This window comes from Bubalus kerabau, chromosome 23 (assembly GCF_029407905.1).
Source record: "Bubalus kerabau isolate K-KA32 ecotype Philippines breed swamp buffalo chromosome 23, PCC_UOA_SB_1v2, whole genome shotgun sequence".
Classification (NCBI taxonomy): domain Eukaryota; kingdom Metazoa; phylum Chordata; class Mammalia; order Artiodactyla; family Bovidae; genus Bubalus; species Bubalus kerabau.
In genome coordinates this window covers 25060307-25132395 of record NC_073646.1, presented here as the reverse complement: position 1 = coordinate 25132395, position 72089 = coordinate 25060307, and the positions used below count along the sequence as shown (strand labels likewise).

The 72089-nt window shown below is 41.2% G+C and overlaps 1 long non-coding RNA gene across 4 annotated transcripts; it reads right to left on the bottom strand.

The window, feature by feature from the left end:
* Positions 1-43073: 43073 nt before the first annotated feature.
* On the bottom strand, positions 43074-70580 carry LOC129637467 (uncharacterized). 4 transcript variants are annotated; one of them, XR_008707487.1, is made up of 5 exons: positions 70367-70580; positions 69319-69386; positions 62158-62293; positions 45545-45700; positions 43074-44444 (listed from the first exon to the last, which is right to left on the bottom strand). It is a non-coding gene; the product is annotated as an uncharacterized LOC129637467 (long non-coding RNA). The 4 variants fall into 4 exon arrangements; XR_008707486.1 differs by lacking the exons at positions 43074-44444; positions 45545-45700 and adding an exon at positions 56605-57157; XR_008707485.1 differs by lacking the exons at positions 43074-44444; positions 45545-45700 and adding an exon at positions 59968-60748 and having other exon boundaries at positions 62158-62341.
* Between the last annotated feature and the right edge of the window lie 1509 nt (positions 70581-72089).

The window sequence follows — 72089 nt, the reverse complement described above, 5'->3', positions numbered from 1 at the left end:
ATTTTAGTTCAGATTATAGGATTCATTTTTTTCTGCCTTGGTCTCTGCCTCACTGTCCAGTTCTCCCTTCAACAGTGAATTTCACCATCAAGATAATTAAATATCTCTTGCCTTAAACTATCTCCTACTCACTATACCCACTTCAGGATTAGAAAAATGCAATGAGAAGATTTTAATAGGCTTTTAACTAGCTACTTGGGGCTTCCCATGTGGTGTAGTGGTAAACAATCCACCTGCTGATGCAAGAGACGCAGGAGACGTGAGTTTGATCCCTTGTTTGGGAAGATCCCCTGGAGAAGGAAATGGCAATCCACTCCAGTATCCTTGGCTGGAGACTCCCATGGGCAAAGGATTCTGGCGGGCTGCAGCCCATGGGGTCGCAGAGCGTCGGCCAGGACTAAGCGCCTGAGCACACCTAGCACACTCAGCTGTTTCTTGGCTGTCTGCCTCCTCTCAGCTCTGTCACTACTGGGCCTTGTCACTGTTTCAGGGGGTGATGGAGATTCTTGGACTCTTGGAACACAACGTGTCACAAATCTGGAAGAAAATCCAGAGCTGGACTTTGCAAATGAACCGTCTCCTCCAGATCTTATTCTGCAAAATTATGTAGGTCTTTACCAGGCTCTGGGTTTAGCCTCTTCCCACCTGTCCCATTGCTGTAACTACCATTATCTTCCCAAAAGAAGAGTAATATCTAAACAAAACTCCCCTTGTTGGCAGTTTCAGTCCTGTTCTCTTGGTTTAAAAGAGCAGAGCCACTTCAATCCTGCTAATAAAAGTGTTGCGTTTAATGGCAAGATTGCTCAGGGGAGGGTGGGGCTTATGGAATCATGATAGAAACCAAAACAGATCAAGATTTGCAGAAAAAGGAGCTGCTGAGACTGAAGCATCTCAGCCTCCCATGCTGACAATTTCTCTACACTTATTGGTTTTCTCTTTAATCACTCATGTAGTGAGTCTCCCTTTCAACTTTGACTCATATGTGGTCCTTAAGTGGCCACCAAGGCAGATGGGCACTTTTCCTTATGTTGACTCTGTAACAACTTTAAAACATTTTTGATTATAGTAAAGTTGATTTACAATATTGTGTTAGCTTCTTCTGTACAGCAAAGTGAATCAGTTATACACATCCTCTCTTTTTTTTTTTTTTATTTTCTTATCCTCAAGGCTAATTTTATTTTATTTTATTTTTAAACATTACATAACTGTATTAGTTTTGCCAAATATAAAAATGAATCCGCCACAGGTATACATGTGTTCCCCATCCTGAACCCTCCTCCCTCCTCCCTCCCCATTCCATCCCTCTGGGTCGTCCCAGCGCACCAGCCCCAAGCATCCAGTATCGTGCTTCGAACCTGGACTGGCAACTCGTTTCATACATGATATTTTACATGTTTCAATGCCATTCTCCCAAATCTTCCCACCCTCTCCCTCTCTCACAGAGTCCATAACATCCTCTCTTTTTTAAGCTTCTCTCCCTGTACAGGTCATTACAGAGTATTGAGTAGAATTCCCTGTGTTATACAGTAGGTCCTTATTAGCTATCTATTTTATATATAGTAGAGTATATATTTGGAGAAGGCAATGGCAACCCACTCCTGTACTCTTGCCTGGAAAACCCCATGGATGGAGGAGCCTGGTAGGCTGCAGTCCATGGGGTCGCTAAGAGTCGGACACGACTGAGTGATTCACTTTCACTTTTCACTTTCATGCATTGGAGAAGGAAACGGCAACCCACTCCAGTATTCTTGCCTGGAGAATCCCAGGGACGGGGGAGCCTGGTGGGCTGCCATCTCTGGGGTCGCACAGAGTTGGACACAACTGAAGTGACTTAGAAGCAGCAGCAGCAGTGTATATATTTCAGGGTTTCTCTGATGGCTCAGACAGTAAAGAATCTGCCCGCAATGTAGGAGACCCAGGTTTGATCCCTGGGTCAGGAAGCTTCCCTGAAGAAGGTAATGGCGACCCATTCCAGTATTCTTGCCTGGAGAATTCCATGGACAGAGGAGCCTGGTGGATGTATATATTTCAATTCCAGTCTCACAATCTATCCTTCCTTCACCTAACCCCTTGATACCCATAAGGTTGTTTTCTACATATAAAAATGTTTCAGTTTTATAGATAAGTTCATTTGTACCTCTTTTTTTGTAGATTCCACCTATAAGAGATATCACATGATATTCGTCTTTCACTGTCTGACTTACTTCACTTAGTAGAACATCTTTAGGTCCTACACTATTGGTGGAAATGAAACTGGTGCAGCCACTATGGAGAACAGTATGGAGGTTCCTTAAAAAACTAAAAATACAGCACTATTTGCAATAGCTAGGACATGGAAGCAACCTAGATGTACATCAACTGATAACTGGATAAAGAAGATGTGGTACATATATACAATGGAATATTACTCAGCCAAGAAAAAGAATGAATTTGAGTCAGTTCTAATGAGGTGGTTGAATATTGAGTTTGTTATATAGAATGAAGTAAGTCAGAAACAGAAAAACAAATATCATATATTAACACATATATATGGCATCTAGAAAAATGATATTCACGGGGAAGGAATGGAGACACAGATGTAGAGAATGAACTTGTGGACACAGTAAGGGAAAGAGAGAGTGGGATGGATGGAGAGAGTATCATCAAATATACACACTACCATGTGGTAAAACAGATAGTTGGTGAGAAGGTGCTATATAACACAGGGAGCTCAATGTCCTGCTCTGCGATGACCTAGAGGGATGGGGTATGGGGAGGCGAGGGAGGGATGCGACATATATGTATAATTATGGCTGAACTGCATTGTTGTATGGCAGAAACCAACACAACATCTTAAAGTTATTTTCTTCCAATTAAAAAAATAAATTACAAAAAAAAAAAACTAAAAAGAGAGCTACCATATGATCCCAAAATTCCATTCCTGGGCATATACCTAGAGAAAACAAGATTTGAACAGATACATGCACCTCAGTGTTCATTGCAGCACTAGGGCTTCCCTTGTGGCTCAGATGGTAAAGACTCTGCCTGCAGTGTGTCAGACCTGGGTTCGATCCCTGGGTTGGGAAGATCCCCTGGAGAAGGGAACGGCTACCCACTCTAGTAATTCTGGCCTGGAGATACCATGGACAGAGGAGCCTGGCAGGCTACAGCCCATGGGGTTGCAGAGTCGGGCACGACTGAGAGACTTTCACATGCAAAGATGGAAGCAACGACGTCCATTAACAGAGGAATCCGTAAACACTTTTTAACTCAATTCTGAAATCTACCCTAGAAGGTATGGACAAAGTAGACAATGGCTACTGAGGACAGTAACTTTCTTGTTTTACTTCCCATTTTAAGCCTGCAGGGATGTAGGTCAAGTTGGACACAGACCAAGAGAAGAGGAGGAAAGATCAAGTCTAAGATCTTGATGGATTACACATCCTAAAAACCACAGGGGCTGAAGGACAAAATCTGAATCCAAAATCAAGTAATAGGAACTATTATTAGAGCAAGAAGTTATGCGAGAATGACCCTGATAGGGTCTGTCTGATTACTGCTGTCCTAGAAAATGACACAGGAACTGGAGGACTCAGCTTTGAAGGCTCAGCTCCTCACGAGACCAGCACTGGGATTAAAGTGTGCTGATTGGGCTTCAGAAAATTTTAAGTTACAATTTCCTGTAGACTCTCTTTGTTTCTCATAAGTTCTCAGAGACCCTGACTTCTGAGTCATATAGCTTCTAATTGATCCTAACCGAGGTTCTTGGCCTTCCTCAATCAATAGAAATTGACAAGAGGCCAGACAAGAAATTCAGGCAAGGCTTTACTGGGGCTCCTATACTTGCAGGAGGGAGCAAAAGCAAATAACAGTCTCCCTAGCTCACTCCCCAAGGTGGGGAGAGCTGGTTCCCTATATGGGATGAGGGTAAGGGTGAGTCCGGGGGCCAGGCTGGTTTAGGCACAGGTGGCTTTGTGGTGTTGACTGCAGAGGGCATGCAGAGTACCCTGCTTTTGCTCCCAATACCCAGTTTTTTTCTCCTGTCTTTTCAGATGTGGCAGTTGGGTTTTTCTTAGCCTTTTTGTATCTTTTTGCCCATAATTTACCCCAACTGCTCATGCATGCAATTATCTTTAGTCCCTTACAATTTCTTCGTATTGTGTTACCAAAGGAGACATTTGTCCAGTTGCAACCGTTGCAGCATTTTCAGCAAGGGGTCCCAGCCCCAGCCTGTCTCATAATTAGTGTGTTTACTTAGGTGAGCTAGGCTCCCCATCAGCCTGCTAGGCTATCCTCTGTGATGGCCAGATGTTGTGAATATGTTCTTAAGCCACTTCTTTTTCCAGTAACTCTTAGCTAGACACTGTGCTTCAGGTAAAAATCATTCAGAAGAAGGAGGAGGAGGAGGAAGGAGAGGAGCAGGAAGAGGAGTAGGAAGTGGAGAAGAAAGCATTTGGATTCACGTTGCTGCAAACATTGCACTAGTTTCATGGAGGGAGAGAAGCAAACGAGAATAACTCTGGCCTCAATCCAGCGTGGGAGATTTAGTACCAGTTGGGATCAGTGGTTTGCTGAAGAGGCTGGTGGACAGGGAGGAGGAAGTAACTTTCTGGGAGAGTCTAAGAAAGGTTGACTGAAGAGGTGACATTTGAACTGTCACTTAAAAGATGAAAAAATGATGCATCCATTAGAGAAGGCAGGAAAGACATTCTAGGTTAAAAACAACAATGACAACTTACCCAGAAGCGTGGCTCTGTAATAGAACATGGCATATGTTAAGCAGGACCATTTTATCTGGAAGTGATAGAAAAGCCAGTTCAAACTAGCTTCAACAACAACAGGACCCAACCCAAATAAAAAGGGATTCAACTGATTCATATAATTGACATATTCAAGAATATATTAGGTTCAGGAAGGACTGAATACAAGTGCTCAAACAATATCATCGAAAACCTCTGCCTCTCTCCCTCTGTCTCATGTTCATGGACACATTCATACCAACACACAGAATTTCTAGTCTTTGCTCTTCACTTGTACATGCTCTTTTTTGCATTTTCCCCTGCCCTTCTTTCCCTACTGTCTCTTCTAGTCTAAGGCTGATTTGCCTGTGCAAGGGCACGTGTGCCTATAAACACACACACACACACACACACACACAAACATTCCCCCCAACACACACACCCAACTCCATCTCCACTCTGTCTCATATTGTGATCTTTTTCACAAACATCTTATGTTTGTCTCATAAGCAATTCTCATACACAGAGACTTTTCTCTCACTTTCTCTGTCCCTCTGACTCTCTTTCCATCTCTCATATTGTCTCTTCCCCACTCTCTTTTCCTCTGTTTTTTTTTTTCCTTCCAAAGCTCTGTCTCTTCCCTAGTTCTCGACTCTATGGGGCATTTGGAAAGGGGAAGAGATGATAATTTTGTGTTTCTCTCTCCTTTTCTCTGTCTCTCTACCGAGATACATCTCTCTCCTCTCTCCTGCATTTACCCAGTTCAGTCCTGCCAGACCTTTCTCTGATAAATAACCAACCAAGAGAAAGTATAATGAAGTCAGCACTGACCACAGCCCCTCAGCTTTCAGCAGGAAAAAATGACTCTGATAGGCTTTTCCAGCAAGAGCTAGGCACTTACTGCCATGGCCGAGTATCTCTTTGCTCTCATTGTATCCACAAATTAATATCAGCAATTGCTAAGACAAAGACTGTGGAAGAAAAAAACATACCCCCTCAGTCAGATAGGCTCACAAACAATTGTTTAAAGGGTAGAGGGACAAAAAAGTTTTAAAACTTACTCTCTTTGTTGCAACCCCCTCTTCTGATAGGCTCCACTTCTTTGCCACTGGGACTCAAGTTTGACTTTCTTAAACACCCAAATTACCTGTCACCATGGAGATGATGCTCGTCCACTCTCACTGGTGGACTGGCCATTCTGTAGGTTTTCTATGACCTCCCATTCTTCAAGCGAAAGCCTCAGTGGCCCAGGAAATGGACCTGTTCACAGCCGGATGTGTGCCTTCGTCTGATGATGTATGTTTCTATACGCCATTGTTACAATGTATTAATACAAGCCTCTGAGCCCTACCTATGTATATACACTGGGGTCTACGGCTGTACCCCATGTTGGAGGGACTGAGAGGCAGTGTTTCTGAGAGTGTCTGTGTGTGCTTCTTTGTCTGGGTTTTTGAATGAATCTGAATATTTGTGTGTGAACAGCATCTATTTAACTTTCAAACCAACTGGGGACATGCTATTTTGAAACTCAATATAAAAAATAGGGAGATTGTTTCTTGTTTTGGAGCATCTGTTCTTCCAGTGGTGTATAGTCAATGTAACGATAATTGGGTATTTTAGCCTCTTGTGAAAGAAAAATCAAGAAATGCGCTCATAGCATCCTCATCTTCAGAGAACAGAGCTGTTAGTGCAGGAGAGAGCCATAAGCAGCGGGCAAGATTCATCTGGGCTTCCCGAGATACACTTTTAGACATGAGAAGTGACACAAAGTGAGACTGAATTAATTGGAGTGTGTCAAGGGAGCAGGCTGGGCACAGGGAGAGAAAGGAAGGTGGGTTTCATGTCTGTATCCAGGGGTTCCCTCTCTCGGGTAGACACTCACCAGTCTCTGCTACTTGATGCCTCCCTTTGTCCTATCCTTCAGCGAAAGCCCTTTCTGTTTTCCAAACAGAGGATTAGAAGCAATGTTTTCAAGGTCACTCACAGCACAACAAGACCCACGCTTCCCTTTGAGGCTTGTTATGTAGAATCTGCTTGAAGTTCATGTTCCTCTGGGGGTCTCTTCCAAAACGCTCGCCTGGCTGGGTCTGTGAGTATCCAGGTGTGAATGCACGCAGAGCTCTGTGTGCTGGTACCCGGCTGTGTCTGAGATGATGCGCATGGAAAAGGACGGGGAGGATACCTGTGGTGTGTGTATTTGTGTGACTTTGTGTGAAATTTGTCAGATGTGTGATTGGTCCTGTGAGGTTGGCTTCATGTGGCCACTGGTCTCTAGGGTGAGAGCATGTGTGTGAGCCCAAATGACCCCACAGTGTGTCTGTTATCCATAATCTGGGCCAAGCTCAGGACTACAAAGGAACAGGCACATATAGTGATGGATATGCGCATGCATGCACACACACAGAGGCACAAAGAGCTCTTTCCATAGACACAAGTCATTGCTATCTCCCACCCCAACACATGCTCCACACAAAGATTTACTCTGCTACAGAGTCACTTAGAATTTGCATACAAGTATCCAGTCTACTCTATCATATGCAGTGATCCTCAACCCTCCAGGAAGCATCTGGAAATGGGTGTAGGGGGACAGTTTTGATTATCCTATGACCCGTGGGTGCTACAATACTCTGTGTGCCTGTTCAACTTATTTTACAGCCCCATCCAGAATCAGCGCATCCACAATGCCTATAGCTGGAGTCCCCAGTCTTCGGGATCTAATGCCTGATTCTCTGAGGTGGAACTGATGTAATAACAATAGAAATAAAGTGCACAATAAACATAATGCACTTGAATCATCCTGAAATCATCCCCCCCACCATGTCTATGGAAAATTTGTCTTCCACAAAACTGGGCCCTGCTGCCAAAAAGGTTGGGGATTGCTGGCCTATAGCGGCACCACCTAGAGAAACTCTGAAGGCAAACATGAACACACCCACCCCCACACACAGCACACACACACACAGAGTTAGAATCCCTTGAACACACACACAGAGTTAGAATCCCTTGAACACATGCACACACAGAACAGCCTACCTCATACATGCTCCTAAACATAGACAAGCATGACCCACACAGCATCAGACAAACACAGACAATACAAAAAATATATATATATATAACCAGTCATACAGCATTCCACAGTGATTCATATGCACATTACAAGTCAAGACATGCAGGTAAACAATCAAGCAACACAGACTGCAAGTGACCAATTCCAACATACAGTTGCAGATTAAAGAGAATTTAACATACTATTCTATACCTAAAATATAGAATCATTTGTGAGTGCTCAGTGGTGTCTGACTCTTTGCAACCCCATGGACTGTATCCCTCCAGGCTTCTCTGTCCATGGGATTCTCCAGGAAAGAATACTGGAGTGAGTTGCCATTTCCTCCTCTGCAAGATCTTCCCTACCCAGGTATCGAATCTGAGTCTCCTGCATTTCCTATATTGGCAGGCAGATTCTTTACTACTGAGCCACCTGAGAAGCCACACAATCATTTTTTGAAGCTTAGCTACCTAATCTTGTTAATATTTTAAAATGTCTCTAGAATAGCATGTCTTGACTTGTAATGTGCATACGAGTCACTGTGGAATCTTGTCACAGTACAGATTCTGATTCAGTAGCTCTGGGTGGGGCCTGAGACTCAGCATTTCCAACAAGCACTCAGGCTGTACTGATGCTGCTGGTCTACAAGGTTCTAAAGCACCGGATCTCAAACTTGGCTACACAGTCAGCTCACCCAGAGTGGGGGATGTCTGGGTTCCATCAGAGAATTTGATTTAATTGCCTGAGGGTGATACCCAGTCATAGGCATTCCCAAGGCTCCCTGATTATTCTAACATACAGCAAAGTTTGGGGACCACAGTTCCAGGCAACCACTCCTCCCCCTATGATATCGCAACCAGCACAAATTCATCTGCTCTGATCCTCTGACTCCTGGTTATACGCCTCCCCCACAATACACTTTCACATAGCCCCAAGAGGGATCATATCACTGATCCCATGCTGAAGCTCCCCTTCTGCTTCTTATAAAGGGTGTGAATTTTATTCTACATTTGACAATATGTTAATTTCTCTTATAATAGTAGTTTTCAAACTTGGCAGCACCTTAGAATTACCCAAGCCCCACCTGCAGAGATTCTAATCCAATTGAATTGTGGTTCATATTTAACAAGACAAACCATACAACATAAAACTAAAGCCCAGGCAGTCCTTATGTGCAGCCAGGATTGAGGTCAACTGACTTATAATACTGAGCCCAGACCACTCTTGATGGCGAAGGTCTGTTTTGTTTGTCCGTCTCCTGCGCCCCAGCCTAATCCCCTGCCTCTTGCGTGCCCTCCTCACCACATTTATGGGCATTTCTGTGTATGTTCTACTGTTTCTTACTTCTGGGATTTTGCACATTATATTCTGTTTTTCTGAAATGCCCTTTCATACTTTCTGTATATGGAAAATTCCTCTTTCCAGGGTTAACTCTTCAGTGAAATTCTTTCTGATCAACAATGATAGATTTAATTATTCTTTCTTGGAGGCTACCTCTGGTTCATTAGCATATATCTATGATAACCCATTGTAAGTACATTATACTTATATACATCACATCTTATATACATCTCATCTTATACTTATATACATTATACTTATATACATCTATATACATACTTATATACATCTCATCCCACATTAAATCAGGAGCTCAGTGAGGAACCTGACCTGCCAGGTGGTGTGGGAGAAAGAGTCTGGCAGAAGTGGGCAAGGATCTCTCTTCTTCTCCTACTTAACTGAAACTGTGGACAAATTATTGACCTCTGTGTAGCTTATTAAAAAGCAGAGATGTTACTTTGCCAACAAAGGTCCATCTAATCAAGGCTATGGTTTTTCTAGTAGTCATGTATGGATGTGAGAGTTGGACTATAAAGAAAGCTGAGTGCCCAAGAATTGATGCTTTTGAGCTGTGGTGTTGGAGAGGATTCTTGAGAGCCCCTTGGACTTCCAGGAGATCCAACCAGTCCATCCTAAAGGAAATCAGTCCTGAATATTCATTGGAAGGACTGATGCTGAAGCTGAAACTCCAATCCTTTGGCCACCTGATGTGAAAAGCTGACTCACTGGAAAAGACCCTGATGCTGGGAAAGATTGAAGGCGGGAGGAGAAGGGGACAACAGAGGATGAGATGGTTGGATGGTATCACCGACTCAATGGACATGGGTTTGGGTGGACTCTGAGAGTTGGTGATGGACAGGGAGGCCTGGCATGCTGCAGTCCATGGGGTCGCAGAGTCAGAGATGACCAAGTAACTGAACAACAGCAGCAACCAATGATCTATAGAAATTCAGGGAATGTGCTATGTTCCAATATTAAATGTTTAAAGACAAATATAAAATGATTATGCTGGGATTATTATTTATCTAAATTTCATCTGCAGGTGAAAAATACTCAAATGTGTTGAAAGGAAATGTCATGCTTCTGCTTTATGGTTGTATATGTCTTGTTTTTTCTTCCTTGGTATAGAAAAGAATTTATCTTAATGTCTCTTTTTGATAAAGCTAGTCCTTCTTTTTTCTCAGGTACAGAAATTGGTCTATTTTATAAGTCTTTGTGGAGTGCTTGTATCAGATGAGAACTAGGAAATATACTCAGAAGATCAAGCTTCAGCCTTCTTCTTTGAGGAGCTATGGTCTCATGGATCAGACAGGAAGAGAAATAGAAAATGATACTGAAATATGAGAAGGAGGAAGCAGTATCAGAATAAGGAAAACAGCAAAGGGTTTAGAATGGAAAGACCTGTGTCCTGGTTGCAATCTATATGAGTCAGTTCTTACCACTCCTATTAAAATCCCCTGATGCCTCCTTGACTCTCCCAGCAAAAAAAGCCAAACTACTTACAATGGTCCCCCAAATCCCTCATGACCTGGGTCAGCTCCCCGACCTCATCACCTAGCTCCTTCCACCATGCTCAGCTGTCTGCAGCCACTCTGGTCTCTTTGCTGAAATTCCACACACCAAGCCACATATGCTGGTCCCGGGACCTTTGTGATGATTGCTTCCTCTGCTAAAACCTCTTCCCCGCCGCCCAGATAGCACCAGCTCTCTCACTTTCCAGCAAGTCTTTACTCAAGTGCTGTCATTTGGCTGCAAGTGGCATTATTTTGTACCTTGTTTATGGCTGAGTAATATCCCATTTGGATGGAATTGTTATACTGAGTGAGGTTATACTGAAGGAAGTCAGACAGAGAAATGTTATGCTGAGTGAAGTCAGACAGAGAAAGACAAGTATCGTATGATATCACTTATATGCGGAATCTGAAAAAATGGTGCAAATGAGCCTATTTACAAAACAGAAATAGAGTCATGGATGGTAACTTATGATTACCAAGGAGGAAAGGCAGGGAGGGATAAACTGGGAGCTTGAGACTGGCACATACACACTACTGCTACTGCTTCTACTACTAAGTCGCTTCAGTCGTGTCCAGCTCTGTGCGACCCCATAGACGGCAGCCCACCAGGCTCCGCCGTCCCTGGGATTCTCCAGGCAAGAACACTGGAGTGGGTTGCCATTTCCTTCTCCAATGCAGGAAAGTGAAAAAGTGAAAGTGAAGTCGCTCAGTTGTGCCCAACTCTTAGCGACCCCATGGACTGCAGCCTACCAGGCTCCTCCATCCATGGGATTTTCCAGGCAAGAGTACTGGAGTGGGGTGCCATTGCCTTCTCACTACTATATATAAAATAGATAACTGATAAGGACATACTGTACAGCATAGGGAACTTTACTCCATACTCTGTAATGACCTATATGAGAACAGAATCTAAAAAAGAGTGAATATATGTTTATGTGTAATGAATTCACTTTGCTGTACAGCAGAAACTAACACTACATTGTCAATCAACTATACTCCAATAAAAATTAATTTTTAAAATGTAACAAAAAAGCTATCATTTTAATGATGCTTTCCTTGACCATTCTCCAAAAAAATTACAACCCCTAAGTCTTCCTATGCAATGTTCTGATTTATTTTTTATAGCACTTGTCACTATCAGATGTGCTACATAGCACATATTTATCATTTAGTTTCTGCCTCACTCCATGAAAACTTAAACTCCTCATGGGCAGGAATTTCTGTCTGTTTTCTTCACTTGCTATTTTGCCAGAGCCTAGAATGATGCCCAGCACATCGTTGGTCCTCAATAAATATTTGTTGAATAAATAAAGAATGAGCAAGCCTCAGTGTTCATCTATAAAAAGGGGCATGTTGATGCTCTCCTTCCATTGAGTCATGGTGTCAGAGCAGCTGACACTCTACAGGCAACATGGGTAAAGGGTAACCATTGAGTTTATCTCCATAAAGATCAGAGGGCTGGACAAGCAGAGCTCCTCCAACCAGAATCCGCTATAAATGAGACAAGGCACCACCAACAAACCTTCAGTGCCTACCTTGGAGACTGAATTTTAATGAAAAAACAGGCTTCTTTGCTGCACTCAGTGGCACAGGCTGTCAACAGCCCAGGGAAGAAAAAAAGAAAAGTAAATGAAATGCATCTCGGCTATTTTTGCAGCCAGGAAAGTGTACAGCCTTTTCTTTAAATAATAAAACCAGAAAAACAAAAAGTAATCAGTTTAACAAGTTAGATCTAGCTCTTGTCAAAGGAAATATTTTTTTTTAAGCCAACACTAAGCAACTCTCCCAACGCTGTAAAGTCTTCAAATGTGAAACTCTTGGAGCTTGAAAAGGTCTGTCTCACCCAGTGAAAATGCTTCCAATAATACCCAGAAACAAGATTCATTAAAAGCTATCTTTAGCAATATCAGCGATTTTGTTATTATCCTGTGTCCTTCATAAAGTGCACCACAGATCTCCACTGTGAATAACAAAAGGGGGAGCGAGGGAAGGATGGGAAGAAAAGCTGCCCTGGCTCCAGGGAATTGCCTTCCTGTGATGGGGGAGTGAAGGAAAAACAAGAAGAGAAGGATCTAGGAATTTAAAGATAAATTCAAACTAGGAACAGCAGGATCTTAAAAAAAATAGTATCATGCCATTGGGATACATTTCATGAGTAAAAAGAGTTCTATATGTCTTCCATATGTCAGAGTAGTGACACCAAGTTTTAATAACATTTGAGATGGGAACAAAAGACAGAGTTCAAGGGGACTGTTGGGGATTACCAGAGGGACAGAGGGACAAAGGGAAAGTCCTAGCTAGAGTGGAGTTAGCAGTTGATCAATCTCTGTTGAATGAATATGTAAATGAATAGATGGATACAAAAATGAAGCAATGAACTGCCAAAATACTCTCACATACTCATATCCCATTAGTTATCCTTAAGTAACCTGAGATTTAATTGATGGAGTCTCCCTAAACTCAGGGAGTGGGGAAGAAAGAGACCAGGACAGCTGAATCCATATGGGACAGTTAATTACCCCCCAAAAGAGAGGGCTTGATCATCATAAGAACCAGTAAACAGGTGCAGGAATCAAATTTCTGAGGTTAGTCTGAGATGTGTGGGATTAATCAGCCATGGGTTCTGCAGGAATAAAATCAATAAGCAAAGCTACTTTGTTCTCTGAAATTCTTTATGGAATGTACTGCCCAAACCCTCTGTTCCTTGTGAGACTGTAAATCTATTTTTCAGTGTTTGTTAATTAGCTATCAGACACTTACTGTGTACCCGGCATTGTGCTAAGCACTTTATACGCATGAACTTAATCCTCCAAACAGCCTCTGAGGAAAATGTGGTTAAGTCAAGGACTCTGGAGCATCAGGGCTAGAATCTAGCTCTATTGCTTACAAGCTGAATGGACTTGGACAGTTATGCAACCTCAGTTTACACATCTGTAAAATGGGGATAATAATACTACCTATCTCAGACACTTGTTAGGGCTAAAGAGTTAATCCATACCTATCACTTACAACATATCTGGCACCAATAAGTGCTATAGAGGTATTAAGTAATATTATTGCTATTATGTGGATGAGGAAGCTTGAGACCCAAAGAGGCAAACATGAAGAGCTAGAATTACAAGACAATTTTTTTCTCCTACATTCATCTTCATTCTCTCCATTCCTCAGATTTTTATGTCAAGGAACCCAAAATCCTGAGTCTTATAAAAATAGCTCTTACATCAGCTCTTAAGCTGTTATATCACAATTTTGGGAAACTAGGAATGGAAACATATGGATACCAGAGATTTTTAGAAGGCAAAAATTTATAGAACTTGGAGCTTTGATAGGTTGCACAGGAAGAATGAAAGAAGTCAGTGTAGTTCCTAATTTTCCAGCCTGGGAACCTGGGGATGAAGTAGGAAGACTTCATTTGAGGTGATGGGCTGGGGAAAGGATGCCAAGTGCTGGGTTAAACTTCTGGGTTTAAACTTTGTTTGGTACATCTTACTTAGGAGGCAGCAAGGTATCTGGGTTCTCACCCAAGCTTAGAATCTTGGGATAAAGTTCAGATCAGAGAGTCATCAGAATATAAGAGGGTGAGATTGGAAATATGACAGAGGTCCCCTCAGGTAGAGTTCTGAGCATGGGAGAAGTGGAGGATCCAGCAGGAAGCACTCAGAAATACATAGAGGAATAAGTGGAAGAAAAGAAGCCCCGAAGCGGATTGAGATAGTCAAACTTCAAAATCAAGGGTATGTTGTCATGTATCTGCTCTCCTCAAAATAAAATGCACATAATGCATAGCAAGCAACTCAACTATGCAGTTTGGAGAGACAGAGATTGTTGTTCAGTTGCTAAGTCATGTCCGACACGTTGCAGCCCCATGGATTTCTCTGTCTAGACTTCCGTCCTTCATTAGCTACTGGAGCTTGCTCAGACTCATGTCAGTTGAGTCAGTGCTGCCGTCTAACCATCTCATCCTCTGTTGCCCCTTCTCCTCCTGTCCTCAATCTTTCCCAGCATCAGGGTCTTTTCCAGTGAGTCGGTTCTTCACATCAAGTGGCCAAAGGATTGGAGCTTCAGCTTCAGCATCAGTCCTTCCATTGAATATTCAGGGTTGATTTCCTTTAGGATTGAGTGGTTTGATCTCCTTGCTGTCCAAGGGACTCTCAAGAGTCTTCTGCAGCACCACAGCTTGAAAGCCTCATTTCTTTGGTGCTCAACCTTCTTTATGGTCCAGGTCTCACATCCCTACATGACTACTGGAAAAACCATAGCTTTGACCACACAGATCTTTGTTGGCAAAGTGATGTCTCTGCTTTTTAATATGTTGTCTAGGTTTGTCGTAGCTTTTCTTCCAAGGAGCAAGTGTCTTTTAACCTCATGGCTGCAGCCACTGTCTGCAGTGATTTTTGAACCCAAGAAAATAAAATCTGTCACTGTTTCCACTTTTTCCCCATCTATTTGCCATGAAGTGATGGGACCAGATGCCATGATCTTAGTTTTTTGAATGTTGAGTTTTAAGCCAGCTTTTTCATCCTCCTCTTTCACTCTCATCAAGAGACTCTTTAGACAGAGAGGAAAAAAAAAATACCTACAAAGACAGGAAAACACACAGAGAAAAAGTAAAGAGTAGCCATGAATTCACCTGTGATTTTTCTCAGTGAAAGTAGGTGTTTAGAATGACTATGAAATAGGACATACAAGTCAGTAGCTCTCAACTGATCTTAGAAGCTACTCAGAGTACAGACATCTTGCTACTCTGAATGACAGCTATTAATAAACAAAACTACTAGATTTATTCTGCCTTATAGTTGAGCTAAGAGATGGAGAAATGTGGGGTGGCTTATGATATAGTTCCTTGAGGCTTTATCTCTCTGGGAAACCTGGATTCTATTATGAAATACACATCAATGCTGCAGGAGCAGGCTCCCTGAGTGGTATAAAAGAGAAGAACCAGGGGAGAAGGACCACCTAGTGAGTATTTACAGCTGTTGAAAAAGCTATAGATTTTCCCTGGACAAGTCTGGTGTGAGAAGTTAGGCTGTTTTATCTTCCAAAACTAGCTACTGAGGACTCAGTCACTCCACAGGCTGGGCTCAACCGAGAGAATGCAAATTTAGCAAACACCACTGCAGACCTTATTTGCAGATAATTTGGCTAAGACAGGCTTGCAAGGAGGAGACACAGAGGGGAAATAGAAGCATGAGATTTAGAATCTGTAAGTTAAATTCCCTCTCCTACAACATACCAGCTGCGGGATCCCAAGCAAGCCTTTTCTCCCAATCTGACTCTGGCTTTTCTCTTTTTCCTGTGCAATAGCTATAGTGTTTGTCTCTCAGTGCTGTTGGGAGGATGTATGGTGAAATGCCAAGTTCCTGGTCCACAGGAAGTGATCATTTACCACTAATCCTTCCAAGAGGATACACCGAATGACATACAACGGCAGACTAATGGAGATCTATCAACCTCCTTAAAAGCAGGAACTTTGTCAAGAATCCTATGCATAGTACCTATAGATGTTTTATTATGCTTTAACATAGTAAAAAAAAAAAAGTTTTAAATAGAAGGAAAATCAGATAAATAAAATTTACGGCTACTGAATGTCTATTTGGTCCATTACATTAACTCCTTTAATTGTCTGAGCCATGAGGTAAGTAGAAGCATTCCCAGTTTAAAGATAAGGAGGCTAAAAGACATGGAGTCATTTACATAAGGATGAGTTGGAGAACTTGGAACTGAACCAGGTTTGTCAGATACTTAAAGTGAAAGTGAAAGTTGCTCAGTCATGTCCGACTCTTTACAATCTCATGGACTACACAATCCATAGAATTGTCTAGGCCAGAATACTGGAGTGCACAGCCTTTCCCTTCTCCAGGGGATCTTCCCATCCCAGGGATCAAACCCAGGTCTCCCACATTGCAAGCAGATTCTTTACCAGCTGAGCCACAAGGGAAGCCCAACAATACTAGAGTGGGTAGCCTATTCCTTCTCCAGCGGATGTTCCCGACCCAGGAATTGAACCAGGATCTCCCACACTGCAGGTGAATTCTTTACCAACTGAGCTACTAGGGAAGCCCCGTAAGATACTTAAGTTGACATTATCTCCCTACTGCTTCCTTTGAACAATGCTTGCTATCACTAAGGTGCTAGTCCAGGAGAATAGACACAGGACTGGCATAGACTTCTCTGATGCTCAGAACTAATTTCCTCATTTTATTCCTGTTTTAGTAATCATGTTATGTGTATTTTTTTGCATAACACTTTAAATCCTTCTTGGAATACTCTCAGTTTTAAAAAAGATAGGGATTTCCCTGGTGGTCCAGTGGTTAAGAATCAGCCTTTCAATATATTCCCACATGTCCCAGGGCAACTAAGCCTGTCCACCACAACTACAGAGCTTACACACTGTGGAACACACGCACCACGGCTAGAGAGAAGCCTGCATGCTGCAATAAAGGTCCCACATGCCGCAGCTAAGACTAGACACATCCAAAAATAAATAAAATATATGTTTAAACGTTGAAAAAAGATATATTTTACACGTGTTAATATGTACATATTAGCATGCATGTAGCTACATGTACATGTGAATAAGTGGCAACATGGCAGCCAGTAGGTCTTCATGATGATGACTGTCCTTCACTCCTTACTTCACTGCACGAGCGCACTTGCTAGTTTCCACTGCAACTGATAGGAATCAGTGTAGCAGGCTCCAGGCTACTTGCGCCAGCAGTCCTGTCTTCTGAATTAATGAATAGCCCTGAATACTGGTAAAAGCCATTTTGCAAAGGGAAAGGATTTTATTTTTTCATCTGCCTGCCATTGCTGTTGGAAAATTCCCTCTCTACTCTGGAAGCCTTTCTCACAGTCGGTGGAAATTGCAGGTCTCTGGATCCAGACGGGAGGCAATTAGACACTGAGAATCAGTTAGCAAACATTCCGCCCACCCATGCCCCCAAGATCAGGGAGATTTGCAAGACAGCAGGCAAGCCTGGACTTGCCAGGGCCCTCACTGACTCAAGGTCTCTCGCTGCAGCTGAAAACCTCTCTCACCTGGGGCAGCCTGCGGGTGGTTCCTCAATATTGGCAGAGCCCAACTGCCCTGACTTCTGCTCTGCCTCCTTGACTCCTACACTCCCCTTTCCTGATTCTTCCCTTTCTCTCTGCCAAATCGCCCCCACCTTGTGAATGTGGAAACTGAATGTGGTGGCCTTGGAGGTGTAAGCTCCATAACCCTTTGAGAAAGAACTTGTTATTTATCTGCAAGGAGTGCACCAAACTGAGATGCCCTCTGACTTAAGTGGAAGATTGAAGGGTGATTAATTTCAACAGATTTATAAATGAGTCCCTACTATGTTCCAGGCAGGATTATCAGTCCAGGAGACCCACACTATGAAAAACAAAGATGGTACCTACCTCCATGGTGCTTGGTTCTCACCAAGCCGGGGAAGAGATGATGACAATAAAATAACTAATTAAGTCATAAGATTTCAGGTGGTGAGAAGTGTTACAAAGAAAACGAACCAGGGCAATGAAATCCAGAAGGATGTGTACAGGTATGTGCCTGATATACCATTTTAGCATGGATGGTCAGGGAAGGTTTTTGAGCTAAAACCTGAAAGATGAGAGAAGGCAGAACTTATAAAGGTCCCAGGTGGTGCGAGTGTCCCCAGAGGGGACAAAGGTCCCACCTGTCCCAGGTGGCAGGCTTCTGCCTGCCAACACAGGAGACAGAAGAGAAGTGGGTCCAATCCCTGGGTCGAGAAGATCCCCTGGAGGAGGGCATGCCAAACCAATCCAGTATTTTTGCCTGGAGAATCCCATGGACAGAGGAGCCTGGTGAACTGTAGTCCATAGGATCACAGAGTTGGACATGACTGAAGAGACTTAGCACTCATGAACACATAAAGATCTGGGGAAGAGCATTCAAGGCAGAAGGGAAAAGAAGGTCAAAATTCTTGACAACTGTCATCAAACAGCTTTCTCATAATTTCATTTTGTGCCATATCAGGAAATCATCTAAGGGCCATCAGTAGTTTGTCTTATATTTTGGGAAGCAGAAGGTGAAATGATCTCTAAATTCCTTCTTCTTTAATATTCTTTTTTGGTGTGAAACTCCCCAGGCAAATCCAGTGTCCACATGCAGAGGAAGGTTTGGAGGAAGAGAAAGTGCTATAGGCCATGATACTTCCCACAACTGTGCAGCCCCCAACTTTCCTTATCCTTACCCTTCTTCCCAATCAGGATCAGAGAGTAAACATCAAAACATGAAATAATTTTGTTCCTTCTCTTCCATCACCTCCTACCATTCACCTCAATCATCTCCCAACCTTCTAAGCTTCCTGAATCTAGAAAAGAAAAAAGACCAAATAATATTGGTTGAATGCACTGTTAAGATTCTGAAGACTCGGGCCCATAGCTCATTCTGGACTTTGCAATGCCTCATCCTCAAAAAGCAACAACAGCTTCTCAACAAGTTGTAGCAACTCCCTCTCTGTACAGTTCACTCAGCTTCTGAGGCCTGATCGCGATTCTTAGGTAAATTCTTAGGTCTCAATCTGTGGAAGAATAAGTCAATGTCTTCTATGGATTCAGAGTTTCATGATGTAGTGACAGCCTGCATGTGAACCTTCTCAGTTTTATGTAGAACTTTGGGTATTCACATACATGGTAGTCTCTCGGACTCCTGGTCTATAAGAAATCACACAAATATTCTCTAGCCTAGGGTTTCTCAACTTTAGCACTACTGGAGCTGAAGGTATTTGATTGAAGATAAGAACACACTTCTGATTCATTCCCATAAACTGAATATGCACTGACTCCACAATATCCTTGTAAGAATAATTTCAGTCATTTTTAGTAAAAAGGTTGTTTAGGGCTCTTCAAAATGTACAGTCTATTCAACTGGATGTTCATACACTGGGAGAATCAAAAACTGAAATTAAGAGCTCATATAAATTGAAAAATATTAAACATGCTCAATGTCACACATGATAAGAAGTGCTCAAATAGCCATGTACTTGACGATGCTCCCCCTTGAGCAGTACTAGGATGATCAGCCACACCGACAAGGAGGTAGGGGCTTTGTATGGTCTCCAATGTGTCAGCTTGGCTAGAGTGAAATTCACAGCCCTGAATTTGCCTTCTTATGTATTTCTGATTAGAATGGCCATAAGGAAGATTCTCGGGAGATTTGAATGGTGAAGGGAACAGTAGCCATTTTGCCGCTGATGTTGCTGATCTACTGACTCACCTCCTTGGCATGAAGCCTGGCCCTCCATGGTTTTACCCACCCCTAGATTCTCCTTCACCTCTAACCCAAGGCTAGACGTGTGTGTCTAGCCTCATGAGGAAGGGCCTTAGCTTTGCAGGACACCCTCATGACCAAGGACAGAGGCAACAAGAATGGACATGGGTTTCAATCCATCATCAGCTGGAGGTCCAGCTCATGCTTATGGGTTCTAGCCCACTCCCAACCACCATTCCCAGCCACCTGCTTAGTAGACAACAGACCACAGCATTATACATAGACTAGCAGGTTACAGACTGTTTAGCTTCTACAATCACATTAGCCAGTTTTTTAACAAATTCCTTACATATATATCAGACACAAGTCTTTCCTTTAGAGATATACTGTTCCATTGTAGTATGGGAAATAGATAAATACACTGTTAATTATTTCATAGCCACACATTAGAATGCTGTATATGTACATACCCACTGGTGGTTCAGGCAGTAAAGAATCTGCCTAAAATGCAGGAGACACAGGTTCAATCCCTGGGTCAAGAAAATCCCCTGGAGAAGGGAATGGCTACCCACTTTAGTATTCTTCCCTGGAGAATTTCATGGACACAGGAGCCTGGTTGGCTACAGAGCCTGGTTGGCTACAGCAAAGAGTTGAACACCACTGAGTAACTAACACAGTTACATACAAATACCCACATGGGCACATATGTGTATATGCACACACACACACACACAAAATCTCCTTCTACTTGTCTAGCTGAACATTGACTGCTACACAACCATCCCCACACTGATCAACACCTGAATAGCATCCAAAGATCTGTCCTTAGAAATATTAGGATTCTCGATATGGCACTCCAAGGAAGCTTCGTAAGGAAGTTGTATGATTACTGATTGGAGCTCAAAAGACATATTTTTGACACCTCGTCTTGCTGTTGAAGAACTGTGGGGTGTTGAATAAGTCAAATCATTTCTTTGACTCATAGTTTATTCCCCTGTAACTTGTGGGAAGGGACAGGCATTGCAAACATATACTGCCAAGCATCAATGTTGTGACACCCACCACCCATTTCCCAGGCTTCTTGTGGTCAGGCAGAACAATTAACTAATTCTGGCCAATAAACTGCACATGAATATGAGGTACCACTTGCTGCTGAGACATTTAAGAGGCAATGTGCATCTCTTCAGTTTTTGCTTCCCCTGACAAAACAATTGTAGTGACTACATGATGAGTTTCCATCAACCTGGGTCCCTGAGTGATTACGTGAAGCAGGGCTCGCCGCTGATGTCAGCTGGGCTCTTAGCCTCAGTGATACATAAGCTGTTGTTGAGGGAAGCCACTGAAATTTCAGGGTTAATTGGTAAATTATACCATAACTGAAAATCATGACCAATACACCCTACACTGTGGTTGATCTGAGGACCATCTGAAAGTCCTCGAGTGAAAACATCTAACAGAATGCTAGACATGGAATAAGTGTTCAATAATCACTTACCCTCATTTCTTGATATCCAGTTTTCTATTGGGTGGGTCTGCCAATGTCAAGCTCTCCTTCCTCCCCTGCATGTGAAAGCCCACTTAGGAAAATGTGAATCTGTAACACCTCTAAATGAGGGCAGGAGAATTTTCTGCTTGGCAAAATGTTCTTTCATTTTTTAAAAGGATTCCGCCTAGGAGTCCTGAGAAACAGCAGGTGCATCTGTACAATGGATATGTTTGCTGATAAACGGTGGTTGAAAACCACCTGCTCTGGAACCTACAAACTGTTTCACCAAATGAGCAGCTGGCTGCAGGTGCTGTTGGAGATGCACAAGCATTTTGTTGTAACAAAAGCCCCAAGACCTGAAGATCAACCGCTCCTGGGAGAGAGAGAGCAAGGCCTCTCATTCTGGGATCTCTTAACAGCATGATTTTATTGCTGCTGAGCTGCATATAGTGAAAATTGGAGCTATGGAGGAATCTTTTCAATGGTGCAGTTGAACAGTACATTTAGACTGGTGACTAGCACAAAATAAACCCTCAAGCCCAGCTCAGCACTAACTACCTGTGTGAATCTGAGCCTGGCTTTCATTTGTAAGATAAGGATAAATTATCATGTATTGTGTCTACCTCATGGGTTACAGAGAAGACTGAGATACACAGATAAAGCAATAATACTTTCTCAATAAATGTTTATAGTAATAATTTCTCAATAAATAATACTTTCTCAATAAATGTTTATAGTAATTATTTTGATTACTGTCATCATCACCATTATTATTTTCAGAACCTCATCTGTTGCTTCGCTCTGTCTTCCAGGATTATATAGACTAATATGGAAGTACTAATAATTACACTTAAGAGGAAAAATTTCAAGTTCTATCTAACCTAAATTAAATTTAACAAATTAAACATTTCTCAGTCACTATATTATGTTTCCACAGAAGTTTTTTTCAATTTATTTTTATAAAACTTCTATATAATCATTAAAACTCTATAGATGGAGATTTATGGGCTAAAAAGGATTAAGTTATTTGGCCCAAATCACACAGTTCATGTTTTTTGGAACTTTGAATTTTGGAGAGTACAAATGAATATCTTCTGGTTCTACAGACCTGCATTGCCCATCCTTCACTACAATTTCTAGGGACTTAAGACAGCCAGCCACCTCAAGGTATGGGTGCTCTTCTTCCCCTGGACTGTGTAAGTTTAGCCAAAGTACATCCCTTGCTTCTCTAAAATTAAACATTTAGTAGAATTCCTACTAAAGAATCCACCTGCAAGGTGGGAGACCTGGGTTTGATCCCTGGGTTGGAAAGATTCCCTGGAAAAGGGCATGGCAAACCACTCCGTATTCTTGCCAGGACAATCCCCATGGACAGAGGAGGCTGGTGAGCTACAGTTCATGGAGTCGCAAAGAGTTGGACACAACTGAGTGACTAAGCACTATTCTGTGCTTTAATTCAAAACTGTATTTACAGGGACTTCCCTGGTGGTCCAGTGGTTGAGAATCCACCTTGCAATGCAGGCGATGCAGGTTCAATCCTTGATCAGGGAACTAAGATCCCACATACCACAGAACAACTAAACCCACCAGCTACAGCTACAAAGCCAGCACCTTCTGGAGGCCCTGTGCCACAACTAAAGAATCTGTGAGCAGCAAAAGATCCTCCATGATGCAATGAACATCTCGCTTGTGGCAACTGAGACCCTATGTAGCCAAATAAATAGTTTTGTTTTTTTTTTTAAGTGTATTTAGAGACATGTTCTCATTTGAGTCTGGCAATAACTTTCTAGTCCAGTAGAGGTTCAGTGACCCTCTTTTTCCCAACTGAGTAGGGGGATTAAGGCCCAAAGCAAGCAGGTGGTCTGCTTGGGGTCCCAAAAGTACTCAAAGAGGCAGTGCAGAGAACGCAACTCAAGTCCTCAGATTCCCAGCATATGACTCCCTCCACTTCTATCCATCATCACAGAGGCCACCTGTGATTGTGTGCTACTCATCATAATAAGAGAGAATAATATTAAAATTTGGTTCTGAATGCATCCCAGGAAAAACAAAGCACTTTACAGTTTTATGCAGCCAAACTCTTTTCCAAGGCCTTTGCTTTCTATGCTATAAAGAAAATGCAAAAGGAAATCCTTACTGCTAGAAAATAACCCCCAAGGGTATACCAATGAACTCTTTGCCTAAAAATAAACTCAATTTGGCAACAGCCACCTGCTGTTTCTTGTGAAGTAGCAGGGGAAACAAATTTGAAAGCCTCAGGGATTTGTCCTCTTTTACGTTTCTTTCCAAACTCCCTATATTCTCTTCTTTTTAAAATCAGCATCACTGAGATACAGTTATCATACAACAAAATGCACATATTTTAAGTATACAGTTCTATGAATTTGGCAAATATGTAGACCTACGTCACCATCATCCCAATAAAGATACAGAGTTCTTCTTTCACTTCTGATTGCTTGCTTATGAGCCTTTGCAGTAAATCTCCTCTAACTTCACATTCCAGGCAGTCACTGATTTGACTTTTTTCACTATAGTTTTGCCAAGACTTTGAATTAATGGAACCATGCTTTTTTTTTTAAAATCTGACATCATGTACTGAGCATAATATTTTGGAATTTCATTCATGTTAGTCTGTGTATCAGTAATTTGTTCTTTTACATTGGTTAAAAATACGTCATGTACAAACACATCACGTATTTTAATGCATTCACCTAGACACTTAGTTGTTTCTAGTTCTTGGTTATTATGAGAAATGTTTCCATAAAATATTGATGTAGAAGGTTTTTAGGGAACATAGAATTTGATTTCTCTTGTGAATTGCTAGGTCAGATGAGAAATGCATGTTTAACTTTATAAGAAACCTCCAAATCTTTTTCCAAAGTGGTTGCAAAGGGTGAGGGTTGTAATTTCACCACATCTTTTTGTCACTGTCTTCTCTCAATACATACTCAGGCAACCACTGGTCTGCTTTCTGTCCCTAGAGCTTAGCTGGCCATAGCATTCTGTAGCTATAAATAAAGGCAAAAGGAGAAGAGGGTGGCAGAGAATGAGACGGTTAGATAGCATCACCCACTCAATGGACATGAATCTGAGCAAACTCCGGGAGATAGTGAAGGATAGGGAAGCCTGGTGTGCTGCAACCCACGGACTCCCCAAAAGTCAGACACAACTTAGCGACTAAACACACACATATGCAGCTATAAATAAGTGGAATCATACAGCATGTATTTTTTTGCCTGGCTTTTTCTGTAGCATCTAAATAAGTCAGACAGAGAGAGATAAATACTGCATGATATTGCTTCTATGGGGAAACTTTAAAAAATGATACAACTGAACTTATTTACAAAATAGACTCACAGACTTAAAGAATGAACTTATGCTTACTCCAAGGGGAAAAGGGCAAGGAAGGATAGTTAGGGAGTTTGGGATTGATGTGTACACACTGCTGTATTTAAAATGTAATCAACAAGGGCCTACCTTATAGCACAGGGAACTCTACTCAGCATTCTCCAACAACAATTCTCTAAATGGGAAAAGAATTTGAAAAAGAATAGGTACATTTTTAGGTATAACTGAATCACTTTTCTCTACATCTGAAACACAACACTGTTAACTATACTTTAATATAAAATAGAGCATTTAATAAATAAATAATAAATGCAGTCATATAATATGTACCTTTTTTTTTCACTCAGCATAATGATTTGAGATTCATCTATTTTCATGTGTTACTTGTTATTACTGAATCGTATACCATTGTGTTGATATACCACAATTTGGTTTTACATTAACCTGTTGAGAGACATTTGAGTTATTTCCAGTCCTTGACTATTATAATAATGTTCCTATAAACTTTCATTTACAAAGTTGTGTGGACATTTGCTTTTGTTTTTCTTGAATAAATACACAAGAGTGAAATAGCTGGGCCATATATTGCATGTAAACGTAGCTTTTAAAGAAGCTACCATATTGTTTTCCAAAGGGGTTATATAATTTTACTAGTTGCTTCCTATCTTTACTAGTATTGCGCATGATTACTCTTTTTAATTTTAGGTATTCTAGTAGGGACATAATACTGTCTTATTATGTCTTTAATTTGAACTTCCTTAATGGCAAATGATCTTTTCTTGTGCTTATTTTTCCATCTGTTTATGCTTTTTGTTTAGGTAAAATGTCTGCTCAAATCTGTTGCCCCCATCTTTTTTGAAATTTAGCTCTTCTTATTATTGAGTTTTAAGAATTCTTCATATTTTTTAGATACAAATAATTTTATTATTAGTTTTATTATCAAGTTGTAATAGACCGAGGCTTCCCAGGTGGTGCGGTGGTAAAGAATACTCCTGACAATGCAGGAGACGTGGGTTCGATCCCTGGGTTGGGAAGATCCTATAGAGAAGGAGATGGCAAGCCACTCCTGTATTCTTGTCTGGAAAATTCCATGGGCAAAGGATCCTGGTGGGCTACAGCCCATGTGGTTACAAAGAGTCAGACACGACTGAGCGCACACAGATACACACATATAAATGACCTACAATTATAGTTAGTTCCAGGTGCATAGCAGAGTACTTTAATACTCTATACATAATAATCACTGAAATAAATCTAGTTACTCTCTATCACCATACAAAGCTCATTCTGGGTAATTTTCACTACTCTGTTTTGCAGTGCGCTGATCTGTTCTTCCGTATCATCTAATTTTCTGTTAATTCTAATATATTTTTTATTTCTGTTATTGTAGTCTTTATCTCTGATTGGGTCTTCTCTTTATTGTCTAAATATTTGTTAAATTTCTCACTATGCTCATCTATCCTTCTCCTGAGTGATCATTACCTTGAACTCTGTCAGATTGCTTATCTTCACTTCACTTAGTTCTTCATCTGGGGGTTTATCTCATTCTTTCATTTTGAATATATCCATCTGTTGGCTTATTTTACCTAATTCTCTCCTTTTATTTCTATGTACTAAGTAGGTCAGTTTCATTTCTTAATCTTGGAGAAATGGCCTTATACAGGAGACATCCTATGGAACCTGGGGCTTCCCAGGTGGTGCCAGTGGCAAAGAATCCACCTGCCAATGAAGGAGATGCAGGAGACATGGGTTCAATCCCTGGGTTGGGAAGATCTCTTGGAGAAGGAAATGGCAACCCACTCCAGTATTCTTTCCTGGGAAATCCCATGGGTAGAGGAGCCTGGTGGGCTACAGTCCATGGGGTTACAGAGTCGGACAGATGCAAGCTTAGGCTTATGGGGACCAGCAGGACACTCCCTTCTGGTCACCAGAACCATATGCTCTAATGATGCCCCCTATGTGGGTTGTATAGACCCTTCTTTTTCAGTGGAGCCAGTTACTGTCAGTAAGCTAGTAGGCTGACCTACCCCCTGTACCAGTTGACTCCCAGGCTCTTCCTCATTTAAGGAATATTGTCTGCTAGTGGACAAGGCTGTGTCCTGACATGAATGGAAGCAAGGCCCACTGGGCCCCAGAGTTGATGCTAGCCTGCTGTTGAGTAAGGGCCATGCCTCTGAACCCATTGGTGGGTGGAGTCAGGTCCTAGGGCAGCTGATTGTGGGGCCCTCAGAGTCCCAATGCAGGGGCCAGGTCACTGCTGAGCAAACTCTCTCCCCTGCAGTTTTGTTAGTGTATCAGTATAGGGATGTTAGGGCTGATCTAGAAAGGTCTTCTTTTCTAGGTATAACTCTTAAGCTGTGAACTTTCTGGTGCTTCTTACTAAAAGGCTGGAGCAGAGTGAGTAACAAGTTGTTAGGGAATGAAACCTCTCGTCTCACCAAACTGGAATTCGAACATCCTGTCACATTTTGACCTCCAGTTTCTCTGTTTCTTTCATCCCAGTAGCAGCCACTACTTTGTAAGCCCCACATTGTCTCACCCTGCATATGTACAGTCTAGTCTTTAGCTAAGAACTCATGAGGACCCCTCACGCAGACTTCTGGGATGCTCTCCTGTTCATATCTCCCTTTCGTTTATCTGTGTCACAGATTCCAGCTCCTTCAGCTACCCCAGAGGTTATCATCTGCTTCCTTGATGCAGTACAACTGATGTTCTCTGCTTGGACCACAGTTGCTTCTTCAGTTGGGAAATTATCCCCTGATGGAAAGCTAAGGCAATTGTAGGACTTGCCTGGTTAATTTTCCTCCTTTCAGATATTGTAGACTTGTGCATCTGCATCTTGATGTCCAATCTCTGAAACCATTACCTCACTTGTTTTGTTTAGTTTCACAGCTGGCTACATTTAGAAGGTAAGTCAACTACTATCATAGCTGGAAGCAGAAACTCACTCCAACTTCTTTTGACAAAAAAGAATAGACAAGGTCAATGGTCTAACCTCACCTGCATGTTCTAAATGACTGGTCATGTCCTGAGAAGGATTTGTGGTCTGGGTCCCAAGCCATGGAACTGACTAGTAGGTTCTTCCATAGTTAATAGTGGTTAAAGTGGAGACTCATATTACTTACCAGTGTATGGCCTTTTTCTTGAATCCTAGCTCTTTAAAGGAATAAAGGTCATCTTGTTTTAATATACACAAGACAGTCAATCTTTGATGGATAAGTAAGTTTGCCTTTTATTTTAGTCCAAGCACTCCCTTGGACCAAATGTCATATTGAGAATATAATTCTTGGTTTTCTTGGTTCCAGACTTCTTACAGACAATTCCCAATGGCATAAACACTGCTATACTCACCTATGTCTGGTCCTGTCATCCTTCTTGGAAACACAGAAAGGTTATGATTCCTAGCTCATGCCAGTCAGGCAGGACCACATGACTAGATCAAGGTAAGAAAATGTGTGTGGAAGAGATAGGTTTCACTTAAGAGTCGAAGCACTGAAGGACCAATGTGCCACCTACACACATTTTTCTCGTGCCATGGTGATCTTGGAAGCCATGCAATAGCCAGAAACATAGGAAGAAGACTGGATCCCTGAGTCACTGGATAGAGTAGAGCTCCCACCATTGCAAACTGATCCTTTTAAAAGTGCTAAGTAAACATGTATTGTGCTGAACTACTGAGGGATTATCTCTCACTGTAGCTAGTTAGTAGTTATTTAGCTTAATACACCCTATTTCTTCACAAACTGTCTTCTGTTCCACTAAAATATCAGCATCTATCCTTTCTTTCTCATCATCCCTAGACTAAAATTCTAAAGCCTTAATGTGGCTTTTACAAATGACTCCACGTCTGACATTATCAGTGAACTTTGCCAATTTTAACCCAAGAGACTCCAAGGTCTGCAGTCCTATGCAATGGCATGTATCTACCACTTCTGGTCTTGTCTTCAATGGTCACGTAGTAGGTTCTGTTCTTCAAGGATCTTATTCCTAAGCTGAAGTCTTACCCAGGACTTTTATCCAAATGGAGAGACAAGGGGTTTGGTGGTGGTGAGGGAAATGAATTATTGCCTTGCATGGCAGAGGCAAATCTCCTGAGGCAAGTCCCCTGAGTGTTTTGATGTAACTTTCTTAAGTTTGGATCTTATAAAACCTCCCTATGTGAATAAAGTCCAGGCTGAGACATGGTCATGTTCCCATGGCCAGGGATATGGCATGTTTGCCAAAAATCTTTGTAAGGTCAATTGTCTCTTTTTAATTTGGATTATCCCAAGAAAATGAACCAACAAGCTTTGGCAGCCCAATGTTCATGGAAGCATTCTCTATAATAGCCAAGACGGGGAAGCAAACTAAAGGTCCACTGACAGAGGATAAAGACATTGTACATAAATACAATGGAGTATTACCCAGCCATTACAAAGAATGAAACAATGCCATTTGCAGCAATATGGATGGAGCTAGAAATTGTCATCAGAAAAGGCAATGGCACCCCACTCCAGTACTCTTGCCTGGAAAATCCCATGGACGGAGGAGCCTGGTAGGCTGCAGTCCAGGGGGTCACGAAGAGTTGGACACAACTGAGCGACTTCACGTTCACTTTTCACTTTCATGCATTGGAGAAGGAAATGGCAACCCACTCCAGTGTTCTTGCCTGGAGAATCCCAGGGACAGGGGAGCCTGGTGAGCTGCCATCTATGGGGTCACACAGAGTCGGACCTGACTGCAGTGACTTAGCAGCAGCAGCAGCAGCAGCAGCAACAGAGATTGTCATACTGAGAGAAGTAAGTCATTCAGAGAAGGAGAAATACCAGGAGATTCCTTATATGTGGAATCTAAAAAGAAATGATACAAATGAACTTATAAAACAGAAAGACTCACAGACTTAGAGAATGATCTTATCGTTGCCAGGAGGAAGGCTGGGGGAAGGGATAGTTTGGGAGTTTGGGATCGACAAGTACATACTGCTATATTTAAAGTGAAAGAACCATGACTTGACTGTACAGCACATGGAGCTCTGCTCAGTGTTATGTGACAATCTGGATGGGAGGGGAGTTTGGGGGAGAATGGATACATGTATATATACGGCTGTTCATCTGAAACTATCACAGCATTGTTAATGGGCTATACCCCAATACAAAATAAAAAGTAAAAAAAAATAAAATAAAATAAAAAAAGAATATTACCACCTGTTAGGGAAATTAAATAAATAGTCTTGTGTACCCTTTAGAGACAAAGCAGAGTGGGCCTCTGACCTTGCTTCTAACATGCCTGGACATTGCCCTGACTGGGAGCGACTACCTGCTGTGAGTGGAAGACTTGCAGCATCTTAGATAAGATGGTGGAGGAATCTTGAGATTTTTGAGCCCCTGGAGGGGGGGCGCCTAGCAAACAAAGCCCCAGGCTTAGCAACATTCCAAGTTTTAAGGCAATGCCAAAGAATGCTCAAACTACCACACAATCGCACTCATCTCACATGCTGGTAAAGTAATGCTCAAAATTCTCCAAGCCAGGCTTCAGCAATACGTGAACCGTGAACTTGCAGATGTTCAAGCTGGTTTTAGAAAAGGCAGAGGAACCAGAGATCAAATTGCCAACATCTGCTGGATCATCAAAAAAGCAAGAGAGTTCCAGAAAAACATCTGTTTCTTTTTTATTGACTATGCCAGAGCCTTTGAGTGTGTGGATCACAATAAAGTGTGGAAAATTCTGAAAGAGATGGAAATATCAGACCATATGACATGCCTCTTGAGAAATCTGTATGCAGGTCAGGAAGCAACAGTTAGAACTGGACATGGAACAACAGACTGGTCCAAACAGGAAAAGGAGTATGTCAAGGCTATATATTGTCACCCTGCTTATTTAACTTATATGCAGAGTATATCATGAGAAGCGCTGGAGTGGAGGAAGCACAAGCTGGAATCAAGATTGCTGGGAAAAATATCAATAACCTCATATATGCAGATCATGGCGGAAAGTGAAGAAGCACTAAAGAGCCTCTTGATGAAAGTGAAAGAAGAAAGTGAAAAGTTGGCTTAAAGCTCAACATTCAGAAAACTCAGATCATGGCATCTGGTCCCATCACTTCATGGCAAATAGATGGGGAAACAGTGGAAACAGTGTCAGACTTTATTTTCTTGGGCTCCAAAATCACTGCAGATGGTGACTGCAGCCATTAAATTAAAAGACACTCAGCTCCTTGGAAGAAAAGCTATGACCAACATAGACAGCACATTAAAAATCAGAGACATTACTTTGCCAACAAACGTCCATCTTGTCAAAGCTATGGTTTTTCCAGTAGCCATGTATGGATGTGAGAGTTGGACTATAAAGAAAGCTGAACACTGAAGAATTGATGTTTTTGAACTGTGGTGTTGCAGAAGGCTCTTGAGAGTCCCTTGGACTGCAAGGAGATCCAACCAGTCCACCCTAAAGGAAATCAGCCCTGAATATTCACTGGAAGGACTGATGCTGAAGCTGAAACTCCAATACTTTGGCCACCTAATGTGAAGAAATGACTCATTTGAAAAGACCCTGATGCTGGGAAAGATTGAAGGCAGGAGGACAAGGGGATGACAGAGGATGAGATGGTTTGATGGCATCATTGACTCAATGGACATGAGTTTGAGTAAGCTCCAAGAATTGGTAATGGACAGGGAGGCCTGGCGTGCTGCAGACCATGGGGTCTGCAAACAGTTGGACCGACTGAGAGACTGAACTGAACTGAAGTTTTACAAGACAAAATAAACAGCTGTAACATAAAACCAGGCTTGCAATTTGGCCACAGAATGATGGTGATATCAGTTTGTGTCCATCATTGACTCAATGGACATCGCCAACTCCCAGAGTTTGAGTAAACTCTGGGAGTTGGCAATGGTCAGGGAAGACTGGCTTGCTGCAGTCCATGGGGTCACAAAGAGTCGGACAGTACTGAGTGATTGAACTGAACTGAACAGCAATCTTTGAAGTCTCACCCACGGAGCCCAGACATTGCCTGGGACCACTTCCCAGATGGAACTCCAGGGACTTCCCAGTGCTGTTTGAGTCTGGATGTTGGTCAAAACCCAATTTGGTAATGTAGTCTCTGCCCTTTCTTTTTCTGTTTTCTTTTAACGTTAGTATGTTGAAAGTAAGCTAGATAATTCTCTGATAAATATTTGTATTATTTATTTATATAAAACCAGTGGCTTATTTTATTAGCAAATCCTTTGAACCTGAGACAAAAGTGAAAACTTTCTGCAAAACACCATTGTTTAACAGATGAGGACATGAGGTATATATAAGGTGGTACTTTCCTGAGGCCATTCAGCTAGTAAATAATAGCAGCAATGCCATGCCTGCTGCTCAGTCATGTCTGACTCTGTGATCCCATGGACTGTAGCCTACCAGGCTTCTCTGTTCATGGAGTTTTCCAGGCAAGAATATTGAATTGGGTTGCCATTTCCTACTCCAGGGGATCTTCCTGACCCGGTGATTGAACCGATGTCTCTTGCGATTCCTGCATTGACAGGTGAATTCTTTACCACTGTGCCACCTGGAAACCCCAAAATAATAGCAGACCAAAGGGATCTTTAGATTGGCCTTAAAAAAAACAAAAAACCCAACAAGCTTTGGCAAATATTGATATAATCACCATCAACACATCCATCATTCTTATCAGCTTCAACACTATCATTATCATCAGAGGAGCATCATTATCATCACCATGACAGTGGCCACTATTACAATGAAAATCAGTATCACATCCTTCCCTGATGGCTCAGATCGTAAAAAATCTATGTGCAATGCAGGAGACCTGGATTGGATCCTTGGGTTGGAAAGATCCCCTGGAGAAGGGAATGGCAACTCACTCAAGTATCTTGCCTGGAGGATTCCATGGACTAAGGAGCCTGGCGGACTACAGTCCACAGGGTTACAAAAGAGTGGGACACAACTGAGCCACTAACACTTTCTTTCACCAGATCCTTACCAGTAATGTAAACACCTTCATCCATATAAAGATCACTGCTGTAGCAATTTCCACCATTGTGCCATCCTCTTTGCAATTTTCACCTTTATAATCAATCATCAGTTTTGCATCCTTTTCCATAAGGAATTGTTATTAATATCATAAGTATAGCTATTATCAGTCAACCTATTTATTAAACAAATATGTATCACTCATCTAATATGGCCAAGCACCATGACAGTAGTGAACAAGTAAGTCAGAAATGATCCCTGTCTGCCAATGAAGTCAGATGTTGAAACAAATATTTACAGAAAGTGTTATTAATATTGATATTCATGAGGTATGGTACTGTGACAAGGCACGGGGAACAACTTTATTTGGATGAGACTGTGATGGTCTCTGGGAAGAAATGATTTTAAGCTGAGCCTTAAAAAAGATATGTGGGAGTTATCTAGATAAAGATGGTATGGAGATAGGAAATCTCAGGCTGAAGAAATAGTAATTCACAAAGGAAACCAAAAGCCTATGGCAGATATGTGATGTTCTAGCCTCATTAGTAATAAATATTTAATTAAAAAGACGTGTCATGGTCACCTATCAAGTTGGCAAAGATTATTTAAATATTAATGCCCTGTTTTGTTAAGAATACCATCAGAGTAGCATTCCCTTAGACTACATGAGAAACTTGCACAGATTTCTGGAAGGCACTGTCGAACAGATCAAAAACTTAAAAAAAAAAAGTTACAATTTTAGAAATTATTTTCTAGGAATGTATCCTCATGTAAAAATAAAAACCACAGAGACTAAAACTGTAAAAAAAAAAAATTCTGGTACAACCACATGATGAATGAATAAATGAATATTGCACGGCCATTAAAATTACATTTTAGGAAATAGATATTGACATAGGAGATTGCTTATGATATAATGTAAAATGACTAATAATAGAATATGCATCAGTGTATGCAGAGTCTGTAGTCAGGATAGGCTGGGGCATGCTGTACTGATAAACAACTCTTGCATCTCAATGGCCTAATTCTGCAAACGTTTGCTTCTTACTCTTGTCCCAGTCAGGCCCAGATGACATAGCTCTCCTTTGATGAGAAAACCAGGGACTCAGGGATACTTCTAGCATAAGACAAATGAGGCAGAGATAGTATGGAGCTGATAGTAAAGGGAGTTTTGATGTCAGACTGGGAAAGGTGAGCATCATTACCCTCCCATTCTTTCTATCAGGTTGTCTCCTGGCCCAACTAACTTTAAAGAAAGTAGAGAGGGACTTCCTTGGTGGTCCATTGATTAAGACTCCACACTTCCAGTGCAAAGGGCAATCCCTAGTCAGGGAACTAGATCTCCCATGCCTTGTGGCACAGCCAAAATAAATAAAGTGGAGAGATGTACATATGGAAGAATATATGGATAATTGGTGAGAATGAATAATCTCTAATACATTACGACCGCTATTTTTAGAAAATCAATCTGCATATCTATTCATGTATCTATTAATCATCAGTTTGACTATCCACCTATTCACCTATCCATGCCTCTATTCACCCATTGATTTGTCGAATTATATTTAGGAAGAGATTGGAAGGAATACATGGATGTGCTTAGAATGATTATATATAGACAAACTGGGTGAATTTTTTCCCCTTATCTTCTTCTAAATTTTCTAAGTTTATTACGTTGTAGGTGCACTTATATAATGAGAAGAAAAGATGTTCCATTTAATTTTAAAAAGAGCAAGCCAACACACTTCAGTAATTTTCTTGATTGAGGGGGAGGCTAATTTGAATTAGCAACATCCTGAGTTATAGACTGTTTGCAAAGAGATACAGCTTTATTACTTTTAACTAGCATCTTGGACCTGCTTTAATGAATAGGTAGGAATGATTTATAATTAGCCTAGTAATTGTTTGCATCTAATTGAATGCTTCTAAAGTGGCTTGAGAACTTTCTTACGTGCTTCCAAGTGTCAACTAAATTTCTCTTTTTAGTATCACAAATTCTTGAATGGATAGAATACAAATTCATGAGCTTTTATTGTGAACAAATCAAAATAAATGCTCACACTAATAGGAAAATGAAACTCTACATGATAGGGGAGAAGCATTGCCCAACAGAGATATTTACTAGTGTGTCCTGTGAGAGGCTCAGGAGTAACATGATTTCCATCATATAGGAATGCACAGGGACTTCCCTGGTGCTCCAGTGGCTAAGACTCTGCATTCTCAATGAAGAGGGCCCAGGTTTGATCCCTGGTCAGGGAACTAGAACTCATGTGCTGCATCTAAGAGTTTGTGTGAAGAACTTAAAGATTCTGCATGCCGAAACTAAAAAGGGTCCTGAAGATCCCGCATACCACAGCTAAGACCCTGCACAGCCAAATAAATAAATAATATTAAAAAAAAAACAAACAGGAATGTACAGAATTATTTTTCTCCAACCCACAGATGTAAAGGGGCTAGATTCTATCCTCTATCCTAAGACAGACTCAAACACCCCTCTTATTTTCATTTTACCTATCCAGGAACACTTCCTGAAGGAAAGTCTGAGTGTGTTTGACCACCTGTTCTGTTTTGTCTTGGAGGACACACTCTCTCAATTTTGCCAGAGAGGCCTTCCCAAGCAACATGCTTCCCACCACCCCAGGGTCTTTGCATATGCTCTCACCAAAGTCTCACTGAGCTTCATTCCTCTATTTCTCTACTTACCTCTCACCAATACTTCAGAACTCAGTTCAGTTTTCCCAGCAGAACTCCCTATTTAGGCCAAATTCCCCCATCATATACCATGTATCTTTCTTTCAAGTGTTCATCTTAGGAATAGCTTTACAATTTATGTGGAATTTTGATTTCTTCCCATTTTCCCAATTAAAATGCAAGTTCCATGAGGACATGGTAGCCTGTCATTTTGTCCTTCTTTATTTCCCCCAGGTTTAAACACAGGGCCTTGGCACAGAACAAGCACTCAATCAATATGTGGTGAACTCAGGGATAAATGAAGGTTTTGGTGAGAAAACCATGGCACAGAGAGTTTAAGTAACTAGCTTTGTAACCAGAAGAGTCATTCTGCCTCCTTACACAGTTGTATTATGAAACTAGAAAAGAACATAATAAATGGTAATTCACTTGAATAAATAATGCTAGAGATGTCTAATGGAGATAGTCCCCATTTATTGTCACAAACTTGATGCCAAGTGCTTTAGTATAATAGTCAATCCTTACACAACCTCTGTGGTTGGTCTATTATTCAAATTTTGTGAATCAAAGCTTCAGGAAGTTAAATAACTTTGGGGGAGGCATATAAAAATTCTTTTAAAATATAAAATATTTTAGACTTGTTGAGAAACAATGTGACAAAAAGCCATAAGATCAGACAGAATTAACTGGCAGAATGAAGACTCAAATTCAGAACTGCTTGACTCCAAACACCTTAAGTATAACTCTTATGCTCACTTGGTCCCTAAAATTCAAACAATGATAACTGAGATACATTATAGAGGGTGATTAGGGAAGGATGGTGAGACTGTGAGAGTTCAGAGGGTGAAGAGATGAGTCTTGGCTGGAGAAAACAGGGAAAGCTTGGTAGGAAATTTGATATTTGAGTTGGTCCATCTGTGAAGATGTGGAGTTGGGCAGTGACATAAGAAATAGCATAAGAAATAGCAACTAGACTCCAATAGTGCCAGTGGTAAAGAACCCGCCTGCCAATGTGGGAGACATTAGACACACAGGTTCGATCCCTAGGTCGGGAAGATCCCCTGGATAAGGGCATGGCAATCCACTCCAATATTCTCGCTTGGAGACTCCCATGGACACAGGAGCCTGGCGGGCTGTAGTCCATAGGGCTGCAAAGAGTCAGACATGACGCATAGACACACACATATATATAAGAGAGAAAGGGAGAGAGCGTTTACAAAACTGGCAACCTGTTTATCACCAGGAATGAGACAGGCTGAGATTCAGCTTTAGATTCTTGGTCAAAAGGAACTTTAGAATTATCTCTATTTTGGTAATCTGTTGCATGGAGAAGATATTCATGTAGAATCTGTGTAATTAAATTTTAATTTTAGAAGCATAGAGATCAGGTTCATTTCAAGAACAAATTTGGAAGCCAGACTTTCTCCTCTGTAGACGGAAACTTATTTTCAGAAGAGTCGGGTCCCTGGATGGAGTCCAGTCTGCCAGGTAACAGTCTACTGGCTATGCACAGAGGTGGGGGAGGGGCATAAGAGCAGGTAAAGGCAAGCTAAAGAAGAAAAAGAGGGCCATTGGCTGCTGCAGGGTCATTGTTCTGGACAAGCCTAACAAAATGCCTGCTGGTGATACTGCCCTATTGTGGAAAGTCTCATTAATTCTAACACCACCCACAAACTTCCTTTTGAAAGACTTTTTCTCATTATTTTTTTTTCCAGTTTTATTTAGATATAACTGGCTTGTAGCTCTATGTAAGTTGTGTAGCATAGACTTGACTTACATATACTTTGTTGAAGAATTTTTTATATGGACCTCTTCCCTGGTATCTCAGACAGTAAAGAATGTGCCTGCAAGGCAGAAGACTTAGGTTTGATCCCTAGGTTGGGAAGATTTCCTGGTGAAGGGAATGGCAACCCACTCCAGTATTCTTACCTGGAGAATTCCATGGACAGAGGAGCCTGGTGGGCTACAGTCTATGGGGTTGCAAAGAATCGGGCACTAATGAGTGGCTAACACACACACACAGTTTGGTTTACAGGTTACCCAGGCTTCTTGGTAGATGATTGGAACAGGATAAACACTTGACCTCCTCATCTATAAATCTACGGTAAATGGCCTGCAACATGGCTCATAATTTTCTGAACCAAGCAGACATTAATTTTAGGAGCTTAAAATGCAAGATAGAGAGAGAGTGCAGTTTATAGAAGTCACCCTCTGAAGCAACAGCACAAGCAAAGAGGATAGAAAGGAAAAGTCATGACCCTGGTTCGATTCCTGGGCTGGGAAGATTTCTTGGAGAAAGGACAGACTACCCACTCCAGTATTCTAGGTCTTCCCTGGTGGCTCAGATGATAAAGAATCTGCCTGCACTGCAGGAGACCTGGGTTCTATCCCTGGGGTGTGGCAACCCACTCCAGTATTCTTGCTTGGAGAATCCCCATGGACCGAGGAGCTACAGTCTACGGGGTCACAAAGACTTGGACATGACTGACTGACTAAGCACAGCACAGACATGAATAAGGAGACATCCCAGGTCACCAGACACTATGGGAAAATAGATGGGGCAAAAATAGAAACAGTGACAAACTTTTTCTTGGGCTCCAAAATCACTGTGGACAGTGACAGCAGCCATGAAATTAAAAGACACTTGCTCCTTGGAAGAAAAGCTATGACAAACCTAGACAGTGTATTAAAAAGCAGAGACATCACTTTGCTGACAAAGGTTTGCATAGTCAAACCATAGTCTATGGTTTTTCCAGTAGTCATGTACAGATGTTGGACCATGAACAAGACTGAGCACCAAAGAACTGATGCTTTCAAAATGTGGTGCTGGAGAAGACTCTTGAGATTCCCTTGGACAGCAAGGAGATCAAACCAGTAAATCCTAAAGGAAATCAGACCTAAATATTCACTGGAAGGACTGATGCTGAAGCTGAAGCTCCTGTATTTTGGCCACCTGATGCGAAGAGCCAACTCATTAGAAAAGACCCTAATGCTGGGAGAGATTGAGGACAGGAAGAGAAGGGGGCAACAAAGGATGAAATGGTTGGATGGCACCATTGACTCAATGGACATGAGTTTGAGCAAACTACGGGAGATAGTGAAAGACAGGGAAGCCTGAAGTGCTGCAGTCCATGGGGTCCCAAAGAGCTAGACAGGACTGAGCCGCTGAACAACAATATAGAAATGGAAGAAGAAAGTCAGGAAAGCTGGAGACACAAATGCTCTGTTACCAAAATAGTGGAACTATGAGTAGAGAGCAGTGGAGGATGGTGTTCAGATCTGTGCTCACAAGGATGAAGCTTCTGTTGCTGAGAGACTAGACAGCCCAGATGTTACAGAGATGCTGTATCCTGAAAACTTCCAGGGGGTGCTCAGTCATTCTGGGGTTCCCAGTTTCTCCTACATTTTACAGAGAAAGAGAGAATTGCTAAATGTGTGGCTTTGAAACCAAATTATCAGAGCTTCTAATTGTGACTCTACTAATATATCAGTTAAACTGTGTAGGTCATGGATCAGAAATTTTTAAAATGCCACACGTTTTTGAGGCTCAAAGCAATAAAGTTTTATTTCTTGCTTCTTTTATATATTCTTTAAGCATCACTGGGACCCTCGATGCCTGGTGGCACAGTGGTAAAGAATCCACCTGCCATGCAGGAGACGCAGGTTCAATCCCTGCATCAGGAAGATTCCCTAGAGAAGGGAATGACTACCCACTCCATTATTCTTGCCTGGGAAATCCCATGGACAGTGGAATCTGGGATTGTAAAGGGTTGTACATGACTTAGTGACTAACAACAACAACAACATGTGTGTCATATATGTCATGTTCACCGGGCTGATGAAACTGCTACCATCTAAAGTCTTTGCTGATGGGAAAGGTGAATACCAATTTCCACAAGGCAGGGAAGTCCCATGATTCCTTGTATCTAGAAAAGCAGAAATCCAAGCATATTTGGATGAACCCCACAGATGAATACCATAACTGCCATTAGCAGTGTGACCTTGAGAAAATTTCTTAACTTTTCTCTACCTCACTTTTCTCATCCTCAGAATGGAGGTAATTATAATACCTAGCAAATCTTTCTGAAAAAGAAATGGAAGCCTGTAGAAGTGCTTAGCCCAAAAAAATAACTCACAATACATTTTAAGTATTGTCTTTATTGTAGTTTGAAGAAACTGAAAGTGTTAGTCACTCAGTCATGCCCAACTCTTATCGATCCCATGAACTGTAGTCTGTCAGGCTCCTCTGTTCATGGGATTTTCTGGGCAAGAATACTGGAGTAGATTGCCATTCTCTTCTCTAGGGGATCTTCCCAATTTAGGTACTGAATCGAGGTATCCTGCAATGCAGGAAAATTCTTTACCATCTGAGCTATTATCCAGAATTATCATAGTTTGGATTTAACCAATTCCTATTGGTTAAGAGCCTTGGTTCAGCTTTTCTCCAAGCTTAAACCAATACAAAGAGACATCTCTCCTTACGATTTGTATAGGCTAAGTTCTCTGATTAGCCATTCATTGTCAGGATGTCGAAAAGTTATGTCTAGAAATCTATGGCTTTATAAAGAGTTTGAGTGAATTCAGAAATGCAGCCAAATTTTTTTGATGGGTCATTCTTTGAGCCAAGGAAAGAGAAGCCTGTGATTTGGAGAGTTAAAAATTGGACAGAAGGAAAGCCCAGCTGGGAGGAATGGGTCTAAGAGGTAATCTCCAAAGCTTTCTCAGGGCCAGGGACAGCGACCGGGGAAGCTCAGAATGTGGAAACAGAAGGAAGAGCAGGAGGTAGACGAGCAGATGGGAGTTATTTTTAAAAAGAAGCAGCAAAAAAGTCGTGGGAGGAGAATTCTATAGACAAGGGAGCCCTGGAACCACCGGTTGGAAAATGGTTCGGAAGTCCTATGGAGAAAAATGTTGGTCTGGATTGTGAAGCTGGACCAGTATCCTGGAAAGAGAGAAATTCTTTGAGATAATAGGGAAATGCATATCAGAAGTATCTCCCATTTATCTCCCACTTTCTATGCCCTTGTGATCTTCGCCTGGTGGCTCAGATGGTAAAGAATTCACCTGCAGTGCAGGAGACTTGGGTTCAATCCCTGGGTTGGGAAGATCTCCTGGAGAAGAGAAAGGCTGCAGACTCCAATATTCTTGCCTGGAGAATTCCATGGACAGAGGAGCTTGGTGAGCTACATAGTCCAGGAGGTCACAAACAGTCGGACACGACTGAGCAACTAACACTTTCACTTTGACTTTCCATGCCCCAAGCTTCAAAAATAAGAACATCATTGTTTAAATCAGGAACAACATTCAGGGGACAGAAAACTAACCTCAAGCAACTTTATTGGTTCACACAGTTGCAAAGTCCAAGGTGGGCAACAACTTCGGGCAGAAGTGCATATGAATGCTAAAACAGCATCAGCAGTGGTAGTGATTGCTCTCGGTTTTGTTTTCTCAGTGTTGTTTGAATTCTCAGGCAAGTTCTTCCTTCGCAGGGCCTGAGAGCAGACTAACCCCCCGGCTTGCTTCTTTTCTTCCCATCATTCTTATTACAAGAGCATACCTCTCTCCCAGCCACTCTAGCGAGTGTTCTGGGATATTCTGTGATCACTGTTGTCAAGAGGGATGCAGTTTTCTGATTGACCAGGCTTGAGTCACATAACCACAGATGGGGTTCCCAGACCACAGATAGAATCAGTTCTACTTGAATTACATGCACCGAATGGAAAAATAAAAAAGAGTAACTCTGTAAGGAAAAATTATAGTGTTAAAAATGCAGGCAAAACTGGGGGGACAGCCAAACAAGATAAATGAACAATTTTTGTACATCTTAGGGACAACTGCAGTTTCATCAGCAGCACCACCGCCACCACCCCACCGCTTAGGAGAACACCACTCTCAGCGGTATGGAGGACATCTGTCAGGTAAGCACATCTCCAACCTGGCAGGAATTTCAAGACCCATGATGCCTTAGAGCCATAATCTCCCTCAGGCCTACCAATGGGCAATGGACATTGGTTTCCCTGCCTCAGAGAAGCTCAAATCTTTCTTTGAATCCCAGAAAATTAGCTGAAAGCATAAGAGCATGTTTATTTGTTGCTTATTCCGTATCCCCAGACCTATACATCTTTCCTTAAGACATTGGCTTATGGCTCGCTCTGTGTTAGACACATAAGCTAGAATCAATATACCAAATCCACTTGATACTTGGAGTGAAACTGAGAGGCAAACCCTGATCTTATTTGGGGATGTGCTTGGAAATGTCCTTCCACGGACTTCCCTGTTAGCCCAGTGGTTAAGAATCAACCATCCAATGCAGGCAACACGGGTTTGATCCCTGGTCTGGGAAGATTCCACCTGCCACAGGGCAATAAAGCCCACACACCACAACTACTGAAGGCTCTGTACCCCAGAGCCAGTGCTCTGCAACAAGAGAAGCCACCACAGTGAGAAGCCGGTGTCCTGCAACTAGAGAAAGCCGTGCACAGCAACAAAGACAGAGCATGGGCACAAATAAGTAAAATTTTGAAGGAATATTTTCCAAAAGTCCCTCAGAGAATGAGAATTTTCCATTTCTGGTTGGATCCATCACAGCACAATTTGAGTTATGCAGAATCTGGAGTAAAATCATAAGCATCTTCTTTGGGAACTTCCTTCTCAACTGGACACCCTATACTAGATCAAGGCTCATTTTAGATATCACCTGCTTTCTGACTGAACTGAACTGCTTTCTGAGCCATGGCCAGCTCCTCTCAAAACAATTAGTTATTTTCTTTTTCCCTTGCTTCCATAATGCATATAGGTCATATCCAAAGAGCATAGAGTTCCTTTAGGTCAATCTTATTCATTCTGGTATCATCAGTTCTTGGGTGGTGTTAGTGGCTCAGTTATGTCCAACTCTTTGCAACCCTATGAACTGCAGCCTATCGGGCTCCATGGGATTTCCCAGGCAAGAGTACTGGAGTGGGTTTCCATTTCCTCCTCCAGGCGATCTTCCCAATCCAGGGATCGAAACTGGGTCTCCTGTATTGCAAGCAGACTCTTTACCACTGAGCCACCAAGGATCTTGGTGGTAGGTAGGTACTTAAATAAAAATGTGTGATGGGTGAATGGAGGATTTGCTTATGCAGATTGAGGGGGAAGAAACATTAAGCATGTATAAAATCCCAATCATTAATTATATAGAAAAAAAATTGTCAACCAGCAAGGGCAAGCAGCTCACATAAAAACACACAGAAAATTCATAGCTATGTGAGAATTGAGGTGTCCTAATTCTCAAGTCAGAACTCTCACAGAATATTACAGCTCTCTCCCACAGGGAGCACTCAGTCTTAGCATATGATATACATTACTTCATTCATGTTTCCTGGTAAGCCTGGTTATTCCTTATTTTAATGATAAGGAAGCAGAGGGTCAGAAAAATGATTGCTAATGTGTTTTCCAACTAGGTGAAAGCTTTAGGAACTGACTATCCAACTCTGCCTCTGAGACTTTTCCTGATTGGTAGAGAAACTGAAAAGTATCTGGAACCCAGCCTACCTAGCAGAACATGCATTGAAAGGAAATCTGTGTCAAGATCCTAACCTGAAGTAGAAATGCTTTAAGTATTAATACAAACCTGTGTCACGATGCCCATAGCATGGAAGCCTACTTCTGGATGCTAAAGAGAGCAAGAAGACTTTGGAGGTTCCCACAACTGATTCTGCCCTGGTGACAGAACAAGACCTTGACACAGGGCTTCCTACAGCTCCCAACCTAGTCCTATTTGTGAGAGGAAAGAGATAACGGAACATACACCAAAAAAAAAAAAAAAAAAAAAGGTTTATGTTGAAATTTTTCATGAAAAGTCTTTATTTTCTTCCCTAGAAATCCAGTAACTAAGGAAGGATATATTTATTCTTAATCATAATAATAACATCTTACATGTTACCTGCCATATGTACATTATATATAGTCTCAACTGATCCTCAGGACAACTTCACAAGGAAGTATTATAATTATCCCCACTGAGGAAAAATATAATCATACCATGTTAAGCAATTTGTTTAAGGTCACCCACTTAGAAACTGGTGGAGCACAGAATAGAACTCAGAAAGCCTGACTGCGGATTCCACATACTTAGTCATTGAACAAAAATGTGTCATGAAAAGATCAGAAATATTTGAGCTCACATCCTGTTCTGAGTTTTCTGTAACTGTATAACTCTGTGCAAGCCTTGGTTTCCTCATCTGTAAAATGGATCTAAAAATGCCCCATTAATGAAGTTTTATGATAATCAACATTGTGTCCATGGATATGTAATGTGAAAGGTAATTTTTCAGAGGTAGTATAGCTTTTGAGTGAAGATATAGTTTGATATCTAGTCTCCTTCATACACTAACTCTCCGTTAATAGACAAAGTTCTGTGAAATCCAGACTTGAAATTAGATGTGAAAAATTTTTGTCTGTTAAGCAGGAATAATAATTGCTATTCATTAAGTGTGGTTGTGATCAGTGAATCAAAAACCACATGTAAACGTCCAGCATAGTGACTTGTATACAGTCAGCTGTCAGGGATGTTAATTTTCATTCTTCCCGTTTTGCTAATTGGCTGCCTGTCACATCTTTAATCATTCAGCCTCAGTCTATGGGGATGGCCAAATCCGAGATCCAAGCTGCCAGATGCAGACTGGAAGCACCAAACCCAAATGAGAGAAAGTCTTTGGGGAATAAGAGCATTCTGGGACTGGGGATGAACTCTGAGAGTTAATGAAGGATTTCAGATTTTGAAGGGCACAAAATGATACTTCAATCAGTTCAGTTCAGTTCAGTTCAGTCGCTCAGTCGTGTCCGACTCTTTGCGACCCCATGAATCGCAGCACGCCAGGCCTTCCTGTCTATCACCAACTCCCAGAGTCCACCCAAACCCATGTCCATTGAGTCGGTGATGCCATCCAACCATCTCATCCTCTGTTGTCCCCTTCTCCTCCTGCCCGCAATCCCTCCCAGCATCAGAGTCTTTTCCAATGAGTCAGCTCTTCGCATGAGGTGGCCAAAGTACTGGAGTTTCAGCTTTAGCATCATTCCTTCCAAAGAACACCCAGGGCTGATCTCCTTCAGATGCTACTTAAGTCAGGAGCTGTTTAAGGCAAGGTAAAGTTGAGTTATAAATATCTAAAGACAATTTATATACCTTTTGTTGTTCATGTTGTTGTTCAGTGTGTAGGGAATTTCAGTGAATACCCCCAACATACAAACCTTCTAGAACTAATGAGCAAGTTTGGCAAGGTCACAGAATGCAAAACTAATATACAAAAATCTACTGCAATTCCTTTATATCAACAAAAGACAATCTCAATGAAATTAAGAAAGCAATTCCATTCAAAATAGTATCAAAAAAATAAAGTATTTGTGAGTAAATTTAACAAAATAAATGCAGGTCTTACACACTGAAAACCACAAAACATCATTGAAAGAAATTAAAGATGATTTAAATAGTGAAGTATACCATATTCATGGATCAAAAGACTCAATAATTGTTAAGATCTCAATTCTCCCCAGGTTTACCTATAGACTTTGTTCCAGTTATTTAAACTCTCCAGGACTCAGTTTTTCTTTGGCAAAATATAAATTAGGATTGTACTTTATAGTGATAGTACTTTATATTAAGAGTTAACTTAACCACAGAATATATCCATCAAAAGCACTGCTCAGTTAAACCATAAAGCCTGCTATACAATGTTGCTGTTCAGCCTTTAAGTCATGTCTGACTCTTTGTGATCCCATGGACGATAGCCTGCCAGGCTCCTCTGTCTGGATAGGGAGCCATTTCCTCCTCTAGGGGATCTTCCTGGACCAGGGATCAAACCTGTGTCTTAGGCACTGGCAGGTGGATTCTTTACCACTGAGCCACCTGGGAAGCTGTGATGTACAACAAGTATTTAATAAACTTCTGTTGGAAGAAAAAATACAGGAGTTGTCCAATGTGGCATAATTTTCTCAAATTTATTTAATTTAGTAGTGATTCCTACCAGTTTCCAATCCAGCCAGCATGACCCAAGTAAGAAATGCAAGCCACATTGAAGAGGATGAATTGTTATCTAAGACAGAGCAATTGCATATGCATATATAATAATATTCACATATGTATGTATACATAGCATGCATTAATATAATATATAAATATTGTATATATATGAATATATATGAACTATGTCGATATAAATATAATATACATACTCTGATTGGTTGGGGAAGTAGTACAGACACCCATATTAGGAATTAGTCCAGTTTTTTGGTATGAACACTGGGTAAATGTTCAGACTTTTCACTAAGAATATGGAGCCCCAGACAGAACGAGTTTGGATGGTTATCAGCAAATTCATCTGTCAAGACCTGGAGATGAAGGAACATGTGAATGTATCAAGGAGCTACATGATCCAGATCTGTCTTCACACTTCCTAATATCTCATTTGGCACTGGGCTGCTTTAGTTTCCCAGAGCCAGAGTGCTTTCCTGCTCCATTTCTACCAGCTACTGTGCTTTCTCATGCTCATACAAACCACCATCTCTAAACTTTACCCATCGCCTCTGTCTGCCCATCCCTCAAACGTTTTGGAGAATTCAGCTTTGACTCCAGACCCCTGGCATGGAGCTCTGTGTCCTTGGCCCCATGCACGTTCTTCTCAAATGCTATTTATCTGTTTAGGAGCTTCTGTTTACAAAGAGGTTAATGATGGTAGATGGGAGGCTGTATAAAATATGGGCCATTTTCAAACATGAAGGTGATAAATGAACAGATTTCCTCTCAGATTGCTGAGCAAACATCAGCCGAGTAAACTAATGTAAAGATATAATCGTGATTAATCTCTTGATTAAAATAATTAATCTTGGTTAATTCTGCATTTAATCATCTCTTTTTATCAATGTCTAACATGCAGCTTTATAGAAATATTCATTTAGACTAATGGATATTTCATTCCTCCAATTAGTCTGTTTATTCTGAGCTTCTAAATGCCTCGAATTCTAGCTCTTTCATTTGCAGCAAACTTTGGTTATATTATCATAGCTCTAGGCTCATAGTTCTTTTTATACCCAAGAAGTCCCTACAATGTTTAGTTAAGGACAAAAAGAGGAGTACCTGGGTGGATATTAAGGAGATCTAAGGGCTTTAGGGCCTGAAGGAGGCTGGAGATGATCCTTATCAAACATTTGCTTTAGGATCTGGAGTTTTACTTTGTGGCCACTAATTGCTTGTATTGTAATGATAATATCATGCACTTGGTAGGAATTTACAATTCATTCTTTCACATCTAATATCTGACTTAATTCCTGCTAATAGAAGAACTTGCTTTCCCATTTTAGTAATGAGAAAACAGAAGTCTAGAGTGATGTGGCTTCCTCAAGTTCAACAGTTCAGTTCAGTTCAGTCGCTCAGTTGTGTCCAACTCTTTGCTAACCCATTAACCGCAGCACGCCATGCCTCCCTGTCCATCACCAACTCCCGGAGTTCACTCAAACTCATGTCCATAGAGTCGGTGATACCATCCAACCATCTCATCCTCTGTCGTCCCCTTCTCCTCCTGACTTCAATCTTTCCCAGCATCAGGGTCTTTTCAAATGAGTCAGCTCTTTGCATCAGGTGGCCAAAGTAGGGAGTTTCAGCTTCAACATCAGTCCTTCCAATGAACACCCAGGATTGATCTCCTTTAGGATGGACTGGTTGGATCTCCTTGCAGTCCAAGGGACTCTCCAGAGCCTTATCCAACACCACAGTTCAAAAGCATCAATTCTTGGGTGCTCAGCTTTCTTTATAGTCCAACTCTCACATCCATACATGACCACTGGAAAAACCATAGCCTTGACTAGACAGACTTTTGTTGGCAGAGTAATGTCTCTGCTTTTTAATAGAAGTAACAAAAAAAGGTAACATTGGATTCTGGCTTCTCAGACTATCAGCACTCTTTCTTAGTCTTTGTACGGTTGTACAAAAACCAGAAGTGGCTGAGACTGTCAAGGGCTGTGAATCCTTATATGAACTCTAAAGGGAGCAGACTGCGTGAGGCTGAATCAGTATTTTTCCCAGCTGTGTGAAGCAGCAAGTCATTCATGGCTCTGACTTTTCACACATGCATTCAGTGAATATTTATTGAATATGTATCTACTTTATAACAAGCATTGACCTAAGGATAAGGGATATATTGTGATTGTTGTTTAGTCGCTAAGTTGTGTCCATCTCTTTGTGAAGTGTATCCCGCCAGGCTCTTCTGTCCATGGAATTTACTAGTGAAGAATAATGGAGTGGGTAGCCATTTCCTTCTTCAGGGGATCTTTCTGACCCAGGGATCAAACCCAAGTCTCCTGCATTGCAGGCAGATTGCTTACCACCGAGTCAGCAGAGAAGCCCCAAGGGGTATATTTTTGTTCGGTCACCAAGTTGTGTCCAAATTCTTTGCGATCCCATGGACTGCAGCACGCCAGGCTTCCCTGTCCTTCTCTTTCCTGGAGTTTGCCCAAGTTCATGTCCACTGAATCAGTGATGCCATCCAACCATCTCATCCTCTGTTACCCTCTTCTCCTTCTACCTTCAATAGTTCCCAGCTTTCAGGGTCTTTTCCAATGAGTCAGCTCTTTGCATCAGGGGGCCAAAGGATTGGAGCTTCAGCTTCAGCATCAGTCCTTCCAATGAATATTCAGAGTTGATTTCCTTTAGGATTGACTGATTTGATCTTCTTGCTGTCCAGGACAGTCTCAAGAGTCTTCTCCAGTACCATAGTTCAAAAGCATCAATTCTTTGGCACTCAGGCTTCTTTATGGTCCAGGGATACAGTAAGGAACAACGAAAAAGCTTAAAACTGTAATTTCCAATCCTAGTGAAGCCACATAGTTCAAGTTTCATACCTGAATCACTAAATCACAGCTTGTTCAACACAGCACTACAGAAATCTATGACAGGACAGGGGTTCAAGGAAAAGAAGTGAAGAGGGGAGGGAACTGTTGGCTTGGGGACAGAAATGGGGTAGATGAAGATTCCCCATCTTAGTCATTCGCTGTAACATTTCCCTTCCACCCTATTTAATTTCATCATATCTCTTTTATTTTCATTAGATTCAGTTCATTTCAGTCACACAGTCATGTCTGACTTTTTGCGACCCCATGAATCACAGCACCCCAGGCCTCCCTGTCCATCACCAACTCCTGGAGTTCACTCAGACTCACATCTATCGAGTCAGTGATGCCATCTAGTCATCTCATCCTCTGTCATCCCCTTCTCCTCCTGCCCCCAATCCCTCCCAGCATCAGAGTCTTTCCCAATGAGTCAACTCTTTGTATGAGGTGGCCAAAGTACTGGAGTTTCAGCTTTAGCATCATTCCTTCCAAAGAAATCCCAGGGCTGATCTCCTTCAGAATGGACTGGTTGGATCTCCTTGCAGTCCAAGGGGCTCTCAAGAGTCTTCTCCAACACCACACTTCAAAAGCATCAATTCTTCAGCGCTTAGCTTTCTTCACAGTCCAACTCTCACATTCATACATGACCACAGGAAAAACCATAGCCTTGACTAGACGGACCTTTGTTGGCAAAGTAATGTCTCTGCTTTTCAATATGCTATCTAGGTTGGTCATAACTTTTCTTCCAAGGAGTAAGTGTCTTTTAATTTCATGGCTGCAGTCACCATCTGCAGTGATTTTGGAGCCCCCCAAAATAAAGTTTGACACTGTTTCCACTGTTTCCCCATCTATTTCCCATGAAGTGATGGGACCAGATGCCATGATCTTCGTTTTCTGAATGTTGAGCTTTAAGCCAACTTTTTCACTCTCCACTTTCACTTTCATCAAGAGGCTTTTGAGTTCCTCTTCACTTTCTGCCACAAGGGTGGTGTCATCTGCATATCTGATGTTATTGAGATTTCTCCCAGCAATCTTGATCCCAGCCTGTGCTTCTTCCAGCCCAGCATTTCTCATGATGTACTCTGCTTAGAAGTTAAATAAGCAGGGTGATGATATACAGCCTTGACATACTCCTTTTCCTATTTGGAACCAGTCTGTTGTTCCATGTCCAGTTCTAACTGTTGCTTCCTGACCTGCATATAGGTTTCTCAAGAGGCAGGTCAGGTGGTCTGGTATTCCCATCTCTTTCAGAATTTTCCACAGTTTATTGTGATCCACACAGTCAAAGGCTTTGGCATAGTCAACAAAGCAGAAATAGATGTTTTTCTGGAACTCTCTTGCTTTTTTGATGATCCAGCGGATGTTGGCAATTTGATCTCTGGTTTCTCTGCCTTTTCTAAAACCAGCTTGAACATCTGGAAGTTCACGGTTCACGTATTGCTGAAGCCTGGTCGATTACCTGTGCCATATGAATTTCTGTGATTTATTCTTTGATATCCTTCCTCTTCTTCTCCTTCTTCTCTTTCTCCTCCCCCCTCCTCCTCCACCTCTTCTTCCTCTCCCTCCTCTTTCTTCTCTTCTCCTTCTCCCTTTTTTTTGGTCTCTCCACTAGAAGATAAGCCTCAGGAGACATCAACCAAGCACCTTGTTTCTTGCTTTGTGCTCAATACATGAAACCGACTGACTCACAGAGAACTCTGGTAAATCCTTGCTGAATGAAGAAAGGGGAGAATATAGTGCCTGTGTGACCTTAGATAACACTGAGCACTGATCATATACCATGCTCTAGACATTTATTATTTCATTACATACTCACCATATCCTTAGTTATTATTGTATTCACTTTACAGATGAGAAAACTGAGGCATAGCAAAGTAACTACCTAGCTTTTGAACTGTGGTGTTGGAAAAGACTCTGGAGAGTCCCTTGGACTGCAAGGAGATCAAATCAGTCAATCCTAAAGGAAATCAATCCTGAATATTCATTGGAAGGACTGATGCTGAAGCTGAAGCTCCAACACTTTGGCCACCTGATGCAAATAGCCGACTTATTAGAAAAGACCCTGATGCTGGGAAAGATTGAAGGCAAGAGGAAAAGGGGACAACAGAGGATGAGATGGTTGGATGGCATTGCTGACTCAATGGACATGAGTTTGAGCAAGCTCCGCGAGATGGTGAAGGACAGGGAAGCCTGGCATGCTGCAGTCCATGGGGTTGCAAAGAGTTGGACATGACTGAGTGATTAAACAACAAAAGCTTGCTCATAGTCACAGAACTGTCAGGTAGTCTGACCCCAGGGCCTGCCTTCTTGAGTACTATGCCCTAAAGCCACTGTGTAGTAGCTATGAGACACCCTGGAGGGAATTACTGACCCCATAGGACATCTCACAGTGTCCCTAGGAGGTAGACCTTAGGAGATCCTCTTGCTGAGAGCTTCTCCATCCTGGTGTGTAACTGTCATTTGGGGAAAGATGTTGCAAGCACCATGGATTCTAATGTAATCACTCTTTCTATAAATTATAACAGATTCAAATCTATAATTATATGGTAAGTACCTTTCTCCTTATTTTTATTCTGATTTCTTTAGTGAGAACTGAATGCCATTGTGCAGCTAAAAAGTCAAGTCTCCACTCTCATTCTGTGGTGGCTCATACTCAGCAGATAGGGCTGTCCTAAAAATAACCCTATTTCCTTGAAAAAACCTTCAGTGAGGGAGAGATGTCACCAAAGTATAGGTCCACCCTTTGGGCTGGGTCATTTGGGCATATAACTTTTATTATGAAGAAGAAGAAGAAAAAAAAAACAAAGGCTCTGATTTAGTCTGCACACCACTCTCATTTTGCTTATAAGGCATCTAGACTCTGAGAGGGAATGTGGCTTATTCCAGGTCACACAGTTTTACTGTGACTGTAAGGTTTGCCATCAACATTGCCATTCATCCAGTTCAGAACTGTACATGCATGCTAAGTCACTTCAGTCATGTCTGACTCTTTGTGACCCTATGGACTGTAGCCTGCCAGGCTCCTCTGTCCATGGGATTCTCCCAAGCAAGAATACTGAAGTGGATTGCCATGCCCTCCTCCAGGGGATCTTCCCTACTCAGGGATTGAACCTGGGTCTCTTATGTCTCCTGCATTGGCACTTGGGTTCTCTACCACTAGCACCACCTGGGAAACTCTTAGAACTGTACTTGACACCTATTTTCAGGCAAATCAGTGATGCTCTTTCCATCATCCCACTTGAACTCCACTTTGGATCAAAACCGTTCTAAATTCTCCTCCATCTTCCCGCAAATTTTCCTTGCTCAGATCCCTTCTTGGGCTCTAGATATTGTGGAGCTTGATCTTTACCTCTACTGTTACACAAGATATAAAATTTATAATGCAATTATAAAACAGATTTCAAAACAACTTCAGAAACACCCACCAACCTATCACCTTAACCCATCTTATTTCCACACTGTAACTTCTACTGCAGTTTCCCTTAAAAAATACCCAGATGCGGTCTTCTAGCCCCAAATAACCATCATTTGTTGCTCTTACCACCTGAGGTAGTACTGCCAGGTAAGGCATTCATGAATACAGAGATAAAATTATAAATTCTGCAATGGGCTGTGAGAAATCACTTAATTTGACCCCTGCCTTCTGCAGATAAGGAAAGAGAGGCCAAGAGAGACAGTGGCCCAAGTCACACTGCTGGGTAGTGGCATAATAGGGATTTAAACCCACTCTGCCTTTCTAGCTCTCATTTTCTTCCCACTGTGTACATCCACTCTCAAGAAGATACCTTTTCTGACCACCAAAACTATCTCAAGTCCTTGGGGCAATCAAGCTTCAAAAAGCCCAACCCTACTGGATAGTCCAAACCACTCAATCTTAAAGAAAGTCAACCCTGAATACTCACTGGAAGGACTTATGCTGATGCTGAATCTCCAACACTTTGGCCATCTGATGCGAAGAGTTGACTCATTGGAAAAGACCCTGATGCTGGGAAAGATTGAAGGCAAAAGAAAGGGGTGGCAGAGGATGTGATGGTTAGATAGTAACACTGGCTCAATGGACATAAATCTGAGAAAACTCAGAGAGAGAGTGAAGGATGGGGGAGCCTGGTGTGCTGCAGTCCATGGGGTCACAAAGAGTCAGACATGACTTCACAACTGAACAGTGATGATTGGCTAGGACCCTCTCCTATGCTCAAAGGCTTAAAGGTCAGCCAGAGTCACACTCTCTGAACAGCCACCTTTTATAGGGTGTCCACCACGTGCCAGTCATAGCAGAGAACACAGCAGAAACCCCTGTAGTAGCCCTGTGGGCTACATGCTATTATCCGTGGTCTGCAGGTGGTGAAACTGAGACATAGCAAGGTAAGGTGACTCATCAGTCACATGGCTGGTAGGTGGTGGGGCACTTGTGAAGTGGTCTAGTCCACCACCCAGGTATGCTCTTTCCATGGTGTTAGTTTCCCTATCTTAGAAAACAAAAATGTTCATCAGCCAGAAAGTAGGATGCTTTTTGCTTCGTGGTATCTGAGAGTAAACTTGACTTTCCCCATGAACTCTAAACTAGAACAGAGATTTGATAAAATGAGACAGGGCAGAGATAAAGTTACTTGCAGAACTTTCATTTGTCTTTCCATTCAACAAATATTTGAAGGACGCTTACTAAGGGCTAGTCCTGTGCTGAGACATAATACTGGACAAGGAATGTGACCCAGGGACAGAGCTCTAGCTCTACATTCATCAGCTGAAGGTTTCCTTAGGATGTCTTCTCTTCTCTCTTTCAACTCTGTAATTCCCCTCTCTTGAGTGGTCAGGACAAATATGATGGACCTAGAACTTTCTTCTGATTGATGGGAGCTATCCTCTCTCTCTGAAAGGCAACTCAAACAGTTCAAATCAAGTCTTCACGGAAAAAGACTCTTTCTCTATCTTCACACTACCTGTGGTTACTATTGTGGGCTGAGATAAACTGTGGGCCTCCCTCAAGAAATGGGCCTGTGTAGCTGCCTAAGCATATTTAACGCTTGTAGGTCTAGGCTTTTTCTAAGCCAGTTTGCAGGCTTCCCTGGTGGCTCAGTGGTAAATAATCTACCTGCCAGTGCAGGAGATGCAGGTTTGATCCTTGGATCAGGAAGATCCCCTGGAGAAGGAAATCCCATGGACAGTGGAGCCTGGTGGGTTACAGTCCATGGGGTCGCAAAAGAGTTGGACACAACTGAGTGACTGAACAACAACAAGCTGGGCTGCTGGACTCTTAGAGCTACTTGTAATATCCAGTTCACTGGAAGTCTGTAGTGTCTTTTGGAGCAAAATCCTGATAAAAATGATTCTCAGCTTCAGCTGACCTTCTGAATAAACTGGAGTGAAAACAATAGGTATATCTGTCCTATCCCTAGAAATGCTATTTTAAAGTGTCTGGGGTGATAGCTGTACACCTTCCCTCTGTCCGTGGGATTCTCCAGGCAAGAATACTGGATAGGATTACCATGCCCTCCTCCAGGGTATCTTCCCGACCCAGGGATAGAGCCTGTGTCTCAAGTCTCCTGCATTGGCAAGAGGGTTCTTTACCACCAGCACCACCTGGAAAGCCTTCCAGTACACATCCAGGGATGGTTTAAAATGATAATATCAATGCTTTTGTGTGGGGTATACCTTCCTCACGTCCGTCGTTTCATCTTATTACAAGAGAGGCAGCCGGCTGGGGATTTGAACATTTGGACATCTAAGTCCCAAGCCGTATACCACCTCCTCATTACTACAGGGTTTGTTTGAGGTCCAGAGCTGTCCTTCTTCCCTTAAGGACTTTGCTTTTATAAGCAGTCTAAGGACTTTGAAAATGAAGGAATGGGTTGGAAAATGATGATGGAATAGAATCACCCTCCCTCTCCTTTCCTGTCCCCCAAGAATTCAGATCTAAAAGAGAATTTCATCTCCTTTGGCTTTGGAGCCATTTCACAGCAAAGAAAATGCCCCAGTTCTCTTTCAGTGAAACTTGGAACAAAGCATACCTGCCTCAGTTTCTCCAAGATCAGAAGAAGAGCTGTGATGCTCTTCTCTCTGGGGAAGGAGAAGGGCAAGACATGCTTGGAGGCAGAGGGATAGCCTGGATGACCTGTCATCTTACTGGGTGCAGATTCAGACAGAAATACTGCATGTCATTCTGAAACTGACATCCTTTTAAAATTTTTTTAATTTAATTAAAATTTTTAATTTATTTATTTTAATTGGAGGCTAATTACAATATTGTAGTGGTTTTGCCATACATTGACATGAATTAGCCATGGGTGTACATGTATTCCCCATCCTGAACCCCCACCCCGCCACCTCCCTCCCCATCCCATCCCTCTAGGTCATCCCAGTGCACCAGCCCTGAGTACCTTGTCTCATGCATCGAATCCAGACTGGCGATCTGTTTCACATATGATAATATACATGTGAAACTGACATCCTTAAATTAATCTCATAAACTTCTTCATTCAGGAGGTGCAATTGCAGCTTTGAGAACCGGATATAGTAGATCGCGGGGAGGGATGGTGTCACCAGTGTCTAGACACAGAAGTAGCTGTGTTGTATAGACAACTGTACTCCAGGGTCTAGAGCTACAGGGCTCAGGATATGGACTGGAGGATGTGTGTACCATTTGAGATATTGAAATTGGATTCTTCCTGGCTGGGGACCCATCACCCTGTGGAGTCAGATCAAATGTTCAGAGCATGATGCAAACTCATCCTGGGTTTCCACATAGGCGTCACCCCCACCGCCCCTTCCCACCTTTTGACAGTCAGCTGTTCAATCAATAAACAATTGCTGTGCACCCTGTTGTATTCTAGGCCCTGGGCTGGAGATTTATTTATTGCTGCTAAGTTTAAACTGTGCATGGGACCCTGGGCTAGGTCTTCATTCATTCTCTGTTGCTTCCTGAACCTTTACATAACCATTATTACTGCCTAAAGTAACGCTAAATTTTTACCAGGTGCTATTCTGCATTCTTGATGTATATTTAGGTATTTGATCCTCCCCCAAACCCTATAAGATAGACATTAGCTTTATTCCAATTTTACAGATAAGGAAACTGACTCCTAATGGGGTCATAGAGATAATAAGGAGAAACTCAGTGATTTAACTCAGGCTGGGTAATGCAAAAGTTGATACTCATTTTTTTAAATAAGATTTTGATGTGGACCATTTTCAAAGTCTTTATCGAATTTGTTAAAACATTGCCTTTTTTGTTTTTTTTTTATTAAAAAAATTTTTAAATTAATTTATTTATTTTAATTGGAGGATAATTTCTTTACAATATTGTGGTGGTTTTTGCCATACATTGACATGAACCACCCATGAGTGCACATTGTTTCATGTTTTGATTTTTTGGCCTCGAGGTATGTGGGATCTTGGCTCCCTGACCAGGGATCGAACTCACAACCCCTGCAATGGAAGGTGAAGTCTCAATTACGAGACCACCAGGGAAGGCCCAGAGTTGATACTCTCAACTATTTAATATGTGCTAGGCCCGTATCATGATACAGGAGTAAGGACATTGAACTTGGTCAGGGTCTGGTTCACACTGCCACAGTTCAAAGCTTGTGTCCACTACTTACTCCTTATAATTCATTTAAATACTCTGTGCCTCATTTCCTTCATCTGTAAAATGAGGTAAGTAATAGCTCTCATATTCAGAGTTATTAGGATTGCATGACAGTGTGTAGCACTTTGTCATGTATAAAGCCCATAGTTATAAATCAGAAAATATTAGTAATGACAATAACTACTAATAATTATAACATATAATACAATAATACTATAATCAAGTAATATAACCACACAGAGTAATGCATATCTGTCTTTGAAATTCATCATCTAGTCAAAAGAAAGAGTTTCCACTCTGAAATCTTTTACATTCTAGCTAATTTATGTGTAAGAGTGGGAGACAGACAAAGACGCACAGAGAAATGGTTCTCAATAAGTTCCTTGAGGGCAATGAACTTGTTGTTGTTCAGGCACTAAGTTGTGTATTTATGACCATATGGACTGCAGCACCCCACGCTTCCCTGTCCTTCCCTATCTCCTGGATTTTGCTCAAACTCATGCCCATTGAGTCGATGATGCCATCCAACCATCTCATCCTCTGTCCTCCCCTTCTCCTCCTGCCCTCAATCTTCCCCAGCATCAGGGTCTTTTCTAAGGAGACAGTTCTTCACATCAGGTGGTCAAAGTATTGGAGCTTCAGCTTCAGCATCAGTCTTTCCAATGAATATTCAGGGTTTATTTCCTTTAGGATGGACTAGTTTGACCTCCTTGCTGTCCAAGGGATTCTCAAGATCTTCTCCAGCACCACAGTTCAAAAGCATCAATTGTTCAGCGCTCAGCCTTCTTTATGTTTACTGTATGTGCATCCTCAGTACCTAAGCATATCTTTTATAAAGTAGTGAGAGAGTCATTTCCTAGGCAGGTTGATAGGGAGTCTAGGGGTCCCCAAGGAGAGAGGGGTCTGGAATTCTCAAGGAGGAAGAAAGGAAAACTTTTTTTCTTTCTCCACATTCCTTAGGATTATATAACAATAATGTATCCTGCCTAAGGACAGTCTTTGGATTCAACCTTCTGTTATCTTAAAATGTTCATTATGGGAGTAGACCTGGTCTTTACAAGGATGTATTTTGCCTGAGGACAGTATTATCTTAAAATGTAAATTATGGGAGTAGGTCTGATGAGGTCTTTAGAACTTCAAGATATTCTTTGGATTATATAACTTCATTGTTAACACTAGCAAGCGGGTACTCTTTCTGCCCCCTTCTGATGCCTATGTCAGAAGCTTTCTCTATCTCCTTTATACTTTAATAAAACTTTATTACACAAAAGCTCGGAGCGATCAAGCCTCGTCTCTGGCCCCAGATTGAATTCTTCTCCTCCGGGGGCCAAGAATCCTGGTGTATTCACGTGATTCAACAACAACCTTTCAGTAGGTGGAACCTAAATATAACACATTTAATCAATCACCTCACCAAAAATCAATGTATGAAAATACCAACCTGAATCTGATCTATGTCTAAGTATCATGAATCCATTATATTCTTAATGGATTTCCAAAAAAAGGGAGAAACTTGATAAGGCATCTTGAGGTCTAGACCTTAAAAGGGCTCTAAGACTGCACAGGTGGGAAGTACGGTGTTGAGAGTGTTTAGCAAAAGTGAATGATAAGATAATAAAAGGTTCAGGATGCATCTGGCAGAACAGGACTGGTTTAGTCTGGCTGAGACAGAGTATGTTATTATTTATATTAATATGAGTGATAGAATGAGCCTGCAAAAGAGGCTTTGAGTTTGATTGTAGTTGGAGTTTGAGTTTGATTGTGAAAGAGTTTGGACTTTATCAAGTCATCATTAAAGCTTTCCACTAGTTGTGACATACTTGAATAAACCTGGGAACTGGCTGGATCAGAAAGGGTGTGACTAGAGTCTGGGATATTCCGTAGAGGCACTTGCAATAATCCAAGTGAGAGGCAAAGAATCCAGGAAAGGGACAGGGTCAATAGAAAGGAAATTAGCTAGTCTGTTGCTGGGGTTCTACTAATAAGAAAGAATGGAAGATGAGTCATTGGATCGGCAATAAGCAGAGTCGACCTCTACTCCACCACCATCTCTGGGAGCTATACTATGGAAAAAACCATGGTATCGGATAATTCTGGAATTGAACCCAGATCATTTCTTACTGACTATATGAGCGTGCGTGGTGAGGGACAGGGAGGCCTGGCGTGCTTCGATTCATGGGGTCGCAAAGAGTGGGACATGACTGAGCGACTGATCTGATCTGATCTGATATGAGCGTGGGTGGGCCCAGTGCTCTCTGTGAGGCTCTGTGTTCTCATCTTTAAGAAATGAATAGCGATGAGTATATATGCATTGTATTTGTAGATGTGTGTATGCAGGAGTATATGTGTGTGTATAGAGGGAGTGTGCATGTGTGTATATCACCACGCCTAGCCTGAGTGAAGATCCTATTATGTACAGCAGCTTTTAGTCTTCTTTGTCACTTAATACCATACAATTGAAGAACAAAGACTGTGGCATGTCTTGCCTTTAGAGGTCAGGTGCTGATTCTGAAGATAACAATGAACTTAGGAGGAGGTAACTTAAAACAAACCTTCTTAATGTCCCTGAGCCTTAGTTTATTTATTCATAATGCATGACAATGATATCTGCCTCATAGTATGGCTGAAAATGCGAAACGAGATACCAGCATATATGACACCAAGTGTCTGGTATATCATAGGTACACAAGATAAACAAAAAATTAAATGCTTTCTCATTTTTTGACCCTTTGAACACAAAAGCACTGGCAAATGGTTGAGGGAACATGTCCTAACTTTTTGAGAAACATCTAGGGGGGTACTAAGTTTGGGGTACACATCAGTGCCCAAGCTGGGGCCTGTGGTCTACAAACCTACTAAAGTTATGATTTTTCAGCCACAATATCTGATATATTTGACCAAAAAAAAAAAAAAATTGCTAAGTGAACATCACCTGATTTCCCTCTGGAATTTAGATTTTCTCTGAGTTTTTCACAAAGCTGGAGCATGACAGGTAGCAGCCTATTTTGGAAATAAAAGCCCTAATTGCATTTTTATTGCAGATATCTGCTTCAAAGGAGCATTCCCCCCACCCCACCTGCTGCCTCTTTTCCACAAAATCAATCTCAGGTTATTTTGGTAACTCTATGTCTTTCTCTCAAAATCTTTCTGCCCCAAATATAGATGCAAATATTTTTTTTCTTTGTCAAAAACACCTCCTACACTCACATTGTGACTTAGCAGTTTCCTGCCTCTCCAGAGCTTTTGGCAAGCCTCTCCTTTTCTTTCAACAGGGGTCTTCTTTTGACCTGGTTTACCACACAGGCTAGACGGGACAAAAGGGCCGCTGTCCCAGTGCTGAAAAAAGATCATTCTCACTCCTCCCATCCCCACTCCTAGGAGGGTGTGTGCAGAAGGAGAATATATGCAGTGCCTGTCAGGCCCTGATTTCCCCAGAACATTCAGCCTGATTTTCTGAGGGGCACTCATCTGCCCTGTAGGTTCAGGCTTGAGTTAGACCCGACCTTAAAAGCTTTAGCTTAAAGTTGGATTGAAATGGTATAGCCCATAGGAACCAGAAAGCCACAGACTTTGACACAAGGCTCTCTTCGACCCCCACCTGGGCACCAAGTGATGAATGGGTAACTTTAACTGCATGTTCTCTATGCTTCTTTCCCTTGACTGTTGCTTTCCTTTCTCTCTTTACTCATGTATTCAACAACCACTTCTCTTTGCCAGGCCACTGGTAGTGTGAGGAAGGTAAATATAGCTGGCACAATTCTGTGGAGTCACCATGTAGCACTACAGTATGGGAAACAGCTGCATGCATCGATAATTATTTCATAACCACACAACGGGATCTCTGTGTGAAATTTTAAGTAGAATGATGCTCAAGAAAAGGTTGAATATAGGCTGAGGCAGCTAGTAGCTTTGCTTGAGGTGGTGAGCAGGAAGATATACACAGAACCTAAACACTGGATTTTGGCTTTGAAGGATGAATAGGAGATCAACATCTAAGCCAGGCTGGCATAAATTCTTCTGGAGGAAAGCAACATGATATAAAAGAAATAGACATTATTTCATGATAGATTATCAGGGCAGTCTTGACTGCTCCTTGGTGGCTAAACTGAGCAAAAGAAACCACCAATTGATGATGATAGCAAGGAGGTTCTTGCTGCTGCTGCTGGTGCTTCAGTCGTGCCCAACTCTGTGCGACCCCATAGACGGCAGCCCTGGGATTCTCCAGGCAAGAACCGTGGAGTGGGTTGCCATTTCCTTCTCCAATGCATGAAAGTGAAAACTGAAAGTGAAGTCGCTCAGTCGTGCCTGACTCTTCGCGACCCCATGGACTGCAGCCCACCAGGCTTCTCCATCCCTGGGATTTCCCAGGCAAGAGTACTGGAGTGGGGTGCCATTGCCTTCTCTGAAGGAGGTGCTTATGTGAGAGTAAGCATTGGAAACTATTTCACCTCCTTGATTACATTTATTTCTAGGTATTTTATTCTTGATACTATTGTAACTGGGGTAGTTTTCTTAATTTCTTTTCTCGATTGTTGTTTATGGTTGATGTATTACTGTTGTTATTGTAGTTCAGTCGTTCAGTCGTGTCTGACTCTTTGCCACCCCATGGACTACAGCACACCAGGCTTCCCTGTCCTTCACTATCTCCCTGAGTTTGCTCAAGCTCATGTCCATTGAGTCAATGATGCCATCCAATCATCTGCTACCCTCTTCTCCTCCTGCCTTCAATCTTTCCCAGCATCAGGGTCTTTTCCAATGAGTCAGCTCTTCGCATCAGGTGGCCAAAGTATTGGAGCTTCAGCTTCAGCATCAGTCCTTCCAATGAATATTTAGGGTTGATTTCCTTTAGGATGGACTGGTTTGGTCTCCTTGCAGACCAAGAGGCTCTCAAAAGTCTTATCCAGCACCACAGTTTGAAAACAAATTCTTTGGTGCTCAGCCTTCTTTATGGTAACTCTCACATTCGCACATGACTACAGGAAAAACCATAGCTTTGATTATACAGACCTTTATAGGCAAAGTGGGACAATTAATTATATTTTTGTGTTAATATTATACCCTGCAACTTTGGTGAATCCATTTACTAACTCTAGTGAGTTTTGTGTGTGTATGTATTCTTTTGATTTTTCTACATATAGAATCATGTCATCTGTGAATAGAATAGTTCTACTTCTTTCTTTCAAATCTATATGATTCTTATTTCTTTTTCTTGCCTGATTTCCAAAACTTCTAGTACAATTTGGAATAACAATGGTAAAAACAGGCATCACTATCTTTTCCCTTATGTTAGGTGAGTCAACCTTTCTTCATTCTGTGTGGTTTAATTTATTTTCTAATACCATTGAATAATATTCCATTGTCTGATTTCTTTTTAAGTTAAAGTATTTGCTATTTCTAGAATACATTCATTATAAGGAGTGAAGTAGGGCTCTAGGTCGTATGGTTTCCACATTTCTCAATAAAATTTATTAATTCACATTTCCCCCCACTAAAATGCATTCCTGTATCATCATCTCTGTAAATTCATCTTTACACTTGTTTAGGTTTTTACACTCTCTATTTCTCTCCATTTATCTGTGTGCTAGAAACACACTACTTTAATTATTGTAGTTTTTAAATTTCATTATATATGATAACATGTATATGGTAACATTAATCCTCATCAAAGTTCTTACTTGTCTTGAGCATTTTTACTTTTATATAAACTTCAATATCAATTTCTTTGGCTTAAAAATGAGCTTATTGGTCCATTTTAATGAAATTATATTGAATATATAGAGATAATTAATAGTTTATATTCATTTATAACCCAAGAAAATAATATTCCTTTCCATTTGTTTATGTAACACTTTATGTCCTCTGATATCTTTTAAAGATTCTTTTCATGTGTATCATAAGCATGATTTTTTTTTAAATGTATTTGTAGGCAAATCGAATCATTTCTTAAGAAAACCTTTCATCTTTATTTGATTTTGAGGTTTGAAATATCCCCACAAACACCAGTAAATCTGGTGTTATTATCCTTGTATTATGCACAGAGTATCAGAGCCAATATTCACATTGAAGTCTGTCTGACACCAACATCTGTGTTCTTAATCACAAAGCTACAACACGTGGTTGAGGGGGAAGGACTGAGTTGCACTCAGCAAGTAAGTCTTTCCCAAAGAAGGTTGGAACATACACCCACTGTCTATGCACAGAGCTGGACCTTTGAAGCTTAACTAATAACAATTAAAATACAGGCAGCCCTTCCCACTCCTTTTGTTGAAAAACTGTCTTCAAAACCAGTCAAGGCCCTTCCCTTTCCACCCCCACCCCCAACATGACTCATGTATCTATTTCAGCACTGAAGGTATAGGAGAAGCAAACACATCCCACTTACCCTGATGAACGAAGTGTTGATGGAGGAGATGATCTTTGAGTGCAGGTTCCAGGATACCAGAAGGTAGAGAGCTATAGCCCGGGATATATTGCATTCCAAGCTTTTTAGGAAAAGTTAGATTTTGCTCCACAATGATCTATTTGTGATGATCAGAAGCATGAGTCAGTATGAAGGAGGTGGAAAGCTATGAAGTAAAAATGGTAAAATTTCTCAAATAGTTGATGTAACTGGAAATATGTGGGGGGAAAAACACTTTAAAAAATTCATACCGATTTATTTATGGTGTCTGGGTTCTGAAATTTTTGCAACAGCCACACAGCAAAGAATTTTGCCTGTATATTGAATCTGATATGTATAGATACTACTCTTTAATGCAGTGGTACTTTAAAGAAAATAGGATTTTAAAAAAATTTAGAAGACATTTCTCCATGTGGTAGGACATTTCAGGCTATGGTTTGATACTGCCTGAAGATTTTGATTTAGTCTCTAGGCATTTGAGAGTCTTCCGTCTATGAAGCACCTACAGATAAGTAAATAATGTTAATATTTTGATACAGTTCCTCTTCTATCTATTTTCATTGTGTTTGTGTGTTTGTATATTTCTGTACTGGGCTCATTCTGCATGCATGCATGCTCAGTCGTGTCCAACTCATTGTGACCCTATGAACTGTAGCTCTCTAGTCTCCTCTTTCCATGGGATTCCCCAGACAAGAATATTGGAGTGGGTTGCCACTTCCTTCTCCAGGGGATCTTCCCAACCCAGGAATCAAGCCCAGGTCTCCTTCACCTCCTGCATTGATAGACAGATTCTTTAACACTGAGCCAGCTTGGAAGCCTGGCTCATTTTTCAGCCCACTTTAATTTTTTATATCACAATATGCCTCATATAATCAAACATTTGTTTGAAATATTATAAGTATGTAGCATTTATATTATGAATATACATGATTACTTTTCTTATTTTTCTTATGTGGGACAATGCCTAAAATCTATTTATGTTTTGCTCAACTCTATGAACAAAATCTAGCCAATATTATCTTATTACTTTTACCTTGAAATACAGGCTGGGGACAAATGCATGAATCAGGGATCTATGTGAGTTCACTGCCAGTGGCTTTCCTATGTTACTCTGAGAGGGACCAGTGGACAAATACTCCTGGACTGCCAGGAGTCCCTGTGAGATATTGTCACCACTTAATGGGTAGCTAAATGAAAACACAGAGTTTAAATGACTTGCACAAGATTGAAGAGCAAGTTAAAAGGCAGACCACGGCTTAAGCCCAAGTGATGTGACTTCAGAGTTTATGTTCTAACAGCTTCATCAAATTCCCTGATGAGACCATAGAATCATATAGGAATGACTGATGCAGAAGCCAAAAAGAGGGGCAGAATGAAGGTGAATAACGGGAGGAATGGGAGAGGCTGCAAGAATGTACAGGCACTGTGCCGGTTACTTCCGTATATCTTCCTGAAGTCTCCAACTCAGCAGTGGCCACAGGACTGGAAAAGGTCACTTTTCATTCCAGTCCCAAAGAAAGGTAATGCCAAAGAATGCTCAAACTACCGCACAATTGCACCCATCTCACACTCTAGTAAAGTAATGCTTAAAATTCTCCAAGCCAGGCTTCAGCAATACGTGAACCATGAACTTGCAGATGTTCAAGCTGGTTTTAGAAAAGGCAGAGGAACCAGAGATCAAATTGCCAACATCCACTGGATCATTGAAAAAGCAAGAGAGTTCCAGAAAAACATCTATTTCTGCTTTATTGATTATGCCAAAGCCTTTGAGTGTGTGGATCACAATAAAGTGTGGAAAATTCTTAAAGAGATGGGAATACCAGACCACCTGATCTGCCTCTTGAGAAACCTATATGCAGGTCAGGAAGCAACAGTTAGAACTGAACATGGAACAACAGACTGTTTCCAAATAGGAAAAGGAGTACATCAAGGCTGTATATTGTCACCCTGCTTATTTAACTTCTATGCAGAGTACATCATGAGAAATGCTGGGCTGGAAGAAGCACAAGCTGGAATCAAGAATGCCGGGAGAAATATCAATAACCTCAGATATGCAGATGACACCACCCTTATGGCAGAAAGTGAAGAGGAACTCAAAAGCCTCTTGATGAAAGTGAAAGAGGAGAGTAAAAAGTTGACTTAAAGCTCAACATTCAGAAAACGAAGATCATGGCATCTGGTCCCATCACTTCATGAGAAACAGATGGGGAAACAGTGTCAGACTTTATTTTTTTGAGCTCCAAAATCACTGCAGATGGTGACTGCAGCCATGAAATTAAAAGATGCTTACTCCTTGGAAGGAAAGTTATGACCAACCTAGATAACATATTCAAAAGCAGAGACGTTACTTTGCCAACAAAGGTCCGTCTAGTCAAGGCTATGGTTTTTCCAGTGGTCATGTATGGATGTGAGAGTTGGACTGTGAAGAAGGCTGAGGGCCGAAGAATTGATGCTTTTGAACTGTGGTGTTGGAGAAGACTCTTGAGAGTCCCTTGGACTGCAAGGAGATCCAACCAGTTCATCCTAAAGGAGATCAATCCTGGGTGTTCATTGGAGGGACTGATGCTGAAGCTGAAACTCCAATATTTTGGCCACCTCATGCGAAGAGTTGACTCATTGGAAAAGACCCTGATGCTGGGAGAGACTGGGGGCAGGAGGAGAAGGGGACGACAGAAGATGAGATGGCTGGATGGCATTACTGACTCGATGGACATGAGTTTGAGTAAACTCTGGGTATTGGTGATGGACAAGGAGGCCTGGTGTGCTGCGATTCATGGTGTCGCAAAGAGTCGGACACGACTGAGAGACTGAACTGAACTGAACTGAACTGAACTGATAGATGGGTAAACAAAGGCTCAAAATGATATTTTATTTGCCTAAAGAGACAGAGTTTTGGATGAAACCCATATTCTCCCAGGAGAGCCCCACAGAAGAGTCCCCTGAAGACCTTTTTAAAAATGGGTTTATGCTTTCAATTTTTCACCATTGAGGATAATGTTTGCTGTGGGTTTGTCATATATAGCTTTTGAAAGCATTTCCCCTAAAGTCAGGAACAAGACAAGGGTACCCACTTTCACCATTACTATTCAACATAGTTTTGGCCACAGAAATCAGAGCAGAAAAGGAAATAAAAAGAATCCAAATTGGAAAAGAAGAAGTAAAACTCACTGTTTACAGATGACATGATCCTCTACATAGAAAACCCTAAAGACTCCACCAGAAAATTACTAGAACTAATCAATGATTATAGTAAAGTTGCAGGATATAAAATCAACACACAGAAATCCCTTGCATTCCTATACACTAATAATGAGAAAACAGAAAGAAATTAAGGAAACAATTCCATTCACCATTGCAACGGAAAGAATAAAATACTTAGGAATATATCTACCTAAAGAAACTAAAGACCTATATATAGAAAACTATAAAACACTGGTGAAAGAAATCAAAGAGGACACAAATAGATGGAGAAATATACCATGTTCATGGATTGAAAGAATCAATATAGTGAAAGTGAGTATACTACCCAAAGCAATTTATAGATTCAATGCAATCCCTATCAAGCTACCAATGGTATTCTTCACAGAGCTAGAACAAATAATTTCACAATTTGTATGGAAATACAAAAAACCTCGAATAGCCAAAGCCATCTTGAGAAAGAAGAATGGAACTGGAGAAATCAACCTGCCTGACTTCAGGCTCTACTACAAAGCCACAGTCATCAAGACAGTATGGTACTGGCACAAAGACAGAAATATAGATCAATGGAACAAAATAGAAAGCCCAGAGATAAATCCATGCACATATGGACACCTTATCTTTGACAAAGGAGGCAAGAATATACAATGGATTAAAGCCAATCTCTTTAACAAGTGGTGCTGGGAAAACTGGTCAACCACTTGCAAAACAATGAAACTAGAGCACTTTCTAACACCATACACAAAAATAAGCTCAAAATGGATTAAAGATCTAAACATAAGACCAGAAACTATAAAACTCCTAGAGAACATAGGCAAAACACTCTCCGACATACATCACAGCAGGATCCTCTATGACCCACCTCCCAGAATATTGGAAATAAAAGCAAAAATAAACAAATGGGACCTAATTAAACTTAAAAGCTTCTGAACAACAAAGGAAACTATAAGCAAGGTGAAAAGACAGCATTCAGAATGGGAGAAAATAATAGCAAATGAAGCAACTGACAAACAACTAATCTCAAAAATATACAAGCAACTCCTACAGCTCAATTCCAGAAAAATAAATGACCCAATCAAAAGATGGGCCAAAGAACTAAATAGACATTTCTCCAAAGAAGACATACAGATGGCTAACAAACACATGAAAACATGCTCAACATCACTCATTATCAGAGAAATGCAAATCAAAACCACTATGAGGTACCATTTCACGCCAGTCAGAATGGCTGCGATCCAAAAGTCTACAAGCAGTAAACGCTGGAGAGGGTGTGGAGAAAAGGGAACCCTCTTCCACTGTTGGTGGGAATACAAACTAGTACAGCCACTATGGAGAACAGTATGGAGATTCCTTAAAAAAAACTGGAAATAGAACTGCCTTATGATCCAGCAATCCCACTGCTGGGCATACACACTGAGGAAACCAGAATTGAAAGAGACACGTGTACCCCAATGTTCATCGCAGCACTCTTTATAATAGCCAGGACATGGAAGCAACCTAGATGTCCATCAGCAAATGAATGGATAAGAAAGCTGTGGTACATATACACAATGGAGTATTACTCAGCCATTAAAAAGAATACATTTGAATCAGTTCTAATGAGGTGGATGAAACTGGAGCCTATTATACAGAGTGAAGTAAGCCAGAAAGAAAAACACCAATACAGTATACTAACGCATATATATGGAATTTAGAAAGATGGTAACAATAACCCTGTATACAAGACAGCAAAAGAGACACAGATGTATATAGAACAGTCTTTTGGACTCTGTGGGAGAGGGAGAGGGTAGGATGATTTGGGAGAATGGCATTGAAATATGTATAATATCATATATGAAACGAGTCGCCAGTCAAGGTTCGATGCATGATACTGGATGCTTGGGGCTGGTGCACTGGGACGACCCAGAGGGATGGTATGGGGAGGGAGGAGGGAGGAGGGTTCAGGATGGGGAGCACATGTATACCTGTGGCAAATTCATTTTGATATATGGCAAAACCAATACAATATTGTAAAGTTTAAAAATAAAATAAAATTTAAAAAAAAAAAAAAAAAAAAAGGGGTTATGGTCCAGATTTGGTTCTTGTCTAGGTGCATCTTTAAGTTACCCAAGGCTTTTGCATGCTCATCCACAGAGCATCTCCCAGGCTTCCACCACAAGGAGACATTTGTCATCAAAATAATGGCTCTCCAGCCACCCAGCCAATCTGCTGAGGACCGAACATGCTGAAGAATTGCTTACCGCCTGATTTTATTGACTCTAACCCCAAATCATCCTTCTTTAAATGGGCTGTTTTCAAAGGGTGAGTGGAGAGAAGTGACATGCTATCACACCACAGCCAAGACAAATCATCAAAGAGGTTGGCAGCCTGAAGAAAGCCCTTCCTGAAGTTACAGATGTGGAATTAACCTATACATCCATCCTACCAAGTGGGAAGACACAGGCAAGTGAGATGTAACTGGGGAAATAAAAAAATGATTCTTACCCAAGGTTCAGACAGAAAGCAGAAAATGCCAGAGGAATCTATTACAGTCTTGGGCGGGCATCTCGAAATGTTAGAATAGCCACGGGCTTGGCTTCCTCTAGCACCTTTCATCTATGAGCTCTTTACAACATATAAATACACTGAGCTCTCTTCACTCAGTGCTGTGAAGTTGTCACCTCTGAGAGAGAATGTAACGGTCATTTAGCCCCAGAGCCACTACCTCCAGCATCTAAACTTCCCTCTTTTAAAATTCTCTCAGACAGGAGGGCTTCCTCAGGAAGCCACTTGATGACTGGATGATCAATCATATCCTTTGGTGTATTCAGTGTGCTCAATCTGAATTCCACCCACTGTTTTGATATCACCTTTCTCTATCTGCCCCTCTAATTTCTACACTTCAACCACCTCCAGCTCCATTCCAATCGTCCCCAGCTCCGAAAGCTTTTCTGCCTCAACATTTTGAATCATTTTTTTTTCTTTTCAACTTTTTATGATATTGTCCTTCTCTCATCCTTCAGATCTTAGAATATATCCAATCCCCATAAAAATATACCCAATCCCCTTCTCTGTCTCCATCATGTAAAGTAGCATTCTTGTCCTCTCACATCCAGTTATTCTCTGTCACCTCACTTGCTTGGTGTCTTATTGAGCTTGTCACAGTGTATCCTCTATGTGTTTTCTTATTTATTATCTGTCTCCCCTGTTAGCCTGGAGTTCCATAGGAACAAGGGTCTTGTCTATCTTGCCTTTTTCACTCCCCTCATCTCCTTGTATCTTAACACCCAGCAGAGATTTTGGTTTGTGGGAGAAACTCAGTAACACATATCTGAATGAATGAATCTATGAATTCATGAAATATGTGAAGCAGCCTTGTCATTTTAATGAGCTTTTCTTTCCTTCCTCATGCTGTGGCTTAAGCTATTTTCTCTGTTTCCATTCCCAGTAGAAGTGGAAATTATCCATTGAGAGAATGTAGGCAAGAGGAAAAGCTCACTAGAACTGGAAATAAAAGAGCAGGCTGTAGGTCTTATTTCTGTTACTTAATTACTGAGTATTTTACGGAACTACAAACTCTTAGAACATCAGTTTCCTCAGGGAGTTAATGGGGCTTCTGGGCAAATGTAGCAAGCTCAAGTTGAATCACACATTTACATTCCCCCCAATACTCATGAAATTAATAAAAATGGTAAAAGCCAGGGAAAAAAATGCTAGCAGCAACTTTATAATGAAAGGGATCCAACTTAAAACCTTAAAAAATGAGAATGAGGAAAAGAAACAGAATATTCTGTCAAAGAGCAGCAGACTAACCCAGCTTGAATTCATTAAACAAGTACTGGGTATTGGGAAGGAGGAGAGGAGAAGTCAATAAAATGCTTATCAATACTTCCTAGTTTAAGGAGATATGGCCTGAGGAGCTGCCCATTAAAAGTTATAGAACAGCTTTCAATTTTGGCTACTTACCAGACAACTGTTTTTGCTGAAACCAGTGGAACCATTAAGTTCTGCCTTTTTTTTCAGCTCCCTTAGACCTAATTAGGCATAATATCCAAAGTGTAAATTAATATTCTCAAGGCATTGACATATAACTTCAACTAAGGGGAAAAAACCTAGATCTTGGGCATTTAATGAGTGATACACAGAGATAGAAATATAAGGATGAGAGAGAGAGAGAGAAAAAAAAAAAAGAGGGGGAGAGAGAAAGAGTGAGAAAGAGAGAGGGAACCTTGGAGATATAACAATTTCTATAGCAAAACCTTCTCTCTGCCTTATCTCATATTCTTCTAATGTTTGTTTCTGGAAAAGGGTATACAACCAATGTCCAGACTCAGAGCTTGCTCATCAGAAAGATATGCAGTTTTCAGATAAAGAACAAAAATGGCAAAGCCAATTCACTTATATATTAATATATACTTCATATAAGAACATTGAAAGAGCACTCAAGGTTAGTATGAACAAGAGGCTTATAAAAACATTGCAACACTGAAAGTCTGCTAATGCAATTAAAAGAGAAATAGAGACGCATACAATATGACTCACAAAAGATAGGTGAAGAAACCTGTTGGAAAGAAAACATAGCTCATAGAATTGCATGAAGAGTACTTCAGGCTATAGAAAAAACTAATTAAAATAAGATTTCAATAATATGAAAGCTCAAGGTTGAGATAATAGAACAACAGAATGAGATGAAAGGGCTATTGCAGACTTCAGGAAACAAATTGAGACCCAAAACAACATTATTATAAAATTAATGAATTAAATAGAAATCACAAGAATAAAATAGGCTCAGCTACAAGTAAAATAACTGTACAGAAAATCAGCTTTAGATAACCACACGAATAAAAAGAAACTACACAAGAGATTAAAATGTTAAAAAGAAGATAATAAGTGTGGGGTTTTTTTCATTTTTTGCCACCACGTGGGGAGAGCCGACTTCAGCATAAGACTAACAGAGAATAAATAGGGGCCAAGAAATAATAAAGACAAATTCCAGACAGTATCACTTAATCACCTGGTTCGACTGTGCCTGAAACTAGAAATTCGGCTATGGAGTTTCCAGTTACCAAAGCAATAAATCCTCCACTTCTTTGCAAACAGTTTTAGTTATATTTTTTCACTTACACCTAAAAGCAAACCTTTTAATAGACTGCTTAGGCTGAATGATTTGAAGTAACATTGTAAGCTTTCAGCGTCTTATTTCTTCACCTGCAACGTGGAGATAATAATTACATCTATCCTGTTAAGTTGTTGGAGGTATACAGGTGTGGTACCCAGCACATTTGCCACACAGTAGATGATATTGAGTTCAGGGTGAATTCCACTACCCCATTACACCTAGAGAGATAACTTGTGTCCATATTATTTGATTTTGAAAGATTTTATTGGCTAACTGTTTTATGGCACTTAATATCTAACAAGGATTTTGTTAAGCATTTTTATGTACATTGATTTGTTTAACCCTTACAAAACCTATGAAGTAAATATTTATTATTCCCACTCACTCTCATTTTTCAGAGATGCAAGGAGGTTAAGCAATCTTCCCAAGATCACATAGCTAGTTAGTGATGGAGGAGGCATGACTTCAAAAGCCATGCTCTTTGCCAGAACTTCATGCTGTCACAAAGATAGCACTGTAAGAGCTTGTTGCAGTAGGAAAGAATCATTAAGAATTCTTGAACGAAGAAATGACATGATAGGAGTAAGGTATGTGTTCCAGGCAACTTAATTCAAAAATTTCAAAGTGCGATGCTATTGCAGCTGTGTCTGTCAAGCTTGTCTGTGAATAAGTATCTTCTGTCCACCGTCTTAAAGAGAATTAAGTGAAGACAACCAGTGAGTTCAAGTTTCAGCACCTTGGAGAGAACTTTAAGAGCCAGCAAAACTTTACTTGATGACTTCCACGCAATCCTACTTCTGGCATCTAACACAGTCCTTTGACAAAGGTAATTAAAGTGTGCATAGAGCAAATATGCTTTATTAAGACAATTTCTGGAGTTCATGAAATGTGACTCTTTTTGCTTGTGATGTGTAGTCAATCATCTTAACAATATAACAAGTTACCCCTGTGCATCTCAAACGGAGGAAGAGCAAATAAAAAGCCAAGGAAGGGCTGTTAGTGGCTGGAATGAAGGGAGCTGCCTTACTGAGCTGCGGGAGTGAAGAAGGTGCTGATACAAACCTGACAGTAAAAAGGTGGGGGCGGAAGGCAGAGGGCGGATGCCAAGGAGCTAAGTAAGGAAACAAGAGCAAGAAAAGAAGAGGACACGTTCAAAGGAATAGGAAAAGGAAGAAGAGCCTGCTATATCCTGGCAATGTTAGAAATCTTAAATGTATTCTTCTACACCTTAAAACAGCCATAAAGATTCAGTTACTTTTTTCTTACTATACAGATGTAAAAATAGGAAGAAAGGGTGAAATGTGGGGGGAAGGAATGTATAAAGCAAGGATGTGGAGAAGAGAAAAAGGAAAGAGAAAAGAGAAGCAAAAGGCCAACATATAAATGGAGAGGTTAAAAAAAAGAGAGGGGCTAAAAGGAGATACTGTTCTTAAAGACAAAGAAAAATAAGAAAACCAAGATAAATCTAAACCCAAGTAACCCTAAAGATAGGACATCTCTTATTTTCCAAGAGATGTTCCATGGAAAAGAGATTGTTTTGATTCTTGTCTGTGCAAAAGATGCACAAAGGAGACTTCCCTGACAGTCGAGTAATTAAAATTCTTCACTTTCACTGCCG